The following is a 72,089-nucleotide window of genomic DNA, read 5'->3' as shown; positions in this document are numbered from 1 at the left end:
TACTTTCCGATTGTGTACTTGGAGATCACATGTAGTTTTACTCAATTAAGCAGAAAATCGCTTTCCTATATTAGCATGGCTAATGAGAGACTGAAAGACAAGACTATCAGAAGAAAACCTTGTGGTTACGAAAGCAAGGGTTTTCTTGGTTGCCTTGTGATTATCAAGCAGTTCAGCAGGTGCTATTTGCTAATGCCCAGGAGAGAAAGTGTGTTTCTCTATTATGCTTTAGAGCAGTAGCTTCAAAGTTTGTTGTGGTTTTCAATTAACTATGAAGCTAAAATCGTGGTTCCCATGATTTCAACCTAACAGTATTACAAGATTTAGGGATGGTATCAAAGCACCATGGGTCTTAGAAACTATGCAAGTTATCAGCATCCATAAGTCACAATGAGTACTTTAAATTAATACATTACACTTGAAGGTGAAATAATATATTTTTGTATAAGAAAGTGCAACATTTACATGTTAAATTTATGTGTCATATACCACAAAAGTAAGGTTAGATCAAATACATGTTTCACTCAGGCAGGTGTCCCATTTTCCCAAAAATTACTGCTTAAGGACCATGGGGATCATTTTTTTGGATGACAATAATTCTGAATGAAGATACTACAAGGCTTTATTTATGCAATTATTGTAATTATCATGATTATAACACTGAAGATCATAGACAGAATGATAAGCATTTTATATAATCAAACTGATCCAAGCACATTCTCTCGATGTATGTTTGACAGTTTTTGAACTTCAAGAAAACTATGAATAAGCCAATATTTAAATAAAGCAATTTATCATTAAAGAAACTATGAAGAAACTTTGCAGAACTAAAATGAGATAATAATTAACTAGAAATAGACTATATTTCACATGTTGGGAGACCTAAAATAATGTTAATACTAACAGGATGAAAATTTATTATTCTCTCATGTATTAATGCCCCAAGGGAATCAGTTTTGAAATTACATGTTAGCTCTTTTTTCCCCTTAAGGATTCCAACTTTCAATATGTTTATCCTCTATTATTAATAAGTTGTCTCAAGGTGGTTTTTTAGAGTTTTAGGCATTACCTTCAAACTCTAGGCAGCAGGGTGAAAAAAAAAAAAAAAAAAAAAAAAAAAAAAAAAAAAAAGAAAGCACAGTCAAACATTAAACAAACTGTTTAAGACTTGAGTCTTTTGTCTCTGGAGCTTTAGTGAGGCTGAAGGTTGTGCTTCCTACTCAGTGGCCAGCTGCATTCACATGGTCTTATTATCCACAGTAAGCTTGAGGTGATGGTCAGCATTAACTGTTAACTTGGGAGGAGCTAGAACCACCGAGTTGGCAAATGTGCAGGCACGTTCGTGAGAGAGTTTCCAGATGGATTGATGGAGTTGGAAAGTCCCACTTGAAATGTGGTCAACATCATTCCATAGCCTAGGATCCCAGGTTGAGTGAAAAACAGAGAAGGGGATGAACAGCATCACTTAACTGCCTTCGTTTCCTGACTGAGGGTACATTGTGACCAATCTCCTGAGATTTCCACCATCAAGACATTGCTGCCTCAATGGACTGTATTCTCAAATCCCGAGCCAAGCATATTTTTTTTTTCTTCTTGAGCATTCTGTCATAAAAAGGAAAATGTTGACCAGTTTACTGGAAATTAAACTTCTTAGTTGCATGGCGATGTACCCATATTGATATCTGTGCTGTTCTTTTTAAAAGCAATAGTAATGGTGGAATTCCCTTCACACGCTTGTTCATGAATGAAGGGAATCATTACAACGCATTCAGAAGCACAAGATGGAAGTATCCTAGTACAATGAAATTTCATTTACTTCTTAAAAGATTCTTGCAATTACAAGGTATTTATGCACATACTGCTGAATTTATTTACTTTAATATGTCTGGCTACAGACAATACTCTGGAACACTAGAAGTGTTTTTGTAGTTCCCAATCTCCTGTGCCATAATATTGACAGTGTCATTCATAGTTCTCAATGAGGGAGCTTGTGATAAGTCATGAAAGGAGTCTTGATATACTGGCAGGTATAATCTAATGCATAAGACAATAAATAATTATCCAAAACACAATATCAAAAGCTAGACGTGGTCTTCATTTTTGTTAAGACAAAGTCAATGTCCTAAATGTCAATCTTGCACCAGGAGAAGTAATAGCAGAAGCAAAATATGAAGCCATCATTCAGTTTTATAAAAATGTAGAAGCATCCCGTTCTGAAATAACAACAAGAAAAAATATAACGTGTCAGCATATAAGTGGTCAGGCATCAAACTAAAAGATCAAATTCTTCAAGAACAAATTTTGGGCATGTGGACTGTGTGACTTGGGAAACAGGCCTGGAGCTAGAGCTAGGTTGCGATGTGTCCAAGCCCCAAACACCTCAATCTTGAGACAGGCAGGAGTGAGGATCTCTCCTTCCCTCTTCAGTGTATGCATGCCACTGAGCACATAGTCTTGAGTCCCCACCTCCTGAACATTGTTACTCTGTAGACATCCGTCACTAATATGAAGCACTACAACCTGAGACTTATTATAACACAGACACGTCACTGCAGTGTGGTCTGGCAAGAGTATGACCTCTCTAAAACCAGGTATGATTTTTTCTGTCATCTACTTAGGTCTCCATGGCCACCAGCAGTCCTTGGTGTTCTTTGTATTAGAAAGTCATACTCTATTCTCCTTCCTTCTTTCTCTTCTCTCTCTCATCTCGCCATGTAGCCCAGGCTCATCTTAAATGTTTCATCCTTCTACTTAGCTTAGTGCATGAGCATCGTCAGTTTCCTTCCTTTCATAAAAATTTCATTCACTGGATTAAGGTGCACCTTGATCCAGGATAACCTCTTGTTGATTTAATGAAATTTGAAAGTCATTGTTTCCAAATGAAAATAATTTCATAAGAACTGAATACTAGGCCTTCAGTGTGACTTCAGCCAGGGAAGACAATGCACACCACAACAATTATAGGCAAGGACTTGGTCTCTATGGGGTTTTGAAACTATTTTTAAGGGAAATTAAACTTCCATTCATCTAATAGGATCAATCCTAGGGTCTTGAACATGCAAAGCAAATGTTCTAAGGCAGAACTTTGTGGCTGCCCAGATTTTATGTTAAATACTAATATGTGTAAGATGAATGTAAATTATAATTCTGTATTATTAACATTTCTCTTTTCATAGGCAAAAATAAGCTGGAATTGTAGCTCAGTGGTAGAGTGTCTACCTAGCATGCTTGAGGACATAGGTTCAATTCCATGCTCCCCCCCCCCCACACACATTAACAAAGGAATGTGAAGAAGTAGAGCATGTTCTGACACTAAATACCAGATGGCACCATGGGTAACAAGGATATAACAAGAACTTTAGCAGTAGAAAAGAAATTAGAAAAACAAGAAAGATCAGGGGCATGATATTATGACTGGTTGAAAGGAACAGTGATGGGTTAAAAGTGGTTGTGCCTTAAGCAACAGAAGATTATCAGCATACAGGATGTGCATGACCATGTTGTAGGCAAAAGTTCAAGTCAGTTTTCATGAGCAGTATGTAAACTTGCATTCAAGGGCTCATTTGCATGGGTAAATGAGTTTATGCATCACTGAGATTAATGTATTCATTCATAGACTAGACTTCTGGGGGTACAACACCTGCTGGATATTTAGTAGACATTTAAGCATTGTTGACGTGTATGCCAAAGGTATACTAACATCTATTCTGACTATTTTGGAAATGAATACAAAACAGTGTCTATCTATGAAGATTTTGAGCTCTCCAAGAGTCTGCATTCAGATTTGGCAGGCAATTTTAATAGTTACATTTTCAAAATGCACGTGCCCTTCTTGAAGCCAAGTGCACAACCAAATCCACCTCTGTCGAATGGTTGAGTAGGTGAGATCGGTCCACAGAATTCCACTATCACAGCACTGATACAGGCTCAAATGGACACATGCATCCTTTCATCCAATCACTCTCTCCATGCTCCTCTCTCTTCTCCCCCCTTCTGTCTCTCCTCTCCCTCCTTCCTCTTTTTCCTTTCTTTCTATTCTGTCCTTGTCTTTCTTGAATTATTTTACTCATTTAGTTACTAGCCAATGGCTCTGTGATCTGGCAAGAACTCTGATGCTCCCTATTTGGCCACTCCCCCATGGTGGGGAGACCTGTGGCAGGAAGAGTAAGCTGGGTACCAGGATGAGACCAGATAGGCTGTGATCATATGGTGGAGGATGAGGCCCCCTTCTGTCACAGACCTAGGAGAGGGGAATAGGATGAAAGAGGGAAGGATGTGGTCATACAAGTGAGACGAAAACAATTGGGACGTAATCTGAATAAATTACTTAAATAAATAAAAAATAAATTTAAAAAACTGTAGAATATCCCAGTAAAAAATGAAATGAACAGAGCCAGTCTATTTCTTTTTTTTTTAATTTTTTATTATTAATTTATTCTTGTTACATTTCAATGGTTATCCCATCCCTTTTATCCTCCCATTCTTCCCTCCCTCCCATTTTCCCCTTATTTCCCTCCCCTATGACTGTTCCTAAGGGGGATTACCTCCCCCTGTATATGCTCATAGGGTATCAAGTCTCTTCTTGGTAACCTGCTGTCCTTCCTCTGAGTGCCACCAGGTCTCCCCCTCCAGGGGACATGGTCAAATGTGAGGCACCAGAGTACGTGAGAATGTCATATCCCACTCTCCACTCAACTGTGGAGAATGTTCTGACCATTGGCTAGATCTGGGTAGGGGTTTAAAGTTTACCGCCTGTATATAAGAAAAGGAAATATTTGTGCAAAGACTCCAAATTTACATCTCCCCTTGTCCTTCTATTTTCTGCCTCTTCCCACTCCCCCTCTTTCTAAATATCTCTTTATGCTGTCAATCTTTATTTCTTCGTCTCTCATTTCTTCTTTATATTTCATCCATAATGCAATCTTCTTTATCTCTGAACAAGGAGAAGCAGCGTCATCAACCTAAGGTATGGCATTACAGAGGTAAGCATCTAGGCATAGTTAACACTGTATGCAATGGTGACATTACTACATAAGGGTTCCTCATGTGGTCAGAGAGGAGACAAGCAGGTCACTGCATCCTGTGTCCTTGGGGTCATAGTGGCAAAGGCAAATAACTAGCACTCTGGGAGACAGATTTGCATACAGCATGTGATTTGATTTTTCTTTAATTTCTTTACGAGAAACACAATCTGATAACAGTGACGCTAGGAGGGGCAGATGGTGAGTTTCAGCAGATCTTATTACCTGTAGCAACAGAATCCAGCTTGCCTTGGACAGCTGTAATTGGCCTTTTTGCAGCTGGAGTAAAAACATTACTTCTGAGCCCTTAGTGTTTTTGCAAGACAAATGGAATGGTTTCCTTTTCATTTATTACATGTGACAGGAAACTGAAAGAGTAAGAGTTGGCCTAAATTCATGAGAGACAGCCATTCTGAAAGAAAGTCTCACCTCCCAGGAGGGAAAGCAGCTATGAAGGTGTGCATAATTCAAAGATCATTTGGTACTAATGTCAAGTGTTTGGCAGGAGTCAAATGATAAAATTATTTTAATTGGTCAGTTAAAGTTTCTACACACTACAATTTTTTTCAGATGGCCCTGGAATATAGAACAATTACATGAGCACATGGTACCTTTAAGGCCTGCTTTGCTCCAAGGCTTTCATTGTTGGCATGGGGATTTAATTAAAATTGAATGTGCTGGCCGGTTCATTGCCTGTTAAGGCTTGTGGCCAGACCTTGCTATCAGATCTCAGAGTTGTGACAGCTTTTCACTGATGGTGCTGGCTGCTCACATAAGGTCTGAACAAATAGGAATGGATTATATTAATTCTTTTACCCTTCACTCACACCTTGCTATATAAAAGCCCAAATGGTCATTTTCTTTTGTAATGCAGATATAAAAAGCTGTTAGATTTTAGTCTTCCTGCTGACCTGGATTCTGTATGAGGGAATAGAGAAAGTGCAGTCTTTGAAATTGGGGATTATTTATTTTATTTTATTCATTTGTTTGTTTATCTTTGTGTGGTGAGAAAGAAGGCCTCACTAACACTTTTTGACAGAACTCACAACATGGTTTTTGAATGACAGAAGTCAGTGTAGATTTCTTTGGGAAAAAATGTTTGCATTCGTACATCAGAGACCTCCCTGCACCTTCTGTGGCCTAGTGTTAAAAGCTTTCTTTGTCCAGCAGCTTTCCTGTAACTGTATGTAAAGTTGGAAGTACAAAACTCTCGACCACCAAAGAATGACTCTGCTTATTGTAGTATTCTGGCATCTGTTTAATGTTTAATTCCATTAATATCTGCTTAATATTTAATGAGGGACTCAGAAGGGTACATGACATTCATCAGCCTCTATCCCGTTGGATATACAAATTTGGATCAAGTCAGGGGAACAAATGGATCCCAATAGAGAGGACAAAAGATCCACCATTTATCTAAATACAGCATTCTCCTGGCAGAATGTTCTTGGTTAGGAGTCTGACACCATTAGCAGAAGTCTGAGGCGAAATTGTTGATGCCTGTGAAACAAAAATAAATCTAAAACTTTAATCTGCAATTAATTTGGATTTTCATTTTGTGATGTAATTCCAATTCAGTTTGGTTTGCATTAATTAAATAAAGGTAATAATTATTTTCTGATATACATAGACAGCTATATATTATGGTTCGTAAATATTAAGAAATGTGTAAAATGTACTTCGTAGAAAGACAACTTTGCTTACAAAACCTGACATTGCGTTATTAGGTATCCAATATGCTATCAGAGGAACTTGTAGAGTCACATACATAAAGACACAAATAGCAATGTAAAATTCTTTTGTACTCTGGCTAATAAATTCGTAGCTCAAGAGCTCCTATAAACAGCTCTTCAGAAAATACACAAGGGCCTGGGGTATCGTTTGTTGGTTACATTCCAGCCATTGATTCTGGGATGTACTAGGGATGAGCTCCAGGAGGACGTACAGCACGTCCTTTGGCCTATTTCTAAACTCTAGTATGGAATAGGCAATAACAGAGTGCTGAACCGACCAGTGATTGAGAGAAAGCTGAATAAAGTTATAGACGTGGTAGAGCAAATTTCTTAATCTCTCTACAACACAGGTTTGCTTATTTGCATATGTAGATAAAGTGTAGCACAGGAGAGGATGTTCTTCAGTCATATAAATGCACTCAGCATGGAGACCAATCTAAAATTACTTATTATGGACCTTAGTCATTCTCAAATGTGACTGCATTATGGTAGCTACAGCAGGGCTTTGGGTTGGTTGGTTCCTCCCAGACCCCCCTTTTTTTTCTAACAGCAGACACTACTCCTAAAATTTCAAAGTGCTTGTTTTTTTAAAGTGAAGTGTGAGCAGGACCCCTGGGCCCAAATCGGCCTATCATAATTTTCTACTTGTAGGTTTCTAGGACCCTCTGGATCCTTCTACTTTGCCATTCTCCCATGCTTCTCTCATCTACCCAGATCTAGCCAATGGTCAGAACAGTCTCCACAGTTGAGTGGAGAGTGGGATATGACTTTCTCACGTACTCTGGTGCCTCACATTTGACCATGTCCCCTGGAGGGGGAGACCTGGTGGCACTCAGAGGAAGGACAGCAGGTTACCAAGAAGAGACTTGATACCCTATGAGCATATATAGGGGGAGGAAGTCCCCCTCAGGAACAGTCATAGGGGAAGGGAATAAGGGGAAAAGGGGAAGGAGGGAAGAATGGAAGGACACAAGGGATGGGATAACCATTGGAGATGTAACAAGAATAAATTAATAATGAAAAATTAAAAAAAAATAAAATTTAAAGTGAAGTATATGTAACTCTAGCTTAAGAAAATGTTCAGGTTATCCAGGTGGCTTATGATGTAGCCAGAATAGAAAGCTAGGGAAACATGCTTACACATCAAAAATAGTTTTTCCTTTTAAAAAAAATACCAGGGGAGATTTTCATGTGTTAGCCTTTGTGAGTACTTAGCCCTCCCACTTAAGTGCCCTTTTCTGCCACAGGTTTCTTCAGGTCCTTCCTTGTGCTTTGTTCACTATACCTAGGCTGTAGAGACCACATTTAATCATCTGGTTATTTTCCCCTGAAGATAAATCTGAACAAGAGCTGAGTACTCCTGTCTCTTTATTATGGAACCAGAGTCCAACAACTCCCATTTGATGACTCAGGGACATAAAGACTGGGTCTTCTTACCTTTCCCCCTTTCTTTATTGTGCCTGGGGATGTATTACAGTCCCCTTTTAGTAAGAATGTTCTTGTCAGTCTTGCAAACCATACATTATGAGGCTTGAATTTCTGTTTTCCTAAGGACTTCACTCTGACTGGGCTGTTGTGTTTCATTTTACTGCTCATGTCTAAGACTATGGCAGAACATTTATTGGCTGTGTTCCATAAATTCAGTGGCTAATCACCATCTTATCAAAATTAACTTGTAAATTAAGTGCACTTACAGACTTCACTTCTGAAGGAAATACTCAAGGGATTAACTGGATGAAGAAAATAACTGAAACGTTGTTTTTGGTATATTCTATACTTTACACTTGCTTCAAAGCACTATCATACTTTTGTGGGAGGTATAATGTGCTGAAAAATGTATACCATTCAGTACTTGCTTAGAAATAGGATTTTTTTAACTCAATGACAACTGACCTTAGAACTGCCTCTCTGTCTGTCTCAGGTCTGTTCACCCACTTCCTTGTATTCTCTTCACTATAATTAGACTAAAAAAAACTGCTCTTTAAACTTCTGGTCATTTATTTGCTCCTGATGATCTCTTAATTTTATTCATTTTATCAAATTCTCTTGCTTCTGATGTTTTACAAGTGCCTGTTTTACTCTGAAACGTGTCTTCTACAACATTAGCAAGCAGTAGTACTGTCTTCTCCATCATAGGGACTTTTTGCATAAGGACTTGCTATCATAACAATATTTTGGCCTCTGCATATGACTGTCACATGATTTCATATGGCGGTCTCTGTTTTTGTCTCCAGGCCACTTACTGTGCCTTACCAACATTCTTGATTTACAGGTTGAACTAGTCAGAACTGGTTAGACTCTAGACAAGTATCCACATTCTAGGCTCTCACCTTCCTCCTCTCTAACCCTTGGAAAATCCCCACTCACTGTCCTTGACCATCCATAGAGATGCATTACACTGGTTGTCAGGGAATGTATTCTTTGTGTGACTGAAACATGCATACAAATGCTTGTATACACACAGGAGTGAAGATGGCATTCATTTGAGCTGATACTTTCTAGCATTGTGAAATTCTTCTCTCCTGTATTGATGATACATCTGTTCTAGTGCAGGGTTATTCCTTCTTTCCTTCCTTCCTATCTCCCTTCCTTCCTTCATCTTTCTTTTTTCTATTTTTCTTCCTATCATGTATCGGATGTCTTATACAATGATTAGGAATAAAATGGATCTTTAAAGCAGGCGGAAAGAGAACTAGATTTTCAACACTAATAACACTTGTACATTTCCTCCATCAGTTAAAATGTAATATTAGCCACTACAAAGGTCCATAGCCCTGGAATTCAAGAGTCATATCTAGTAGCATATTTCAGGTAACATATTGTCATTTCAGCTCATCACAAAGGACCTATTTACAGCACCAGTCTGAGGATGAGCATGAATCTTGTTGCTTAATGTTTTCTTCTTAATGATAACAGCCATTTTAATGCTTAATATAAGTCAGAAACTGTGCTAGGAGCTTTGCATAAATTAACTTTAATCTTTTTTTTAAGGTTTTTTTTTATTAATTTATTCTTGTTACATCTCAATGTTTATCCCATCCCTTGTATGTATCCTCCCATTCCTCCCCCCCCCCATTTTCCCATTACTCCCCTCCCCAATGACTGTTCCTGAGGGGGATTACGTCCCCCTATATATTCTCATAGGGTATCAAGTCTCTTCTTGGCTACTTGCTGTCCTTCCTCTGAGTGCCACCAGGTCTCCCCCTCCAGGGGACATGGTCAAATTATTTACCAAAGAAGAAAGGAATGTGTTGTAGTTTTGTTTTTCATGGATGCTATGTCATAGTCCTGGTAAATCCAAAGATCATGGTCTTTACTCTACCACACTATCCTGGAATCCTTTCCTGAGAAGGATGCTAAATCCCCTTATAGGTTTCGGGTTTTAATAAGCATTCAAAAAGGAATAAAGAATCGGCCAATGTTCATTGTGACATAGTGAAAAAACTCTTTGGCGTTAGAATCAGATTAAATTTCCTCTCTTCTGTCAGTTTAGGTTTGTATATTTTTCCTCACAATATAAAAATAATCAGTCCTATTTTCTTTCTTTTTTCTACAGTAAAAGAATTTGTGAGAACCAGGTGCACTTTGTGGAGAAGCTTGCTAAAAATGCAAAGCACTGATTTATACAGAATATGTACACACACTGACTCAGTTAGCTCTAATACAAAAATATACCACAGTATATAAAAATAACTCAGATGAGATATCCATTTTATATTGACACATACACACAACTGTGATATGTGGAAAAGTCTCAAATGAGAAACTCTGAAAATAGAAACAGTGCATAACAGAAGTCAATACTAGACTTTCACTATTCATTCACCAAAGCATCAGGAATTGTACACATTTAAACAGGGAAACACAAGTTGATATTTCACATTGTTATTTCCTTATGATATGTTATTTCAGATCATACAATAAAAATAACAGACTTTGAAAAATACACCAGTTAAAACATGACTTTATTGTACTCTATTATACAAGGAAATGGACTAAAATTAAAGATAAGACATTTAAGAAAAGCAACAACTTTAGTTGTTTTGAAAATCTTAGTTTGGAAATTATTGAAAGTCAAGCAAGTTCATGAACAACAGCTACTCAAGTCAAATAATTTATCCCAATATGTTCAAGTGTCAGCTTATTTGACTTTTCTTTCATAAAAAAGATTGAAGTGACACTAAATTATTTTACCAAAATCTAGTCTAACCCCTAAAAAGTACTTACAGCATTTCAAATGGTATTGCAAAAATTGAAATTCATCTTTGTTCCATTGTCATTTTCTTTAGCAAAGACATTTTGCTCTACCATTAATGATTTTTTAGGAAGTTGCCTAACGTTCATTAAAAGAATGCAAATTTAGTTATGGAAAACATGTAGTAATGTTTCTGTGACAAACTAGATCCTGTGAGGCTTGTGCAGATGGAATTTACCTTCACCTGGTTGGTCATTCGTTCTTTGCTTTGCTGCCTTTTCTATACATTTACCACCAGGTGGCAGTGGGGCAACATATAAGGTCACCAGGTGATTTCTCACATTTTACTATGAAATGGCAAAAGTGTGTGTGTGTGTGTGTGTGTGTGTGTGTGTGTGTGTGTGTGTGTGTGTGTATGTGAAATACCACTTAGTTAATCATCAAAGGGCAGATTTTTAATATGAAGATGGCAAATAAGAAACACCAATTAATGGACTCTCAGCACAATTAGAAGTGCATGTATGATTATGTGAACACGCAAAGCATGGCAGGCTATATATAGAATTAGAATACCATAGAAATGCTGGCATCAAGTTTTTTATTTATTTCTGTTTTGATACGGGCTTTCCTTATGTATTTCTGGGTGACCTGGAGTGACCAGGCTGACCTCAGACTCACAGAGGTCTTGCCTGACTCTGTCTCCCATGTGCTGTGTTGTACCACCACATCAACCCTCAGTGAAAATTTTAGTAATGACCTCCATGTGCACTGCTCAAAAGAACAGGCAAATTGGAAAGTTAAGAAGGAGAAAAGGGAGCTGGAAACATATGCTCACAAAAACTACTGCAAACATTCTTATGCTTGATATTAATATTCAAAGAGTCAGCTGGCAGAATCTCAGAGGCATGTGACATGGCTCATGCCCTCAGCCTGATTTCTTTCCATTAATAAGAGTGAGCCATATAAAAATAAGCATTTTACCAGAATTTATTCTTGATTCCTACAGATCACTTAAAGCATTTCAAGGTGATAATTCAGTTTAAGCATTTGAGAATTGGAGACATGCTAATAAATAGCTGTACAAAGACTGCCTAAGCAAGTGGAAAGAGCAATAAGCCCAAGGCCACGCTAAAGCAACCTATTGGTTGATGAGCACATGTGCATAAGCATGGCAACAGAAAGAGAAAGGAGTATAATATAGGAAGGTTTGCAGTGCGATGCTCTTCCAGCCACTGGACACTCACATGAGACTGCACTTATGAAGGCAATGTGGTGTAAACCCAGGAGCAGAACTAATTGCGTGGTATATACTAGGCAAACATTGTAACAACTGAGCCACAGCTCATCCCCAGAAACTGGCTTTATATGTAGAGGCGTGCATGACATGAATACCAGATGTCTTATTTCCTCACAGTTTCAAGTCTTAGGTTTTTAACCTGGAGTAGAAGGGTGGGCACTAGTATTTCCCATGTCACACCGAAGATATGTGAGTATATTGTGTTTATATGTGTAAATGAGCCTAGCTTGTAGCAACATATTCTAATTAAATATTTACCTGTGTTTAATTGGTCTGCCATTGAATATTTAATACTTCTTTGTTCAGCTACTCTTATTAAATTGCAAGTTTCTCTCTTCAATTCCTTTGGCTTTTGCTTTGTATATTTGGAGCATCCATTGTAATGTGTATATATGAACATGTATTCATAATCATTGTATATTACTAATAATTCCTTTATGTTTATCCTCCTCACTCTTCTTCTCTGTTTCAAAGTTGACACTTGTGCCATTGCATGGTTGCTCTCTGCATTACATGGCTTTATCTGTCCTTTCACTGCCCAACATTCATGACTCACTCTGAAGCTAAATTGTGTTCTTTGTCTTTATTATATTATAGAGAATTTAAAATAAAAATCTCTCAATTACTCCACCACTTTTAGATGCCTTGTTTTTTTTTTAATTACAAACTACATACAGCAGGAAGAACCATGTGACAATCATGAGAATAATGAGTTTTTTAATACCTAAAATTACTATCTATAAATTTGGATTTATGCTTGCAACATCACTTCTGTCTCCTAAGTTCAGGATATTTCTCGTCTTTCTTGACCATTCTTGTTTTTAACTAACATTTTCTGATATGAAATCTCAAAGCATTATGTTATACTTTCACTATATTTCCAACACTATTTTAGTTTTTGCTTATGTTTGCATCTAACTAATAATAACACACTCCAGGTTTTTAGTACATTGAAGTATGAGGTATGATTCAGAAACACTGTTCTTGTGTAGCTCTATTGCATCTTTATTTTATATACTTGCATTGTCATGCTTATGCTACTGCTGTGATGATGAGCTATTATAGGTTACTTTGTATAATTTTGTATCTTTATAAAATGGGGCTATAGAAAAAGATAACCAATATACAGTTTAAACCTGTTTGACATTTCTGACTCTTCATTTTTTTTTATATAGATTCACGCCATCATTTGTTGTCACCCCTTTTCACTCTAAATCTTCCCCTCTGTGCATTAATTTTGAATGTATCAGATGTCAAATTGTATAGAGCCAAATATAATTATATAAATATTACGTCATGCACTTGTTTTTGTGATACCAGCTAAGACATTGGAGGAGGAACAGTCCACAGCTCTACTCTGTAGTCATCTGGGATGACAGGTTATAGTAGCCTCTTACATTATCTCTTTTCTCAATTCTTGTTCCATGAAACTGCTTGCTTGTATTGGCAATATGCCAGTAGATCGGCTACACTAATTGCCAGGTGATTGTTACATGGTTTTCAACAATGCCCTTAGGTATCAACTGCTTTTCAGTCATATCCAATTCAATCTAGACCATTCTGCAAGGCAGTTTTGAGTTCAATCATTGACATTTATACTAGTAGGGCTTTTAATGCTTTCTTTTCCCTAGCTGTCTGTTGAAAGAAATATCCAAAGTAGTGTTACCAAGTGGTGGGAGGTGTCTTAACTGGGGTTCCCAGTAACAGTATGGCCTCAAGTAGAGAGGGAACCTTCTTTCCAGGTAATGTATGATCCTGTATGACACAATAACTTCCAGAAGTATCATCATTCCTGGTTTCAAGCTCTACTACAGAGATACATTTGATATTGGCATTACAGACACAGGTGGATCTTTAATTGAATAAAAATCCCAGATGTATATACAGATACCTGATTTTTAACAAACTAGACAAAATTATATTATGAGAGAGAGAGAAAGAGAGTCAGTCCAACAAATGGCACTGGTGTAACTAGATGGCAGCAGGTAGATCCATCTCAGTAGATCCATACTGCAGTAGATCCATCTCAACCACTCTGCACAAAACTCAAGTCTATGTGCTTCAAAGACCTCAACAGAAAACCAGATACAAACCTTATTGAAGATAAAATGTGGAATAGCCTTGAACACATTGGCACAGGAGAAAATTTCCTGAACAGAACACCAATAGTGCAGACAGTAAGATTTACAGTTAATAAATGAGACCTCATGGAATGGGAAAACTTCCGTAAGGCAAAGGATGCCATTAATAGGACAGAGCAAAGGCCTATAGAACAGGAAAAGACTGGACAGAGTGTTAATTCCAAAATATATAAAGAATTCAAGAAACTAGACATCAAAAACCAACTAATCAAATTTTTAAAATGTGGTACAAATCTATTCACAAATGGCTAAGAAGCATTTCACTAAAATACTCAACATCCTTAGCTATCAGGGAAATGCAAATCAAATGACTTTGAGATTCCATCTTATATCTTTCAGAATGGCTAAGGTTAAAAACACAAGTGACAGCTCATGTTAGAGAGGATGTGAAACAAGGAAAACACTCCTTCATTCCTGGTGGAGGTCCAGCCACTTTGGGAATCAATATGGTGGTTTCTCGGGAAATTGGGAATCAATCTACTTCAAGACTCAGCTATACCACTCTTGGGCATATACCAAAAGATGCTTTGCCATACCACAAGGACACTTGCATAACTATGATCATATCAGCTTGATAGCAGTTTGTAATAGCGAGAAATGAAAAACAATGATATCTCTCAACCAAAGAATGGTTAAAGAAAATTGGGTACATGTACATGATAGAGTATTAGACAGCTTTAAAAAATGTTGTGGAAGTTTTGATTGCTTTAAAAACTCAGTTGTGGGTTAGCATGTGGTATATTGCAGTTTGAAGAGACTAGAGACTGAAGGTGCCACCAGTTTGGAGAAGACAGATGGAAAGAAATGCTTCAGGGCTCAATGGCTTGGAGGAGACTGGTGGCTGCATCTGCTATTAACAGAAATGGGTAATCATCAGGCCAATCAATCATTTGGCCAAAGATCCACCTTTCAGGAAGGTGGGACTATCAACAGGAAGACTGACCTGAGAGAGAGAGAGAGAGAGAGAGAGAGAGAGAGAGAGAGAGAGAGAGAGGCAATAACTGTTCCTTAATGAGATACTGTGTTCATATTTCCTGCCACCCTCTGTGTGTCTGCTTGTCTATGATGCATCAGACCTGTATGCTGGTTAAACAAGTTAAGAATTTTTGTGCTGATTGAGATCCAAGATGGCGACACTGATCAAACACTGTGTCTGATCAGCAGGAAACAGTGACTGCACAATGACTAAAGGACGAAACTGAGAGTTCCAAAAAAGCACTAGTGCTTCTGTTTCCCAGGTGAGAGAGGACTACTAAGTGTGGAACACAGCTGGGTCTGGCCTCCAGTCACTACACTAATCAACAGGAAAAAAAATCCCTGGGCAATCTCTAGTGTCTAGTCAAATACACTGGGTGGCAGCACAAAATGCTGAGTGTCCCAGACTTATATGTTGGCCACAAACACCAATGTCTGGGCCTCCTAGCCATGTGGAGACCTCGTGTTTTGTGTCATAAGTAGATCTGATCCCAGATCAGCTGACTAATCCCAGAAAAGTTTTTAGCTACCTGCAAGTGTCAAGTCTCTAGCATGCCAGCCCACATGCACTCAGTGTATCAGACTGAACTGTGAGCCACAAAACACCAGTGCTCAGGTCACCTGGCTGGTCCATGGAAAGTTGCCAGGTCTGAAATCAGGTAAACTGTCTGATCCACAGAAGGGTCCCTGATCTATGCAGCGAAGGTGTTTCAGCCTAACTCACTCACCTACTAACTGATTTCAAAGGCCAGTGAAGGACACCAGAAACTAACATCCACACAATGCCAGAGACAACTAGATAGCTAAAGTCCACATAAGAAAACAAACAACAAAAGCCAAAGTAATATGGCATTTTCAGAATCCAGTTATCCCAAAGCAATCAGCCTTGGATACAACCAAAATACAAGAAAGTAATCTAAAATCTTTCCTTATGAATGTGATAATGGAGGAAAAGAAAACCCATAAAGAAATACAGAAGATACAGTAAAACAGATTAAGACCCTTAGTAAGGCCATGTCAAAGGCCTACAGAGAGGAAATGAAAAAAATCATTGGAAAAAAAATCATTGGAAAAATTCAAGAACATCAGCACCACCAGGTTCTTGACAGCCTTGTCATTTTTGTCCTCCTCAGCCTTCTGCCACAGGAGCTCCACAATGGGGTGGCCAGGATTGATCTCTTGATGTTTTTTGGCCATCATGTAGCCCATTGTAGAGTTGTCGCTCAGTGCCTGGGCCTTCATGATCTGCTCCATGTTGGCTGTCCAGCCATAGGTGCTTGTCACAATGCATCAGGGTGAAGAAACAAGCCTATTGGAGATTATAACCTTTTCAACCTTCTTATCCAACATGTCCTTCATGAGCTTGCAGAGATTCTCAAACTTTGCCTTGCTCTGCTCCATTTTCTTCTTCTCTTCCTCATCCTCTGGTAGCCCCAGGACTTCCTTAGTCACCAAGACCAGTTTGAAACTGCTCTGCTCTCCTCTGGTTTCTTACTTGAGGATCCGCAAACCCACTCCAACCACATCTACCGCATGATTAAGCTAGGCTTGGGCATTGATGAAGATGAGATGACAGCAGAGGATCCCAATGCTGCTCTTCCTGATGAAATCTCCCCACTTGAGGGTGATGAGGATGCCTCTTGTATGGAAGAAGTAAAGACCCCCCCCCCCAAGAAGCCCATGCCCTCTGTATAGTTCCCCTAGCAGCCTTTGCTCACCTGGCTCTCTGCTCTCATGTCAAGAAAAATCTCTTCTATCCTGTCCTTGTGCCTTAAGGCAGGAAAATCCCCACCCATAGAATGGCAGGGTTGGGAATCGTGTATTATGGGTTTTTTTTTGTTTGTTTGTTTTGTTTTGTTTGTTTTATTTTGTTCCAAAATTAAAAGTATGCAAAAGCATGAAGATGCAGTTAAAAAAAAAAAAAAAGAATTTGGGAACATGCACACAATCAGGTAAAGGAAATCAATTAAAAGTTTCAAGATCTGAAGATGAAAATAGAAACAATAATAAAAGCACAAAGTGAGGAAATCATGGAGAGAACATAGAGAAAAGAAAAACAAGAACTATAGAGGTAAGCATTGCTAACAGAATACAAGAGATAGAGGAAGAATTTGATGCAGCCATCAAAGAACATGTTAATTTAAAAAATTCCTGACACAAAACATCCAAGAAATCAAGAACACCATAAAAAGCAAAACAAAAGAATAATTGGAATTGAGGAAAAAGAAGATGCCTGGCTCCAAGGCCCAGAAAAATATTTCAATAAAGGCATAGAAGAAAATACCCCAAAATAAAGGAAGAGATGAGATGCCTATAAATACATGAGGCCTATAGAACATCAAATATAGTATACCAGAAAAGAAAATCCTCCCACCACATAATAATAAAAACATTAAATGTATAAAACAAAGAAAAATATTTAGAGAGACAAAGGAAAAATTGTAAGTAACCTGCAATGGAAACCTAACAGAATCATACCGAACTTTTCATCAGAGACCAGAAAAGCCTGGGAAGAGGTCTTGCAACCCCTAAGAGACCACAGATACCAGTACAAACTACTATATCCAGCAAGACGTTCAATATCCGTAGATGAAGAAAACAAGATATTCCACAATAAAACCAAACTTAAACATTATCTATCCATGGAACCAGAGGATAATAGAAGATAATAGATACAGAAGGCAATAGAAGGAAAACTCCAATTCAAACAAGCAAATTATACTCAGGAAAACACAGGAAATAGATAACTTCATTTTAGGAAAACAAAAATTAGCCAAGCATACAAACACACTACTACAGCCAACACCAAAATAAAAGGACCTAATAATCACTGGCCATTAATATCTTTCAACATCATTGAACTCAATTCTCCAATTGAGACGCAGACTAAGAAAATTGATATATAAACAAGATACAACATTCTGCTGCATACAATCACACCGCAGCCACAAAGATAGACATTACCTGAGAGTAAAGGGCTAGAAGAGGGCCTTCTGTGCAAACAGACACAAGAACCAAGCTGGAGTACCCATTCTAATATCTAATTAAATAGACTTTCAGCCAAAATTAATCAAAAGAGACGAGGAAGGACACTTCACTTATCAAAGGAAAACTCAAGCAAGATGACATTACAATTCTGAACATTATGACCCAAATACAAGGGCACCCACATTTATAAAATAAATATTAATAAAGTTTAAACTACACATTGTTTCCCACATATTAACAGTGGGAGGCTTCAACACTCTCCTTTCACCAAAAGATAAGTCAACTAAACAGAAGCTAAACCAAGAAATAATAACACTAACAGATATCATAAATCAAACAGACCTAACAGATACTTTCAAAACTTTCACCTGAGCACAAAAGATTATACCTTCTTCTCAGCACCTCATGGAACTTTCTCCAAAATTACCCAGAGTAGGTCTCATAAACAACCTCAATAGATACAAGGGGATAGAAATAATATGTTGTATCCTATCAGACCACTATGGACTAAAGCTGAATCTGAACAACAAAAGAATTAACAAAAAGTAAAGATACACATGGAAACTGAACAACTCTCTACTCAGTGACAGCTGGTTCAGGGGAAAAAAGAAAGAAAGAAAGTAAGAACTTCTTAAAGTTCAATGAAAATGAAGGAACAACATACCAAAACTTATTGGACACATTGAAAGCAGTGCTAAGAGAAAAGTTCATAGCACTGAGTGCCTTTATAATGAGATTGAAAACATCTCACACAAGCAACTTAATGGAACATGTTGAAGCCCTAGAACAAAAAGAAGCAGAAACATTCAAGAGGAGTAAAATGATAGAAATAATCAAATCCAGGGTTGAAATAAATAAAGATGAAACAAAGAGAACAATACAAAGAATCAATGAAACCAAGAGCTGGTTCTTTGAAAAAAATCAACAAGATAGGCAAACTGTAGCCAATCCAACTAAAAGGCATCTTACAAAAAGCAATATACAGATTCAATACAAGCCCTATCAAATGATCTACACATATGGAAAAAAACCAGTATAGCTAAAACAATCCTGTACAATAAAAGGTCTTCTGGAGGAATCTCCATGCCTGATATCAGGCTGTACTACAGAGCAACAGTAATAAAAAGAGTATGGTACTGGCATGAAAATAGACTGGTTGATCAATCAAATAGAACCACAGAGCCAGAAATATAACTCCAGACACCTTGGGACACTTGATTTTTGACAAAAAGCCAAAATCATACAATAGAAAAAATTCAGCATTGTCAACAAATTGTTATGATCTAACTGGGTATCTACATGTAGATAAATGCAAGTGGATCCATATTTATCACTCTGCACAAAATTAAAGTCCAAGTGGATTAAAGACCTCAACACAAAAATCAGACATGCTAAATCTGTTAGAAAAAAAGTGGGAAAGAACTTTGAACTCAATGACACAGGAGACAGCATCTTAAACAGAATACCAATAACTCAAGCTCTAAGATTAACAATTAATAAATGGGACCTCGTGAAATGGAAAAGCTTCTGTAAGGCAACAGACTTGGAAAAGATCTTCACCAACCCTATATCTGAACAACGGTTAATATCCCTAATTTATAAAGAACTCAAGAAATTAAATACCACCAAACCAAATAATCCAATTTTAAGTAGGGGCACAAAACTAAACAGAGACCTGCAGCCATACTTTGGTTGGAGCACTGAGAGTTGTATGGAAGAGTGGGGAGATGGAAAAACCTGGACGTGTCAGGAGCTCAACAGGGAGACCATCAAGGCTGTTGGATCTGGATCCAGGGATGCCTGTCCAAACTGCTGCACCAATCAAGGACAGGCAGAGAGCCTAGAACCTCTCTTTAGATGCAGCCGACGGACATCTCATTCTTCATATCAGGGTGTAGGTGGCAAGTGCAGAGTGCATCTGACATAAACTCTGGTGCCATCAATTTAATTACTTTCTTTTGGAGGGTTGGCCTTGCGGGTGCACAGAAGAAGGGGACACAGGCTATTCTGATGAAACCTGATAGGCTGTGGGCAGAGGGTGGGAGATGAAGGTCCCCTGTTAGAAGACTTGGGGAGAGGAATAGAGCAGAAGAGGGAAGAAGGGTAAAAATGGGAACTGGACAATATGAATGAGGGGATAACAATTGAGATTTATTGTGAAAAAAATTATAATAAATAAAAACTTAAAAATGAGCTCAGTCGTGTTTTAATTCCATGTATGGAATATGTGGGATGTCCAAGGTCATCCTACTGAGGAGGCATGTGATCATTGTCAATAGAAAACTGCTAGCAGAGTCTTTGCCAGGAGAAAAAATACAAGAACTCAGAGGTAGAAGAAAGAGGGCCATGGGAAGACCAATTGGAAGTGATGGTCAGAAGAAGAAGGGAACCCTGCTGCTGCGTTTCCTGTTGCTGCCCAAATATCTTGATAAGGAGACTGATATTGCCACAAAGAACCCTATGGTCCTAAACAACAAGAAGTAGCCAAAAAGACCTATGCCCCTCTCCCCACTAACCTTCTTTCCCTCTTAGCTGCTGTTGGGGTGTTGGAAGGGACTGGAGTAGAGTAGGGAAAATAAGATATAAGAAACCAATAAAATCGATCTTAAAAGTATGCCTACAAAAACAACATCACGAAAATTTCAGGTAAATGTATGGAACTAGAAAATACTATCCTGAATAAAGGTCAGATCCAGAAAGACAAACACATCATGTACTCTCTTATAAGTAGATATTAGCTGTAAAGTATAGAATAACCATGCTACAATCTACTGAGCTGGAGAAGCAAAGTAACAGGCATGGCTCAAGGGGAGACACATGAATCTCCTTGGGGAGGGGAAATAGAATAGACACCATGAGTAGAGGCGGAGTTTGAGGGAGAGGAGCAGGAGGAATCAGGTGATGAGGAAGATTGAAGGAGAGAGTACCAGAGGAGACATCTGGAATTGGGAGCATCTTGTGGACAAGATAGAAATCTAGTACAATTGAAAATCCCAAGAATATATGAGATTAACCCTAGGTAAGATTCTCAGAAAATGGGGTAGGCAAAGCCTGAACTGTCTATCTCCTGAAACTAGACAAGACTTCCAGTAGAAGAGATGGACACCAACTCAACCACATAACCTTGGACCAAAATTTTGTCCTGACTACAAGACGTGCTGGGATAAACATGGTACAGAAATTGTGGGAGCGGCCAACCAATGACTGGTACATCTTGTACATCTTGAGACCTAGTCCATGAGAGAGAGACCATTCTTGACACTGCCCAGAGGGCCAGGAAAAAGAGGCTGGATATGCCAGAGACTTAGCAACCAAACAGGGCTGGGAAAAATAGTCAATGAAATGATTACTTTAAACCCCTACCCAGATCTAGCCAATGGTCAGAACATTCTCCACAGTTGAGTGGAGAGTGGGATATGACTTTCTCACGTACTCTGGTGCCTCACATTTGACCATGTCCCCTGGAGGGGGAGACCTGGTGGCACTCAGAGGAAGGACAGCAGGTTACCAAGAAGAGACCTGATACCCTATGAGCGTATACAGGGGGAGGTAATCCCTCTCAGGAACAGTCATAGGGGAGGGGAATAATGGGAAAATGGGAGGGAGGGAAGAATGGGAGGATACAAGGGATGGGATAACTATTGAGATGTAACAAGAATAAACTAATAAAAAATAAAAATAAAAAAAGAGAAAGAAATGATTACTAATGATACTCTGCTATACTATTTGTCCCAACTGTTGCCAGAGAGGCTTTATTCAACAAGTGATAGAGGCAGATGCACAGACCCACAGCCAAACATTAGATTTTGCTGGGGGAATTCAGCTGAAGAGGGAAGGAATGATTGTAGGAACCAGAAGGGTCGAGAATACAACATTAAGAAAACACACAGAATCAACTAACCTGGGCGTACAGTGACTCATAGAGACTGAACTGACAGCGAACCTGCATGGATCTGACCTGGGCTCTCCACACATATGTTATAGTTGTGTTGCTTGGTCTTTTTGTGAGACTCCTAACACTGGGATTGGGAGATGTTTTGTACTCTCTTGCCAGCTTTTGGGATGCTTTTCCTCATACTGTGTTACCTTCTCCAGCCTTAATATGAGGGAATGTGCCCAGTCCTACTGCAACTTGATATGCTATATTTGCTTGCTATCCCTGGGAGTCCTGTCTTTTTCTGAAGAGAAATTGAGGAGGAGTGGAGGAGTTGGAGGTACGGGTATGTGGGGGAAGGACTTGGAGGAGACGAGGAAGGGGAAACGGTGAACAGGATGCAGTAATAATAATAATTATAAAAGAAACTTAAGAAAGACATATCCTACAATTTGTAACTTATGAGTTAGTAGCTTCATTTTTATTGCTTACTCTCAAAATCTCTGCTGTTTTTAAGAGTGACCAGACTCTAAACCTTTCATACAACTATTTCAAAGGACTAAGTTTTAGGGAGATTATGTAGTTATCCTTCATTTACCCACTGACAAAGTCTGTGAACATGGAGACCATGGTCAGCTTTTGGAGGAAGCACAGACTGAGTTCATGAGTGAGAAGCTTCAGTGAGAATATCTGGGTCCATCAGCTTGCCTCTTCCAGGATGAAGCTCACACTCAGTGAAACAACTGTGGCTGGGGTCAGTATTCTCAGAGTGCCACAGCAGCCTGTGAGTGGAGACTAGCTGAATGAAGAGCATCCATACCTTCCCGGCCACTCTTATACACACACAGAATATTTGTTATGCAGAGGCAGGACTGGGAGGGGAGAGTTAGGGGTTCATGCTTTATAGACTGTCATTGTTCTTCTCAAGAAGAATTTTGTCCCCATTCTTATGACATTAGGACAACTTCTAGAGACTAAGAATTGGGATTTTCTTAAATAATTTGGCCTTGTGGTTTTTAGTGAAGGAGTGAGTCCATGTCCTGTCCTGGATGACATTGTAAATGAGGGGTCATCTTCCATGATTTTTTCATTTTAATAATTTTTCCCACTCTGTCCTAGAGTTTATCAGTCCTCTTTTTCCCCCACAATAGTACCTACTTTTTAATCTATCTATTGGCATTTTATTTACCAATATTAAAGTTTTCACTCTAGAAAATTTTGAAGTTCCCATAACTTCTACTTCTCTGCGAAGTTCAGTATATGGTTTCACTTGATCTAGTTGTATCTTGAACGTACTTACTGTAGCTGCTACATAATTTTTGTTCAAAGGCTACCACAGAGAATTAATCTACATTTCTATTTGACTATTTTATTTAATTCTTTATTAACTTTTTGTTTCTTTTTGTATGAAGGAATCTGTTACTTTAATGTTGGAAGTTGTAGATTGTGTATTATTCAATCTGAATAGTACAGCCACACTGCTTTCTGTGTGCTTCTTTCCAATTTTTTTCTTGCCTCAGAATGTCTAATGTAAACTGTCATAAAAAGAAACCTGACTAATATGCCATGTGCCTGTGTAAGGTAAATTCCACAGTTCCTGAGAATGGAGCAGTTGTATCCAGGAGTCACATATGGACTCTACTTATCATGTCCTTGAAGATGCTAAAAGAATTATGTTCAGTTATATGGAATTCATTCTTAAAAGCATGTTCTAAATACACTTCAGAGAAAATGATAAGAGATTCTCCTGCAATCACAAAATCTAAATATTCAAAGAACACTTTGTAAATGTATATTTGAAATTCTACTTTCTGACTGATTACCATATATAGTCAGTAGGCATTAGGTTTTTCTCTCCAATTTCTTCCAAATCAAGAAACACCTTTAACAGCCAGCAAATTCCCTACGAAAAAAATGTTGAGTCACTTGAGATACTCTTCTTTCACCAACATCCAGTCTCCAAATCACCTCCAGACACACCCTAATCCCACCCCTGTTCTCTATGTATATTGCTACTTTGCTATATAGTGCCATTTCTTCTATGTTTCAATATGTTACTTTCTAGCCATTCTTGTTACTGTTTATTTTGTCTTTTCTAATCCATTTACTAAAGAACAGGCAAAACAGTGTTTATACAATGTTCTATCTTAAACCCTCTAGTAGTATCAACCCCGCAGACATGAGGAGAAAGACCACTGACCCAAATCATTATGGCCAAATTAATTGAAGCAAACATGTTTTACTCATGTACAAGAGCTGTTTCTCTGTAAAGGCGTGCTGCAAGAGATCAGCATTAGACACGAAAAAGATATATATATATATATATATATATATATATATATATATATATATATATATATGTGTGTGTGTGTGTGTGTGTGTGTGTGTGTGTGTGTGTGTGTGTGTGAGTGTGTGTGTATGTGTGTGTGTGTGTGTGTCAGAAGTAGGGGGTTTTCAAATGATGACTAAGGTAGGCAAATAGGTTTGGTTACAGAAGCAGAACATAGGCATAACAAGTGGGTCATAACAACCTCCTAAAACAAATACATGGTTTCAAAGTGATCATAACAAATTAGCAACAAGGTATTCATAATAGAGCTATCATAGCAAGGTTTGGTCTTAACAAAGCAGTCATAACAAGGTGGTCTTTAGCTAAACCAATAAGACAACTAAAGGAGATCAAGGGGATACAAATGGGAAAGGAAGAGGTCAAAGCATCTCTATCTGCAGATGATATGATAGTATTTATAAGTGACCCCAAAATTCTACCAGATAACTCCTACAGCTGATAAACCCCTTCAGCAAAGTGGCAAGATACAAAAATCAGTAGCCCTCCTTTATACAATGGATAAACGAGCTGAAAAAAAATTAGGGAAACAATACCCTTCACAATAGCCACAAATAACACAAAATATCTGGGTCTAACTCTAACCAAGCAAATGAAAGCAATTTTATGACATTAACTACCAGTTTTTGAGGAAATAAATTGAAGAAGAATATCAGAAGATAGAAAGACTGCCCATGCTCATGGATCAATGGGATTCACAGTAAAAATGATCAACTTACCAAAAGCAATCTACAGATTCAATGAAGTTCCCATTCAAGTTCCAACACAATTTTTACAGACCTTGAAAGAGCAACCCTCAATTTTATATGGAAAAATTAAAAATCTAGGATAGGTAAAACAATTATGTACAATAAAAGAAATTCTAGAAGTATCACCTTCCCTGATGGACAGGGCCATTAAAAAACAAACAAAAAACAAACAAACAAACAAAAAAACAAACCTCAAAGTATTGATCTAAAAACCGGCAGGTGATCAATGAAATCAAATCAAGGATCCAGAAATAAACCCACACACCTATGGACACTTGATTTTTCACAAACATGCCATTCAAAGTGAAAAAAGAAAACATCTTCAACAAATGGTGCTAGTCTAACTGGAAGTCTGTATCTAGTAGAATGCAAATACATTCATATTTATTACCCTGCACTAAACTTAAGTGTTGAGATCAGGAACTGTAGGGAAATGTGGTGAGTGGTGACAGAGCCCATGCAGAATCCCAGGAATCAGACTCTAGAGATAAGACTCAAAAGTGCAGTTCTAACTTTCTTGTTCAGTGTAAAGGCCTTTAAAAGGTTAAAGGGCCAATCAGACTATCTCATATTAGCCTCAAGCATGGATAGCAATCACTCAGGTTGGTATAACTTTGAAGAAGTGTAGGGGTTGTGGGGGAACAAGGTCACCTTAGGAGACTCCTGTCAAAAAAGGGGGAAGCAGTCACTGCCTTACTCTCAGATCCATTTTGAGACTTCACTAGTGTGCTAGGAGTCCCAAGAAGATCAACACTGTGTGCACTGGATCAGGACCATTCAAAGATTCTTAGGAGCAGCTGACTCCCCATTCTCTGTGGGCCTCCAAAAGGCTTATCTCAATGCTCCCCACAGGTTCCCCCTCTGTCTTAATTTCAAGGTTAAAATCTCCAGAAGGAGAGCTTTTGTGCACTGATTTTGGAGGCGTATACAATTTTTCAGTTGTATCAGGGAAATATAATAAGTAAAATTATAATTGCCATGGCATAGATTACTGGGTGAAAATAAAGTAGTGAGCTTGGAAGCCACATCCTGGAAGCAATGTCTCCTCAGATTGAGTAGGTGCATCCTCTATAGTGGTATTTATAGCCACTATCTCCAGGTGGAGCTTATGGAGCAGAATCATAGCATAGTGGAATAATTTCTTAAAAATAGTTAACTACAAATGGACTGGTCCTTGAAAATGCTGACTTAATGGATAATTCTTATTTTGTTGTATATAGCTTATCTTATTAAATAGAAAGGGGGAGATGAAGGAGAGATAAACCTATTTTTTTATGATCCCACGTGTGGGACTGGAATGGTCCTGTGAGAGAACAGGTGATGTTAATCCACTCGAAGACCAACCACCTCATGTGGGAGCTTGATTGTTGCCAGCTGAAAAGATCCCATGAACAGACTCTGGGAGGAGATATAGAAATGAGCCCAGAACTGAAGGCGGGGCTCATTGGAGACTTGGGATAGTTTCGGCTGTTGTCGCTCTATTTCAAGAGGTTCCTAAAGAGAACTGCTCAAGGGAAGGCTTTTGGGCTCTGGATCCTGCTGAGGTTCCGGGTTTTGGTTACTCCAGGTTCCAGCAGAAGAAATTCTGCTGATTACACCAGTAGAATTGTTCCTTGGAACTGATATCTTTATGGTTTTGTTATTGTGTCCCTTAATCTTCATTTCCTATGGTTTTGGTTACTTGGGTTATAAGCGACATATGCTTAGTTAATAAGTTATAATAACATATATTGGTTAAGAAAATTGAGCCTACATATACCTTTTTCACAAAACAATACATAGTATAGATAATGGATCAGTGAGCCATTATGATAGACTAAATGAGTGAAAGAATCATTCCGTTTACTTATCATTTTTCCAGACTCATGTATGTGTACATGGAAATAATCTTTGGTCAATTTGATGAGACTTAAATGCGTGTGAAGCACACATCCTTCTTATTTTTTCTTCTTTCCAAGTATACACTTTAGTTTCTTCTAGCTGGTCCAATTTTGTCTTTGTATTGATTTACAAGAGTTTTGCATTCCTGTGTACTTTTTTTTTGCTCTTATTAATGAAAAAATAATTTAAGACTTTTATGCTTTGATTCTTTTTGTCAGTGAGGTTTGACTTTCTTAGTAGACCACTTGAAACCTTCTCCTCTGGCCATAAGTTACCATTGAGTCTCAAAGAAATTTTATGTTCTTAGGTTTAAAAGTCAGTACAGAATGCACAGAATTATCTTTCACCCTTGCTTAGGATCAGCCTCCAAATTGTGTTCACAGTTCATGGAAAAGAAAAAGTAGATCAAATCTCTGTGGGAATAATCAGTACCTGTTAGACACAAATATTGGCATTATGTGCCTTAATAACTTGAAATATATTCTATTTTTGCATAAGAATAATTCTACTCTTTACAAGTTTATATCATTGATGCTGGATAAGCCGTGTCCCCCAATTCATATTTGAAGTCCTAACTCTTAGTGTGAGTACGTTTGACAATAAGGTCTTTGGGAAGTAATTGGGTTCACGTTAGTTCAGAAGGTTGTTGAGAGTCTCCTGACATTTATAGAAAACACTGTGGTCCTGTCCACACCTTCTCCAGAAGGTAGAGACAAAATGGAAAAGTGGCCATCCTCAAATCAGAAAGAGTCCTCAGGAGACAGCGACCCTGCTGGCTGGCAGCCTGATCAAATTCCCAAACAGTGAGAAACTAAAGGTGCATGATTTCCCGACACTATGTGCTATTTGTCATGACAGTTTACACTGAACAACAGAATCTTTGAAATGTTAGTTATTTGAGAGTAAAGTCCATGTTCCTTTTTTTTTTTTTTTTTTTTTTTTAAAGTGAGGAAACACAGGAGTTCTAAATGTCAGGGTAAGAATTTGGGAGAAGAGTCTGAACTAGAACCCAGGAGAGCCAACACATATTTCGCTGTTAATTCCACCACACTGCGTGAACTCCAAGCAAATTTGAAGCCACATGCTGATAATAAAAGCCTGATTATTAATAATTAAAAACAAAAGGTGACACAGATAGAGGGAGGTTTACTGAATGGATCTTTTTTTCATATCATACAATGCCTTTGGTCTTTTAAGTGAAACTTGTTAGAGAATCAAAGCCCACAGGGTTTTCTTTTTTTTTCTTTTTCTTTTCTTTTTTCTATTTTTTTAATGTAATTACAACCTCAGGGCTTGTTAGCATCTTCTGCAATAATTATAGGACCAGCTATCTCATGAATATAATTACCTGATCTTTGATGTACTGAAATGATTATCAAGCATTCAGCACAGCAGGTGAATGTCACAGGGTGGCTGAGGCAAGAAGATGGTTTGTCTGTGTCCAGGTTTGGCCATGTTGAGTCTGTATTTTGCTACTGCTGCCAACATATTTACAAACATACAAATACAGCTTGTCTTTTTCCAACCATTCTAACCACCTTACATTGAATATTCAAAGGGGAATGGCAAAACTGGGAATTATTTCAATGTTGAATTGATAGCTGCAGTGTCAACTAATATAAAGTTTCTCTTCATTGCTAACTTTCTTTTAACTGAAATGTGTACTTTATTTGGTCAAACAATTAGTGTAGCTGTGAATAACATGCATGCACACCAATTATTAATTCTTTAATCTCATACACACTTTCTACCTATAAATCATTAAATCCTAAGCATCATGCATATATCCAAGGTGTATATCTTTAAACTATCTATAAATTTTTTTTTGTATTTAAATTATATCCCAATCTTCAAATAGTAAATGCTAAATCCCTTACTTCTCTTTGGGACCCAGAATGCTGCTTTACTGGACATAGGGTATTTACAAGTATAATCAAATTAACAAAAAAAAATAATGCATGAGCTAATAATGGCATCTAAATACAGACACAGGCATAGGAGTGATGCAGCTTCCAGAAGGACTGACAAAGGCTGGTGACCAACAAACAGAAGCAGGGAAGAGACAAGAATTCTGAAGTCTGAGATGGCTAAGCTTGTAAAGCCATTTGCTGCCCAGCTGGTGCTCAGTGCTTGATCTCCAGGACTCCCAAAGCAGAAAGAGAGAAATGACTCCCACAGGATGTCTTCTGAATTCCACATATTCCCCATACCATGTACCCATCTAACACACACACAGACACACACAAACACACACACACACACACACACACACACACACACACACACACACACACACTAAAGCACCCATGCATGTACATAAATGTAAATAAGAAGTCTAAAAATAACAACAGTTCTGCGTTTCTGAGGCAGCATAGCCATATTGATGCCTTGGTTTTAGATTTCCAGAATCCAGGACTGAAAGAGAAGACATTTTCATTGTTTTCAAGCACACAGCTTGTGGTCTTTCGTTGTAGCAGGTTAGGGCACTAATAAACTCTTATTTACAGCATTCTGTCCTCCTATATTCAGTCTCTCACCAAAGTCCATAAAACATGCATTTTTCTCAGAGTCAAACCATCAGAAAAGGTTGTGTTTGATTCCCATTCTGAATCAAGTTTTAAGACATTTGATTTGCTGTTTTCCATTCATTAATAACTTTATGTGTTTTATAATCAAAACGGAAGGGAAGAAATTGGAGAGGTTTTGAAGTAGTGAAGTTTTGTATTGTTTATAAACATTCTTCTCTGTATTTACCAGTCTTCAATTACAGACAGGGGAGCAATTGTATCACGGTAATATTTTGAAATTATATTTCAAATCATTCATACCTGCTGAAACACCCATTTAAAAGTTCACAGGGAGTAGACAGAAATTGTTAAATTCCTGAAAGAACTTTCAAGTCTCAAACAACAGGCTTCTTTATCTGAAATGAAATATACTTAATATTAAAATGTCTGTAGATTACTTATATGATTATATTTTATATATTTATAAAAATGCACAGATGTGTCAGGAAAACTCAAATCCAGTTTAAATATTTAACTCTTCAAATCATACCAAATATGTTTTTGTGTTAGTTATTTTTAAATAAAAACTTCTGTATAAGAACCATGGCTTTCATCCAATACACATTTATATTCTTTTTGCAATGATCCTTATATGAAAAGAACTGTGTAATTCTCAAGTTTAATTTATAAAACACAATGCCTCCTCTCCTGGACATTCCTCCTCATATGTCATTCCTCCTGGATCACCTAGAACATGCTCTGGATTCTGGATGCTGAGTCTCGCCATGATAAAGGCCATCAAAATGTAAAAACATTTGGCAAAATCTCACACAAGCCTCAAAATGCAACTGGAGATGTCTGGCAGTGCCTATGCGATGATTGTCCTTAAGGGATTGCAATTGTCTTCATAATCTGATTTGCAATGTTGCTTAATGTGATCTAAATCAGGGATGTTTATTCTAATGACTAGCTCAACTCAGTTGCAGTGAATGGAACATTTATTAGTGCCTATGCTTAGAGTTCCCAGGTATAAAATAAAATTGTCAGCTAGACAAAATGATGCCCCAGCTCTTGTAAAAGCTACATGTTGTTGGAATCCAGAGAAAGCCTTCTCAGAAAGAGTGTCATAGTCAAAAGAAATGGAGAGAAGCATGTATTTTTATTGTTTGGCTCACTGGCACCTTTAGGGACTCAGCAACCAGAATCCAAAGAGTGTTCTAGATGATTCACAAGGTGTGGGATAATGAGAAGGCATGTCCTGAAGAGGTGGTGCTCTCTTTTATAAATTACACTGCGGTATGAGTTACACATTTCTTCTCATACAAGGATCATTGCAAAATGAGCATAAATGTGTATTGTATGGAAGGCATGGTTCTTATACTGAAGTATTTTATTGAAATATTAATAAGGAATGCACAAGTCACATTCAGTAAAGCCTTTTTAAACCTTAACATATGGTTTGAAGAGTTAAACCTTTGGATAGCCTTGCAGCTGTTTCTTCTTATGTGGTAAGATTAAGTTTAATACTCAAACATAGGCTGCAAACGTCATTAGCATGAGAAAGGTCATTGCTGAGTATGGGGCACTTGCCCATGCAGAGTTACATTTACAAGCCAGTATCTGGTTCTCTGATCTGTTTTATTATACTAGCCTGGCGGGTGATGGTTTACAAGGTTGCCTCCTACCCTGTATTTCAGGTATTTAGAGGAAAATTAAGGTCAGAAGAGTTAAGGCAGGAGGGAGAACAGTCAGGCAAGTTAACTCTCAACCTAGTTGAACAGTGGTAGATTGATGACAGTGAATCTTACATGCAGGAAAATCTGCTTTAATCAGAACCAGGCAGTTGAAATAAATGTGCACAAACACATTCGTTCTACCTTCCTGAGCAATTAGAACTTGGGCTCTGCTTCTGCTCCGTGGGTTTTAAGTAATCTTCATGTCATGCTTCAGAGGGTTATGGAAAGTGGAGGGTGTGCGTAGTTACACAATGCTTGCTCACTAAGTGGGAAGGACTTTTGACTTAAACACAGATAAAATTCAACAAAAGTTAAGACAACAAATGTGCAGCTCAGTTTACAGTGAACTATGCTCAGCTGAAAACTGAAAGAAACAAATTTATGTCACCAAAGTATAGATAATGAGTGGCCATGGATAGATTTTTATCAATATATATCCTGTCAATCACAGGCTTAGTTTCTTTTTTAAAAAATAGGTCAACACAATAATTAACAATTTGAATTTATACGCAATACTTATAAAATTATTCTTTCAAATTAAGACAAATAGAAGCTTCTGCAAAGCATTTAGATACTGGTCTGATTTCCATAATATCTGTTCAGATGCCTGTAATGCAAACATGTTCTGGTGCTTCACACTCTGCATTTCGGTTTGACTCAGATTATACTGTATTTTGTCTTTTTTTTTTTTTTTTTTTTTTTTTTTTGCCAAATTTCTGTAGTGCTAGGGCTCCAAATGATAAAGATAGACTCTCTTCCTCCTTTCCCCAACCCTTGAAAGTATAAATCAGGAAATAATCATTATAAGTAAAACAAGCAAGTGTAGTCTCATTCCTCAAGCCCTCTTATATTTTGCACCATTATTTCAAAAATAGCTTTTAATAGATAGGTAGTCATCCATAATGTTTAGTTCTGGCATGTGCCTTCAGAATCCAAAGCCTAGTCAACCTACTGAAGTTATTGTAAACTACCTTCCTTTTTTATTCCAAAAGAATATATACATGAACCCAGCTTTTGTACGTGAAGAGACAGAGGGGAAACATAAATCAAAAGCGGTGAAATATCTAAATTTCACAGTGTGATGGTTTATATAGACTGTCAATATAATAAAACACAGAATTATTTGTACACAAATCTCTCTCTCTCTCTCTCTCTCTCTCTCTCTCTCTCTCTCTCTCTCTCTATATATATATATATATATATATATATATATATATATATATATATAATCAATTGGTTTAAAAATATATTGGTTTAAATTGCTTTAAAAAGATATATATATATTTTTTTTTTAATTGGTTTAAAAATAGCTACACCATAAATGTGGTGTTATGTAGGCTTGGTTGGGCACCAGAACTCTGGTTTCAGACCACATCATGCTTGTGTATGCAGTGAGACAGCAGCCTTATAATATTGCCACCATTTTCTGACCTCTCCCCATGATGGACTGTAGGCCCCCAAACAGTAAGCCAAAATGAACCTTTCCTTTCCTAGGCTACTTTTATAGGTTGGGATAAAACCGATGATGTGGTTGTTAACTATTTGGAACTAGTGTGAGGTGATAATGGTGAAGAGTCCCAAGCTTCAGGCTGGAAATGCCCTAGAGTTCTTTCAGGAGAATTTAAATGGATGTTCTCCTGGGAGTTAGGGAAAGGAAAATGCTGAGAAATTTTAATTGTGCAGGCCGGCTCACAAAGATTAAGAGAGAAGCAAGGAGTCCCTCAGGAAACAAAATAGACTCCTTTCCTTTTATGGGAACCTAGTTGCATGACATCATGCTCATATCCTGAGAACTCAAGTGTTGCTGAGTTTAAAAGTAATTAATGAATTAGTTTAGCCAAAGAAATTTCTGAGGTATCTTTTAGATTGTATCAGGATTCAATGCATCTTGCTGTCTATCTGGTCTACACTGAAAAAACAGAACAGAATAATGGAATAGGTGGAGTTTGGCAAGGAAAAAGTGGACAAGTTTAGAGTTGCAGACAAATTTAGAATTCAGAGTTGAAAAGAAGCTGTACTTGTTAAGTAGATTAATGTACTGGATCAGCAGGACAAGACCCCACATGTAACATCAAAGACTCTGTGAAAATGTAAGTTCTTTTAGGAGGAGAGAGCATAAACTGAGAGTGCCACCGAGAGATTTCTTACTAAAAATCAATCACCGATAACCATGCTTCTATGGTGTCAGGAAAGAAAAGAGAGGGGACGATTGCCACAGGTGGCCAGGGGTCCTCCTAAAGTGACAGCTGAACTACATGGTTGTGCCATCCAGGGGGTGGGTTTTTTACAGTCATGAAAAATACAGGATATTAAAAATCATGTAGTCTCGCACCTTGGTTCCATAGAGCTGCTAAAATAGAATTGTGTGACAGTATCAGGTTCTTTCCAAGAATTCTCAGAGCAGCCATTGCATGAAGCTGTGATGTGGGAAAATAAGTTGCAATGGAGGACAAAGAATCTCTTAATTGCTAGAGCCAAAGATCATCTGCCCAAGAAAGGTACACAAGGAATAGAGCCAATCCAAGAAGCAGGCACACTCCCTCCAGGCAGCAGCAGAGATGAGTTCAATGCTACCCAAGTCCTTTGAGCCTCAGATTAGCCCCATGTGTCCAACATTCTGGATTTGGTGATAGCCTGCTGGGTTTCAGTCTTGCTTTTTTTCTTAGCTTATCATGGCTGCTCTCCCATTGCTTCCTTTTATACGAAGGATATTTCCTCTCTCCCATCATACATTAGAAGCATGTATCTTGGTCTTGTTTGGTTGTTGGTTTGTTTTCCGTTTTCCAGGATTTCAGATAAGAGAGATTGTCTTAAGTCTAAGATTCTTCAATAATAAACAATGTTGGAACTGTTAAAGACAAAGAAAACTTTTAAACTTGGACTGAATGAATGACCAGGAGCCAGTGGAGACAAAATGTGGAAAGTTATGAGTTAAAAGTGATACGTTTGAGTGTCAAGTTGAGAAGGGGCAGGGTAGTAATGGGTTATCATGTGTCAACCAGGAGGAATAGAGAATAATTTTGGAGACAAGTCTTGGGCCATGCCTGTGAGGGAGAATTAGGCTGGGTGGAAGGTCATGGGCAGCACAATTTCAGGAGCTGGAGAGACTTGTGCCTTCCTGATGCCTTCCTCACTTTGTACTTCCTCACTGGGAATCTAAAATGATTTCTTCTTTTAGTTTCTGTAACCAGGTATCTTGTCACAGAAGTAAAAAAAAAAAAAGTAACAAATGTATCCAGCAATAAGAGTTTACTTTTCTCATGAAAGATGAAGAACCTTTTGCCTAAATCTTGCCTCTGTTACTGGGAAGCTTGGACCAAGTCTGTGCTTTTGCAGGTCTGTTTCATCCTGTCCCATTGATTCTTCTAAACCAGATTTTCCTCATCTCCTTTGCTATAGTCCCCTTAGAAAGACAAACCTGGTTATAAATTAGCTTAGCTCATGTTTTTTTCTCATTTCATATTTATTATATGTGATACTTCATGATGCTATTTGAGTGCTTTCAGATACAAAAGTGATTTTTTAAAAATGGCAGTAAAAATTCATAAAAAAAAACCATAAAACCTATCTGAAACATGACAAATCATGTTATTGTATCAAATAACACATAAGTAAGAACTTGGTACATTTTTACTCTGATATAGATTACATTGCACATCATAGCACAAAATCTGGTTGATTTACCAAACCATATGTTTAAGATTCAGTGCTGAAGACTGGGTATTAGTGGACAAGTAAGTAATAAACACATGAATCTGAAAAGGGGCAAAGCAAATACATACCTCAAGATGCTGCATCTCACTTAAGAAACTTAATACTCCAATTATTGCTGAGGTAATTTCTCAAACAAAGAAGTACCATTTTCAAAAATCATAACAGGGGCTATAAGGAACTAGCTTAGTGTTTATGAGCATGCACTGCTCTTGCAGAGGACCTGAGTTCTGTGCCCAGAATTTACACTGGCTGCTCACAGTTGTCTAGAACTACAGGTTCAGGGACTCCTATACTTTCTTCTGGCTTCTGTAGGCATATGCACATGCATGAACAAAAGCAGATAGACTTAAATAAAAATAAAAGAAATCTTAAGAATTATAAAAATAAGAATTAACAAAATAATTTTAACTTATTTATTAAATACAATGCCTTCTGTTAATAAAAACAAAGATTATTTTTACATAAATTATATTGGAACCAAAAGGCTTCAAAATTACCATGGATTTCTACTAAATAAACCCAATTTTATTTTATTTCTTTATTTATTTTCTTGTTTTTTGACAGGGGTTTCACTGTATAGCCTTGACTGTCTGGGACATGCTTTGTAGTATAGGTTAGCCTTGAATTCACAGAGATCTGCCTGCTTCTACCTCCCCAAGTGCTAGTATTACAGATGTGAGCCACTGCTCCAGGCACAAGCTTATTTTTAAATTGTATTTTCCCCACAGATTGTGTATGAATATTGTTAAAGAACATTGTTAAAAAATATTGCCTTGTGCTAACAATCATACATTCTCTAACGTGGTTTTCAGAAATAAACAAGATGAGGGGGTTATGGAGTCTTATGGTATAATTGTAGGGAGGTACTGAGGCCAGTTCATAAGTGGTCCTGCTGGAATCTTTTCTTGGTAGACACTGAAGGCTACTATGAAGGGGAAGCCTAAATTGCAATGGACTCTGTAGGGTATTTTGTTTTCAGAACCATGTAATATCCACAGAGCAAGGGAATAGGTATGGATTAGAGCTGGCCTAAGGGAGAAGATATGTTTACCTTATGCAGCAGAGGTAAAGCATGGGACTACCTTTGGGATCAAAGGAATGGGATTCCTTTGGAATCACAATCTATCACGGGTCCTGATCCACAGAATTTTGTTTTGTTTTCCTACTGTATTTTCTTCTTGCTTTGATGCTTTCGTTGCTAGGACCCACCCTCCCAGATTCTCCGCCATAAAAAGTGAATGTTTATCCTGTACCATTGTATGTTGTAAATATGTAATTTGTCTTTTTTATACTACAGTTGTTTACAGTCAATACATTACTTGAGCATATGAAAAGACTTTGAAATTACACCTTTAAACAGTGTGAAAACAGGTAAAGACAGTGGGGACTTTGGTAGTTGGACTCAGTAAATTTTGCATTAAAAAATGATTAGACATAAGGATATGGAGCAGAAGTGATCTGTTTACATGTCAAGATGAAAAAGAATTAAACTCAGTCAATCTTCTCTACTTGATAGAGTTTAGAGTTACCTTGAAGACAATTCTCTGGGCATGTCTATGAAAAAGTTTCTAGATTGACTTAATTGACCTGAGAAATCCCTCCAAAAATATGGGTGGTACCATTGCATAGATTATTGTCTCAGATGGAGTAAAAAGGAGAAAGCAAGCTAAGCACCAGCATTTACCTTGCTTTGCTTCCTAACTACAAATAAAACATGAACAGTTATGCCATGCCTTCCCCGACACAATGGTTTGTATCCTAAAACTTTGACCCAGAACAAACCCATTCTTTCTTATGTTGCTTTTGTTAGTATGTCCTCACAACAATGAGAAAAGTAACAGAAAAAATGACGAGTCTTTCCTACATTTATCCAACTATTATTGACATTGCTTTCCCAGAAGTGCCTGTGATAGCAATTTAGGCATTTGTTAGAACTTCATTCCAACTTATTTTTTTCCTCACTACCATTCACATTTTTTTCCTGAACTTTTTCTACCAACAACATCTTCTTTACAAATATATTCTTACATTATAATCACTATGCTTCCCAAGCAATATTACATGCTATTTTAGCAGAGTTGGAGAAACTGGGCATTAAATGGAGTTTCAAATATATATACCACATTCCTCTTGGCTAGATTGGAAATGAAGGTCACATAATTGGTAGTACATGAACACAGATAAGCCCTGAGTATAAAGTAGTAACACAGTTCTTCAAATATTTATCAGTGGCCCACTGGATTGCATGCTGTGAACTGAACTTATTAGGTGGTGAAATATATTAGGTATCTGAGATACATTAAGTAAATAGTGACTCCAAGTGCATTAGAACTTGGATGCCTTTGTTAAATTTGATTAGCTTTTGTGGATAGAGGTATAAAGCTAAGAGTTACTAATCAGTCATAAAAGCTAAGTGAGAAGGGCAGAGCCCATCCTTGGTAGTATATGAGACTTTCGCCTTGTTCAGAAATGTAAGAGAGAAAGCTGAAGACCAACCACAAGGATAAATAATCTTCGAACAAGGTTAAATTCTTAGCAAGAATCTTTCTTGGAAAGAATGGGTGATTAACACACCTAAAAAATCTTTAAAATTTTTGAATCTCTAAGTTCTTTACACTCTGTCAGGTTGAAGGAGTTGTCTAAATTGTTTATTAAGATTTACCAACCCCCATTTTATGAACATGAATATCATGGTAAGATGCCTGAGGCAGAAGGGACAGTGTAATCCTAGAATGGAAGATAAGGGTGCTACTCCAAGGGAGAGGGTAGGAAATGTATTTTCTTGGTGCTTTTTATGAAAAATTATTGTTAATTCTGTTAAAACTCTCGGACAGGACATGGATGTAGAGTTAGGACGACTTTTACTGGCATCTTGCTCACTTAGATGTCAATCTAAAGTGAATGCCAGTGTTGAAATTGCCATGGCATACATTAAAAATGCATATGTCAGAAATACGACTGTGTTACATGATATATAGTGCATGTGGTCAGAAAACCATTATACTCTCATGGTTAATGGGGTGAAGGCAAGAGGATGCATGATTACCATGGGTAATGAATATGGTGGTGATACTGGGTCCCACATCATAAAGAAGTTATTTTATTGAACTCTCTCTAAGTCACATGAGTGAGAAAAAATCAATATAAAACTAAATCAATAATAAAATTATGAGTATTAGGATGCCCCCAAATAGAGGCTGTATTACACTATTCAAATAACAGAGGGCAGATGATTACTACAGTGACCAATTTGGGGATTCTTATTTGACTGGACTGAAGAATGCTTACAAAATTGGTAAAGTATAAGTCTTAGTGGACTTGTGAGGGAGGTTTCTAAAAAAGGTTGTTCAATGGACTTAGTGTTTAAGATTCTGATAGAAATATGGATGGACAACCAATCAATGCTGAGTGTAAAAGAAAATAAAAGGCAAATGAAAGTAAGGACTGTCTTTTTGGCTCTTTACTCTAGAATAACATTTATTTTTCATGCTTAAATACATGACTCTAAGTCCTTTTGTTTTTAACTCTATGATATATGCTATAGGCCCACAAAGGCTTTTTGACAATGGGGCTTAGAATAAAGATTTTGCTGTCAGCTTTCCAGATTCTTGAACTGAATAATTCTACAAAAATTTCTTTCTCTAGCTTCAGCCTTCATGGGTTTTCAAAGACACATGAACCCTATGATAAGAACTTTTAATATTTGTCATCTAATGAACTAATTCTTGGCAGACACCATGTTGGAGGAGCTGCTGCAGGCAAGAGAGCTTCCTGGAGACAGCACACCATTTTGCATGGTTGTGATAGGTATAACTTGGAGCGGCATGACCCCAGGGGTTTCATCTCTAGAATCTTCCTGCCGCTAATATGCCTTCTCATGTTTGTCATTGCTGTGTTTCTCTTATATCTGGCATGATGCAACTGGGCAGGGGGAGAAACTCATTGCCTGTAAACTGGTGTTAGATTTCCTGGATATTAGCTTACTCTATTGGGCAAATTTCCTACAGATCTACATGAAGACATACTTTCATGAAATGAAGCTGTTTAGATGAATTGATGATTTTATAATTCTTGATAATGGTTTTATACAAGTACTGATTTTACACAGGTACTTTTAAGAAGTTAAAAATTTAAGACATTTGATGGAAAGTTTAAAGTTAAAATCAAAAGTAGAATGTGCCTAATAGCAAAAGCTGCAAAAGGAGTTCAGTGAGTATGCAAACAGAGATTGGATGATCAGCTCGTTTAACTATACAAGACTTCAAAACTAAGACTAAGATAGATGACCTGTTTCTTGATAAAACTCTTGTTAACCTATGACACGAAAAACCTTGTTACTTTGAAATTATAATGAACCTGTGGAATGGGATATAGATAATATATTATTTGACAGATCGATAATGTTTGATTAGGTGCAAGTTTTGATAGAAAAGCACATGATCAATAAATCTGCGTTGACTCCCTCTTGTGTAATGAGAAAATATGTAAGCTATGGCTATGAGGTCATTTTTCTTCTCATGTAAAGAACTTTGTTTTGTGGGCATAAAAAGGCTAAGAGAAAAAATAAAATACGGGTTGTTGGACTTAGAGATTTGCTCAATCCACCATCCACTAAACATGAAGGAATGTATATATGTCTGTCTGTATGTCTGTCTGTCTGTATGTGTGTGTGTGTGTGTGTGTGTGTGTGTGTGTGTGTGAAGCTTGTTGATTATATCTCTTTAGAGTTTGTTCCAAACACCCAGTGTGTGTGTGTGTGTGTGTGTGTGTGTGTGTGTGTGTGTGTGTGTGTGTGCATGTGTATGTGTATATAGAGTTGTTCAACCTTTGCTTTGCTTCACCCACCAAGGGTTTGTATGTTTTTTTCTCTACTTCTTTTTTTTTCTTTACCATGTGGCATCATCAGTGGCCTTCTGACAACAACCAGTGACAGCATAAGCCAGTTTTCACCAGCACTGGCTTCCTCTCCTCCTTTTCCCCTTTTATTTGCCTGCTGGTATCAGTGGAGGGCTCCCATCAAGAGGAATAGGCTTTGGCCCCTAAGAGTTGAAAGAATTAAAAGTGTTCAGGGTCTCTTGCAGTTACAAGCAGTACTGGCCCTGAGTCACCAGAAGCAATAAGCTCTGGCCCTGTCACTCATTCAATATTCACCTGCCTCTGTTTACCCTGACCTATAGTGTGGAAAGTGGTTTGAACAAATTCTATAATAAGTCTATCAAATATATATTAAACACAAACATACATTACATATGTATGCATATATTATTGTAATAATTGACAATTTCTATGGAAAATATGATTAATATAGTTGTACTGGTTATAATGTGCATTAACATAGGAATCAAGTCTAGGGATCAAAAAAATTCTATAAATAGTGTTACAAAGATGACAAAAAGAATAATTGAAAGTATATTTATCTATAAAAAGAGTACTGAGTAATGGGGAAGTTGTAGAATAGATTGCCATACAGATAAAACAACAGTAAACCATAGGAAAAATAAAACAATTTACCCAAAAAAAAGTATCTTAGTCACACCAAGGAGCCGGTATAAAAAGTAGAGGCAGATAGCCTATGACCATATAGTAGGGAAGGAGGTCCCCCTAATTTACCAGAGTCAGGTGAATTTCCAGAGTCTGGAAAACCAAGTTCAATTTCTAGAAGCCACATCTCACAACCACCTTAACTGCTGTTGCTGGGAACTGACACCCTCTTCTTGCTTCTCCAGACACCTGTACTCTTGTATGCAAACATACACCTACACATAATAAAAAAATAAAGGTCATAATAGGAGGATATGTAATCAAAAGAGACAACAGAACATAAAAATCATAAAAGGGGTCCAAACATGTGTACATCTGATAATTGGCCTCATTAGAATCACTGGGCTCTTGGCATAACAGCTAGAGTAGCAAGTGGAAATCTCTGGAATTACAATCTCTATGCACTTTTGTTAATGTAGTACATATAATAAATCATTGACTGGGATGAAAATTTAATCTCACCATTAATTCCCTAAAAGGTGCAGTGGTAGCAGTTATAATTATTTTTATGCTTAATGAATAAGCCTTTTCCATGTAAAACAAAGCAAAACAGACTAGAAAAAAAAAAAAACCTATAATGTGGACCATTGTAAAATCAAGATGAGAATAGTCCTCATCATTGCTATAGAACTGGATATGATATGCTTGATGAATAAATATAGATGACCTCAGAAGCTTAGTAAGTGGCCATTGATTTGATTTGGTAGATGTTTTCTTTGGTATCTTCATTTAGAATAAAAGAAACAGGCAGCAGAATGTATTTATAGTCTTACTCATGAGCTGTGATAGTGTTCTGTCCTTTTTCATATCATGGCTTGAAGAAATCCAGGCCATCTGGCCATCTCACAGAACACCAAAATGTACCACTATTATACAAATGGCATTATTGTAATTATACTAAATGAGGAAGGAATGGCTGGCGTCATGGAAAGCAACACATATTCTAGAGTGTGGGAAAGATTCTGTGAGCCATTGTGAGCCCAACATGGTAACATACTTTAGAGATCCATCACGCTGCGCCATTTTTCTACAGTAAAGGATAAAGTCTTGTGTTCTTTACCATAGTGAAACACAGTGGCTGGTTGGCCTGGCAACGTGTCTTAGAGTTTCTGCTTCTGTGATTAAAATCCCATTATCAAAAGTAACTTGTGGCTTAGTTCATCTTACTCTTCTAGGTAACAGGCCATCGCTGAGAAAAATCAGGGCGAAAACTCAAGGCAGAAACTGAAGTAGAAACCACAGAGGAATTCTGCTTAATGATTTTCTCATCCTGCTTTCTTATATTTTTGGGTGTGAGCCTAACCTTTAACAGCTGAGCCCTCTCTTCAGCCACTAGCCTGCTTTTGTATGTAACTTAGTGGGCAGGGTTTCCCCAAGTCAATCATTTATCAAGAACGTGACTGACAGACTTTATAGACATTTTCTAATTGTGATTTCTATTCACAGATAACTCTAGCCTGTGTTAAACTGAGGAAAAACTAACCAGTATAACTGGTCCCCTTTCAGTTTGACAAACATATCACATACTAAGCCATAACTTTTCATTTCTTGTTCATTCCCAAGTTCTCGTCTTAATATCAATATCATAATATAAGTCATTTCATCTTTTAGAAGTCCCATAGTCTTCAAAAATTCAAGCATTTTAAAAGTTCAATCTCTTTAAAATATCCGAAGTCTCTCAAAAATGTGCAGTGTTTCATAACGGTAAGAAGGGGATGTAAGAGGGGACACAAGAGGCACTGGAGACGGGAAGGCAGGGGGGATAGGACTAAAGTGCTTTGTACTCATGCATAAAATTCTGAAATAAGCAAAAACAAACAAGAAAGTCACTAGACAAATGTACACATAACACCTCATACTTTTTGTTTGAAGCTTTAAGAGAAAATCTAGAAATAAACAGAAAATATAGACTTTAGAAGTATGAATGAAAATATTATTAAATATTAATATTACAAAAGCATATTAGTAATGAAAACAGAAGTCAGATAGTTTGTGTTAATGTGATGATTGTTGATATGAAAGAAAGTAAATATACCTTATAACATTTTTAACATATGTATTTATTTTATTACACATGAATAAAACAAACTACATACAGCAGGGGGATCCATGAGACAATCATGAGTGAAATAAATGTTACATTCATAGTGATTTGGCTATTTGAATTTGTCAAACTTGAAATAAACATCTTTCCTGTCTTCTTGTTTGATAACATTTAAAAATAGCTCAGTATTGGATACTGGAAACTACAGAGTGGCAAGGTCTTCAAGAAAACCAGCACTTTGGCTTGAACATGGAAGAGGTGCTTTACAGGAGAAGGAAATCCATTGGGGAAGGAGTGGTTATTATTTGTTTCCCTGTTGGCTCTATTGACTTTTTCTGAATGTGGAATTGATAGTACTGTGTAATTCAGAACAAATTAAATTTCAGTCTGACACACTCACTCTCATGAAAGCTTTATTCGGTTAATCCTAATTAAAGCAATTTCATGTGTGTAACAGCTATGACATGTCTAGAAGGCAACTTGCATTCAGAGAACTGATGTCATTTTCTTCAGTGGGGTAAGCACATATAAGTTGCTCCATGGAGTAACCTTTCACCCATACTCTGCTACCTAACAAACTGATTCGGCCACACACAAAAGAGAAGACTTGAAAGTAGGAGTAGGACTGTAGTCTTGTGACATCAGAAGGATAGAAGGAGGTGATAGAGCAGAATAGGGGTGAAAAGAGCTCAAATTCATTATATTAAGTTAATAAAAACCTCCTGTACAACAAAAAATACTCAAAAATATATGAGTTGTATGTACTACATGTAGGTGGGTATACTTCATCTGTATTTGTGTACACATGCTTCAAGCTTTATATAAATTCAGTCCACTGGTATTGAATGGGTGAGGGTTTACCTTTAGTGGTTACAGTGGGTAGCTTAAAACAAGGAACATAGATTTTTTTCAAAATTAAGATTTTCAAAAAGAAAGACTCACACCATCTCTGAGGCACTGAAATATTTGAAGTATCATGGAGAAATTTTCTCTTTTCCCCACTTTATTTAATCATTTTAAAGCACGGTTCTCCTCTCCTTCCAGTCCCACCCTCATGAGCCATTCATCCATTTTCCCTCTCTCCTCTTTTTTAGAGAAGGGGAGACTCCCCAAATGGTACCAACCCACTCTGGCATCTCAAGTTGCATTATGAATGAGCACATCCTCTCTCTGAGGCCTGACAAGGCATTCCACTCATGAGAATGGGAACCAAAGGCAGGCAACAGAGTCAAAGACATAATGTACCCCCATTGTTAGAGACCACACATGTTGACCAAGTGGCACATCTGCTACATATATGTAGAGGGTCTGGGTCCAGCCCATACATGCTCCTTGGTTGGCAGTTCCATCTCTGTGAGATCCATGGGCCTAGATTAATTTATCCTGTAGGTCTTCTTGGGGTGTCCTTGACCCCTCTGATTCCCTCAATCCTTATTTCTATTTTTCCACAAAACTACACAAGTTCAGCCGTTTTTTGGCTCTGAGTCTCTGTATCTGTTTCCATCAGCTGGTGGATGAAGCCTCTAGGAAGACAGCTATGTTAGGCTCCTGTCTGCAGCATAGCAGAATATCATTACTAGTGACAGGCCTTGGTTCCCTCCTATGGGGTGCGTGTCAAGTTGGGCTAGTCATTGGTTTGCCATCCCCTAAATCTCCACTCCATCTTTATTCTTATACTTCTTGTAGGCAAGATAAATTTTGGATCAAAAGTTTTATGGGTGGGTTTTTGTCCTCATCCCTCTGTTGGAATTCCCACCTAGCTATAGGAGGTGGTGACTTCAGGCTCCTTAACCAACAATGCTAGAAGTCTCAGGTAGGGTCTCCCACATAGACTACCTGGAGCCTCCCTGTCCTAGAGATGCCCTTCCCAGCTGCCTTCCATTCTCTTTCCAGGTTCTCCTTTTTGATCAAGCATGGCTACTCTGGCCAGGGATTACATCACAAGACCTAAGTCTGTGGTTGGAATACAGACATGCCTTTCATACATACCTTTAATCCCAAACAATGACATCTAATTGAGGGGCAGACAAAGTGACCATCAGAGAAATATTTGACATAATGAGTATGAGATAGAATACATACAAGTCTCAAGAAGACAAGAAAGAGAAGCTACTTAACAACAACACAGAGTAGAGAAGAGGAGAGTACTCTGCAAGAATACAGTACAGTCCATGCAATTTGGTTCAGTTTGGTTCAGTTCTACTGAGTTCAGTGTAGGCAGTTTGATGCAGTTCAGTTCATGGGGTTCAGACGCAGCTTTTTCAAGCAGAGTAAGTCTGTGAGAAACTGAGAGAAGCCAGACTAAATCAGTCAGCTTGGAAGGGAGTCTTGAGCTAGAACAGCTGAGTTGAGCCAATCAGCAAGATTTCAGAAAGAGCTAGAAAGCATGAGATTATTCAGTAGTAAGTGTTGGAGGCTGAAAACATTCTAGGCCTAGATTAGCAGATGGAGGCTGGAAGCTAAAGCCTTAAAGATCCAGTTTTGTAGAAGTAAAGATTGCATGGTGGTTTGAAGCTTCTAGGCCTAGGAAAGGTAGAAATTCTCTGGACTCAGTCCTAGCCATGTCTTCATAAAGCTTGGGAACAGCTCTCATGTGTTTCCATTAACTGAGGAAAGAAAACCATTGACAAAGTCATTAGGTAACAAGGAGGCTGTGTGGTCTAGTCATCAGAAGGGAAGGCATTTAGATTTCTCATTCTGCATATCACTTAAGTTCAATCGGAGATAAAGAATTAGTTACAGGAATCTGCTTCAATGCTATGGCAAAAGCTGGTTGAACAGAATCTGAAAGAATATTCCTTTGATTTCTGATCTTGGAGCTTGAAACATACAGGGCAGAGGGTGTAGAGAGGTAGAGTACCCAGGAAATCACAGGGCAAGCTGGAACCTAGAAGGCAGACCTTTAACTTGCTAAGTCCAGAAGTAGCATTGCCTCCCAATCTCATGGCATGGTTGTGCTTCAGAAACAGTTGATACCCTTTGTCACAGAGGGAAACACAGTATTGCCTGGGAGTCAGCTAAGATGACCAGCAAACAAGAAGTGATCTCAGAGTTGCCCACAACCTGAACCCTAATAGTATGAACTTTACAGGAGAGACAAGCTTGATCTACAAACATGTCTGGTCATTCTTAGGAAAACAAAGCAAAACGAACAAACAAAAACAAAACAGCTGCTCTCCTTCTCAGGCCCTTTAAATATTTTATAATATTTCTCATCCCCACCTCACTTCATTCCAGTGATATGCAAGGAATTTTGCAAAATTTTATTTCCATTTAGCATGCCTACTGTTTTAAAATTGTTTTAACTTATATTTTAAATTTGTATTATGTGCATATATATTTATGAGTGTCTATGTGCTGATATTTGTATGTGGGGATGCAATTGATGGTCAACCTCCTCCCCTTCCCCATGCCCCACGACAGGTCCTGGGTGTGGATCTCTGGGCCTCAGGTTCCATAGCAGTTGCCTCCATACACATAGCCATCTATGCAGCCCAACCCTGTATTTATATAAGCTGCCAAAATAAGTCATATCTTCTAGAAGATACAAAAGTAGTTAACATCTGGTTGCCCTTTGTTATGTAGCCCATGAAATCTCCAGTGCTGCTCTTTAGATGCTGCTCATCTGTGCTTTTGCTAAAAAATGAATAAAAAATATAGTTCCGCAGGGCGTGGTGGCGCACGCCTTTAATCCCAGCACTCGAGAGGCAGAGGCAGGCGGATCGCTGTGAGTTCGAGGCCAGCCTGGTCTACAAAGCGAGTGCAGGACAGCCAAGGCTACACAGAGAGACCCTATCTCGAAAAAAACAAACAAAAAAAAATATAGTTCCACTTGATGCTCCCCCATATAAGATTTAAATGCCATGTAGAATCGACTCTAAGGGAAGCAGCAGAAGGGACCACAGTACTCCTGAAGAATTCTGTGTCCCGATGGGATAAAGGGCCAAGTTAAGTCAACTTAAATCTGAAGTTCTGATGATGGAGTCCTGCTGTGAATGGTGAACAGTGGCTTCACCACCTAGGTCTCTTAAGAATACTTAAATATTTTCTGGTTATCTGCTCTTAAGTGTCTAAAATTTGATCAGCAATATTATAGCACTTGTTGTATTTGAGGGATTAAAAATGTCCATCAACATGCTTATTGCTTAGCAATAACTCAACTGCTAGTAGATATATTATTTTATTCTCAAAGGTAAACAAAGGACCTTTGCCCTGCTTTGTTATTTGGAAGCTAAGTAAAAAACTCAGCTGGCTCCTGAAACATGGGATGGTTTTAGATAACCCTCCTCCTACACACACACACACACACACACACACACACACACACACACACACACACACACACACAGCTTTCCTTTAAAATTTTTTGAACATTCTTTTGCTTTTTGCATAGAGAGGTCCCCTTAAGCATTTTTTTTCCTCAAATGCTACCACCACATGGGAGAATTTTCAGCATGCAGGTGAAGGTAAAAAAAGAAAAGAAAAACATGGTGTAGAGAGGTAGTAAGAAAATAACTGTGCTTTTGCATACTAGTCATTATTAAGTTTTGGACTTCCAGTAAAAATTTAACTTTATTCAATATTTATTATCAGGAGTCTGCAATCTACAGGGCATTATGAGCTGGCACTGTGATAAGTGAAACCTGGTGCAGTTTATATTGCAAATATTGTACACACACACACACACACACACACACACACACACACACACACACACACACACACCGAGAAAATAGAGTAAGAACGGCAAAAGGCCAAGAAAAGAGAAAGGATAGCAGGCTACCAAGAAGACATCTGATAACCCTATAAGCATATACAGGGGAGGAGGTCTTCCTTATTCACAATCATATCGGAGGGGAGTAAAGGGAAAATGGAAGGGAGGGAGGAATGGGAGGATACAAGGAATGGGATAACAATTGAGATGTAATATGAGTAAATTAATAAAATATATTAAAAAAAGAAGTAAGCAAAAAAAAAAAAAGAAAGAAAGAAAACAGTTGAAGAATTTTTAAATGTTTTTGTTTTTTAATCACTTTACAGCCTGATTTCTGCCTCCTCTTTCTCCTACATATCCTGCACTCGTGCCCATCTCTCCCATTTCTTCTTTTCCCCCTTCTCAGAGAAGGGAGAGGGGTAGGCCAAGGGTACCCACTCACCCTGGTACCTCAAGTCACAGCTAGATTTAGTGCATCTTCTCCTACTGTGGACAGACAAGGCATGCCAGCTAGGGGAAAGTGATCCAATGGCATGCAAAGTGTCAGAGACAGCCCCTACTCTGAATGTTAGGGGAGCCACATGATGACTGTGCTGCACATCTGCTACATGTGTGTAAGGGACCTAGGATCAATCCATGTGAGCTCTTTCGTTGGTGGTTCAGTCTCTGTGAGCCTCCACGAGCCCAGGCTAATTCATTTTATAGCTCTTCTGTGGTGTCCTTGACCCCTCTGGCTTCCTCAGTACTTCATCTCGCTCTTCTTTAAAACTCCCAAGCTTAGCCTATTGTTTGGCTGTGGGTCTCTGCTGGATGAAGCCTCTTAAAAGACAGTTATGCTAGGCTCCTGTTTGCAAGCATAGCAGAATGTCATTCATAATGTTGGGGGTTGGCTTTTTCCCATGGGGTAGGTCTCAAATTGGGCCAGTCATTGATTAGCCATTCCTTCAATCTCTGCTTCATCTTCCGGTAGGCAAGACTGATGTTGCATTCAAGGTATTATGGGTGATTTGATGTCCCCCCCCCCTCCACTGGAAGTCCACCATGGTTACAGGAGGTGGCAGACTTCAGGGTCCTTAACCCCTGATGCTAGAAGTCTCAGCTAGGATCACTCTCAGAGACTCCCAGGGGCCTCCCTGTCTTAGAGATACTTCCCACCAATTTCTGCTCTCTCTTGCAGTTCTCCCTATCCACTCCCACACCTTGTTTTCCATCCCTGATCCCCACTCCTGTTATACTTCCCACTTCCTCTTACACCCAGGTCACTTCCTCCATCTACTTCATATGTATATTTTATTTAATTTTCTCATGAAATTCAAGCATCCTCCATTGGGCCCTCCTTAGCTTCTTTGGGTCTATGGTTTGTAGTATGTTTATCCTGTACTTTATGACTAGTGTTCACTTATAAGTGAGTACGTACCATGCATCTAAAACTATTTTGTGCAATAAAAGAACTTCTGAAGGTGTCACCATCCCTGATTTCAAGATGTACTACAGAGAAATAGTAATAAAAACTGTATGGTGTTGGTATAAAATCAGATAGGTTGATGAATGGAATTATATCAGTGACATAGAAATAAACCCACACATCTACAGACACCTGATTTTAGACAAAGAAAGCAAAATCACACAATGGAAAAAAGACGGCCTCTTCAACAAACTGTCCTGGTCTAACTGGATGTCTGCATGCAGAAGAATGAAATAGATGCTTATTTATCACCCTACGCAAAACTCAAGTCCAGGTGTATCAAAGACCTCAATACACTAAATTTATTAGAAGAATTATTATTCAGGTGTCTCAATCAGTGTTCTGTTGCTATGAGGAGACACCATGATCACAGCTGTTCCTTTTTATTCTGTCGTATGTTACGCTCCAATTGCAGCCTCCCCTCCCTTCACTCCTCCCTGTCCTCCCACACCTACCCTCTCCCCCAGATCTAATCCTCTATCACTTCCCCTTCATAGATAACATCTGGATATGACATAACAAGCCCTCATATCAAGGCTAAGTGAAGTGCCCCAGTAGGAGGAAAAAGGGTGCCAAGATCAGGCAAAAGAGTCAGAGACATCCCACACTCGCACTGTTAGGAATCCCACAAGAACACCAAGTTACACAGCCGTAGCATATATGCCGAGGACCTAGCGCAGACCCATAAGCCTCCATGATTGGTGCTTCAGTATCTGTGAACCCCTATGAGCCTCTTTTTTTAGTTGATTCTATAGGCTGGACCAATCATGACAACTCTTATAAAAGAAAGCATTTAGCTGGAGCTTCCCTAAGGTTTCAGAATTTTAGTCCATTATCTTCATGGTGGAGAGAGCGTCAGCACACAGACAGATATGATGCTGAAGAAGCACCTTAGATTTCCACTGTCAGGTCTGCAAGCATCAGGAAGAGTCAGACTCTGATCCTGGTGTGGGCTTTTGAAAGCTCAAAGCCTATCCCAAGTGACACACTTCTAACATGGGCACACCTCTAATTCTTTCCAAATAATTCCAGTCCCTAATGACTAATATTCAGATAGATGATCCTATGGGGGGCCTTCTTAATCCAATCTCCACATCAGATAAAAACAGAACTGCAAGCATATTATCTGTGGTGTTTGCATGAACGAATTTTTACATTTCTCATATTTCTCATAGTATTGGATGAAAATTTGTTTTGTGTTCCCAGTAACACTAAGCACCTCTAAGCCTTTGAATTATGTATGTGTTAAATTTTTATTGCTCCTTCTTTTATGCTAATTTTCTGGCATTTCATACACTTTTAGAACCATCTAAACTATTGCATCCAGGAACCAAGTGATACAAAAGAGAAATGGGTGCCTAATATGGACAAATAAATTATTTCCTTAGCAACTTTAGTCTCATTTATATCTGGCTGGATACATTTAAGGATCAGTAATTCAAGTACTAATTATGTGGTTCCACAAGTAAGTTTTCATTTGATAGAACATTTATTTTAATTTATCATAAAAATTTAAACCTAATGAAAGTTATCTTTGGGGGCAACATACATAAGTCTACTGTGTAAGAAATAAAAAAAAATCTTAAAAACAAGACTTGGTTCTCAGTATAAAAAATAGGAGTTATGTTTTAATATCCTTAAAGCAAATTCTTTGTCATGGTGAGTTTTACCTTAAAATGTGGCTCTGCAACTGTTACCAAAGGTGACACTAACGACAAGGTTGTACTTTCCACGTCTGTGGCCATGGAAAAAGGACCCAATACGGTATAATTTTTTTACTCAGAAAGTGACATATAAAACCCAGGTCTACTTGTATTCTTCCCAATAGACTCTGTTCATACAGCAAACATATTCTGTTGGAAGAAAGAGGCAGAGATTCTAAAATAAACTGGAGCAAGACAGAAGCAGACTGAACAGTCATTGTATGATATCTTAAAGTCTTAGGAACTGAGTGCAGCTTTGACTCACTGTTGGTGTCAGATTGACTCAGTGCTGTGAGACTGGCTGAGTTCCAGGCCCTTGATTGTGGGACTCCTGCCTTGCCCTGAAGTGTTGAAGATGATTCCAGGTAAAGCTGATGAAACAGCTGTGTGAGCACAGAGTGTTATCTGTAGCGATTCCAAGTCTAGCATGTGTTTTTACAACAACAAGTTCTGCAAATTAGTTCGTGAAAGGTAATATTTGAAAGTCAAAGACATTTAAAAGAGGGAAAACATGGTATAAGTAGAAGTTTATTAATGGTGCTGTAAGGAACTATACATTGTCTTTCACTAAATAATACAAACGATGCTTTGGAGATCTCTAATTGAAAAGAAGAAATAAAAATTTATAACAGATTCACTTCTATCAAGCTTGACTTTGAGATACGTTGTAGTTGAACCAAGGTCCTCACTGAACTTCCCCACATTGGGGAAGTTGTCTACAGATGATTTTAGATTTCCCAGAGCAAAAGTGGGTCAGTTCCCAGCATGATTTGATCCATTTAAATTCCAGTACATAGGGTGATATGAGAGAAGCAAATTGGTACCTTTTTTCCTGATGGATTATTCACTTGCACATTGTATTTTTCACCCATATTACAAAGAAAAAATATACTTTATATAAATCATGAATAAATTGTTTCTCCATTCTAGGCATCTCAGTCAATGAGTCCATAATATCGCATGTTGTCTACACTGAGAATTGCACTTAGCTCTCTAAAATCTTTGAAAATATTATCACATCAAAATATTGCAAAGACCAATGTAGAATTCTACCAATATAGAAACCTGGTATAGTTGCAGCAATTTTGTAGAGTTGAATTCTACTGAAAATAAAATGCTTTCGGTTTGATTTTAAAATTACAAATACTATGTTCATAAAACAGGAAACCCATATCTTCTCAGTACTTCACAAAACCACTTCACCAACGTGCAGATGCACTGTGTCAATAGAACCCAGGCATTCCAGGTGAAAAGGAACGTGTGCATTAGTGGCAGTGCTCATCTAACAGACTAGGCAACTAGTAATTTTCTAAGGTTAAGACCAAACAAAATATTTTTGTAAGGACAAAAAAACAAAAAAACCAAAAAAACCAAAAAAACCAAAAAAACAAAAAACCAATGTCAACTTTCTAGCCCTTGAGATTCAACTGTACATGGATTGTGAAATTAGAAAGGAGTCAGATTTCTGGCATGTGACTTTTGACATACTAGTTCAGCATTTCTATTTTTAAAAAGTATGAATGCAATTGAGTTTGTAGACTAAGTGCACTAACATTTTAGTATCACTTTTGCAAAATTTATTACTCCATATCATAGGTTGGTTCCCTATTTTTTAAAAATTCCCTAATACTTCAGTGGTCAGATATTCCACCCACATGAAAATATCATCTGTAATTTCAGAGGTAGAGTGCAGTGGCCTCACATGATATGGCCCTACAGTTTATTCCCATCTCCAATACCTAGTTGATATGAGTTATCATACAGTGTTCAGTGGACTGTGTTGAAGCTATGATCCTACATCATCTTAAAACAATCTTTGAGTTTGCTCATGGTAGTGTGGTATTTATCTCATAATGGTCAACATTTGATGGAGGTTTTATAATGCTTTGGATAGAATAAGATTCAATATCATATCCTCTATGTGTGTATTGTTTATGTATGTGTGTAGCTTAGTTTGTATATATATATATGTGTGTGTGTGTGTTTCTTTTAAGTATGTTTATGTATTTGTGTGTATGTTTGTCTATGTGTGTCTTTCCCTGTATATGTGTTTATGTGTATGCATGTGTATGTATGCATATATGTATATGTTGACAAATGTATTCATGTGTATTTGTGCATGTGTGTGTATATATATGTGTGTGTGACAAGGAAAGAGCACCTTTTTTAGTTCTCTAGACTCAGTGCAACTATGAAGTTATTCTTAGACTACTTCCCCAACATTTATCAGACCCTTCCCCCAATATATAATGATACCAATGAAGTACTTGGAAAACATAAAATAAATAAATTGATTAAAAACTTGCAGAATATGACTTTATTTTCATAAAAAAACCTGACTAGTTTTAATGAAGACATTAGAATTTATTTTAAATTTAGTACTTTTATGTAGATACCATGGAAATCAGAGCTGTGTTTTTATTGTATTTTATTATACACACTCAATCAACATCTTAAGTTTTTCCTTTTTCAGTTTTCATCATGACTTTTGAACTCTATGGAATTTCTGCATAGCACTAAATGAATGCTCTGTGTAAACTCTAATAACGCATTTCCGTAAGAAGGAATCTCTTCTACCAGGAAAAAGCCCCAGCACCAATATCCATATCTAGCATTAATATGCAGTTTCTCCGGGTTAGTATGAAAATACTCATTGATAATATATTTTCATACGAACACTATACACAGGAATACAAAGACCCAAACAGAAACTCTCATCTTTAATAGCCACATGAATCTTCTTATCCATATATTGAAGTGTACAGTAGTTCTTTCCCTTAATTTTTCCATGGCCAAAAATTAAGAAACTAGAAAATAACCTATAGACAACGCACATAATTTATTCAAACTATCCATCTAAAGCTGCTAATCCCTCCTTAACTTTCTAAGTAGAAGGGGGAAAAGGGAGTCATCTAAAGTGTCCTGTTACTTTGTCTTCTTATGACCCTGCATTTCCACTAACACCACTAGTTCCAGAGCCCCTAATGCTTTTTACACCTAGAAAGTGAGTATAAAAAAAAAAAAAAAAAACTCCTTCTTCTGGGATGTTTTGTTATAAAGGACTTCTTTCAGAAAGTTCACTGAATAAACCCGGTGATTGTGGTAAAATGATACTGATCATTTCAATTACCATGAAGTAAGAGCATGTAATAGTTGGTTTCAGATTGCTTCTTTATGTGTATTTGGAGGGTACTTTAACCTATTTAATTTATTTATTCATTTTACATCCTGATTACAGGCTCCTCCTCTCCTCCCAATCCTGTCCCCTTGCATACCCTTTCTCCCCATCTCCCATCTCCTCCTCAGAGAAGGGAGAGGTCCCGCATGGGTACCAACACACCCTGCTACAAATGGAGGCATCAGAGTTAGAGAAAGCACTTGCTCTGGTTCATGGGAGATCCACATGAAGACCAGGTTGTGCATCTGCTACATATGTGCAGTCCACTCATGTTCTTTAGATGGTGGTACAGTCTCTGTCAGCCCCCATGTGTCCAGATTATAGATGGCTCCATGGTTAAGATCACTCACTGCTCTTCCAAAGGTCCTGAATTCAAATCCCAGTACCCACATGGCAGCTCACAACTGTCTGATGTCATTCTCTGGGGATCCCTTTAAATATATAGGCCCTAGCTAGATTGACTGCAATGTCTAACTTGGAATATATATGCATGTACATTTATTAACATGAATTAGCCTAACTGTTCACACATTGTGGATAAGTCTGGATTTATTTAACACACAGCATATGTATATTGGTATTCATTGACCTATCTAGGTCAGTGCTTTGCTGCTCTCTATTGACAAACCCATCAGATAGCCTTCACTAAAACACATTCTAAAACCGAAGCAGGCAGAGCCTGGAGAGATGGCTTAGTGGTTCAGACTGATCTGGCAGAGGAGTTCAGTTGTATTCACGGCACCCATGTCAGGACACTCAAAACTACCTGAAACCAGTTCCAGGGAATCTGATGCCCTCTCTTTGTTTTCGCATATATGATGTGTGGTCACACACACACACACACGCACACACAGTATTTTTAAAAATATTTTACAAATGGATTAGCCATTTTTGTCTAACATGCATGAGACAGTGTGCCTGATCCCTTCACTACATGTAAATGAATGAACTCTTAAAGAAATCACTTTGATTGTTCTTCTTTCCGATTCTCTCCTCTGTCTCCATTTGTGGCATAATTAGATGCATGACTTATGAAAAATATAAGTTCTATTTTTTTTACCTACATACAAATATAACTGTAGAGGTGTGAGGAATTATACAAGGCTTCAGGCCCCCTCACCTAACAGGCGCTCCTTTCAAAGGATGCCATTCTACTCCACTGCCTCTTGCAGAGCTCTGGTCCCAGAGAAGGCTTTTTGGAAGGACAGAATCTCCACCACTACTACAATTTAGTTGCTGATATTGTTCTTCTCTTTCCCCAACGTGCCAATTACACTTTTGACAAATGTTCCCTTAGTTTATAAACCCTGTCTAAATTATCATGAATTCTCTGTCTTTGGGACTTTGACTGATAAAATCATCCTTTCCCCTGAGGGTACACATGTTCAATTCACTTTCAGTTTTGTTTTTGTTTTTTGTTGGAATAAACATTTGTCCACATATGTTCTTAAATACTGGTGCCTTTGTTTACTCATGCTATTAGCCTAAGGTATCAATGCTGATTCAAATTTAAATTTGTTTTTAATATTTATGGTTTTTCTGTGTAGCTCTCTAAAAGGTTTAAGGTAATTTATACTTGCAATAGCCATTTTATTATGCACTTAATTTTTTTTGCAAGGGACTAACTTTTTTAATTATAATTTATTCAGATTACATCTCCTCACTTGTATTTTCTCCTTTCTACCCTCCCTCCCTCTTCTGCCCTATTCCACTCCTCTAGACTTCTGAGAGAAGGGGATCTCCTCCCTCACCATATGACCACAGCCTATCAGTTCTCATCAGATTGTCTAAATTGAATTTCTTGTAATAAACTTTAAAGTTTACTATGTGTCAGATATTCTATAAAGGACATAACAAATACTATTTTATGTAACCCCCATCGATGAAATTTCTTATCTCCACATACTCCTATCATTTCAACATGCTATTAATCTTTTATACTTTCTCCAGTCTAAAGCATACAAAATGATGTCTGGCCATTTAAATTTGCATTTTATTCTCATCTATTTGTAGGGCTGAGTATCTGTCTATCATGTATTTTGTCTAATTATGTTTCCGATTCAGTGAGATGTCTGCTCATACTCTCGGCTTTTCTAGTGGGCGTTTCTATTAATTAGACAAATTAGATTGGGAGGATTTGGATGAGTGGTTAGATTCTACAAAACTTAATAGGCTTTAAAATATATCACAGTTTCCAAATTAAATAATTCTGCACACAAAGTCAGATTGTATGCTTATTGAACTGTACTAGGACATATGCTGATGTTTCCTACAGCCTGTACTTCTACACAGGGGTGTGATGGGAAAAAATATACCCTAGATTGATCTGAGAGATTGGAGACTTCTGTAGATTGAGGAACTGTGAAAAAAATAATGCACTCTTTTAGCAAGTCATACAGTAACTGACTGTGGGTGGTAGGTGTAAAAAATGTATTGATGTGACTTGAAAAGGAACTAGAATTTAAATAAAAAATCTTTAATTTTACAAATCAAAAGTGGGTCTTAGAGTAATGTACCACCCTGATGGCAGTCATGTGGGAAGATTTGGAGAGTGATGAAATGAAGGCTTAACTATTTTCACTCCTTGTTTCTAAGCTGTAGAACTGGGAAATGAAATTTGGCATGGGAGCTTTCAGTATTAAAAAACTCTAACTATCAGTATGAGCATATGACTTGAGTGCCTCTGTGCTTCTATCTACCAAGAAGTCTAACCTAAAGGCATTTTGTAGAATATGGACTACTTAGAAAAAGGCATAGAAAATAAGTCTGATAGAAGTCTCTAATTTCCACAAACCTAGAATTCTTTCTCTTTACTCAGGGCTCAGCAACAGAGGTAATAGTCAAAACAAGCCTCTAATATTTTTAGCTAAAATATGCTAGATGAGGCATAACTCCTTAAGAGGAAAACTCAGGTCTCTGTGTTTACTCACACACCAAACACATCCCTCTGCCTCACTACATGAAGTACTTGATGACGACAGTGCCAGCGTTCCAGTTCTGCTAAGAATAAGTTGTGCTAGGCATGGAACAGTACTGAGGCCACATCAGGGGCAACATCTGGTGAGAGACTCCCCAAGCTCTTCCCAATGACAAATGAATCATATTAATGGGACTTCAGGAAATTCCTACGATGTTTAAGGATAAACTATGAAGCATGAAGCAGTCAGCTTTTCATTACAATCTAGTCTGATACATGTTTATGTCTTTTTTACTTATTAAAAATTGTGCTATGGCAATTTGGGAGGTACAGGCAGGATGGTAAGAGATCTCAGAAAATTCTACCATTTTCAGACTATCATTCTTCTAGGTTAATGTAATGGAATATAGAATTACCCAGAATACATCTCTCTGAGGTTTTCTTGGAGACAATTTTCAGAGATATTTAACTGAGGAGTGATGGTCTACCTTAATGTGGCAGCACTAGTCCATGGAATGAAGTCCAAGACTGAATTAAAAGGAGGGAAATGAAGAAAGTAGCAGAGTGTGAGCATTAATCTTTCCTGTAGATGTCTGTAGACGCCATGTGACCCTCTTCTCCGTGTGTTTACCACAATGACTGCCTTGCCTAGTTGATTGTCCTCTCAAAAACAAGGAAAAGCAGCCCTTCTGTCTTCCCTCAAGTTCATTCTTGCCAACTATTTCAGAGCAACAAGAAGAATAACTGACAGAGGTATATATTAATTTCAGTTTTAAAATTTTGAAACAAACTATATCTCCTATACCTGAAAGATGCAAAGAAATACCCAGCTGTGGAAGAAAAAAAAAGTTAATTTTTAAGGTGAAGCAATAGTGATAAGTACATATACTCTACAGAGAAAGAATATTTAATTGCTTAACTCAAATCTGTATCAGTTCTATTTATAAATAAGATAGGGTAAGTGTATGCCCACTAAATCTGTCTATAGGTCTCTGGATAGAATTCTCAGTGATATTTCTGAATACTATCAAAAGTATGTGGAACCAGGAAAATTAGAGAAGAAAATAAGAACTTGAGGGGTCTTCTGCCTGGAATGAGTTACTCACCTCACTATTCTTCAGGTATGTCAGAGAAAAGACTGAACTGCACTTTGAGATTAGCGAATGCTCACTGAGTTCACAAGAAAAGGTATTAATAAAAACACCTCGTTTCTCATCTGAAGTCAACAAAAGGAATTCAAAATAATTTAAAAAGAATTAAGATAATATCATGTGACTTTTAAGATGTTTCCTTATTCCTTGAAATTTCATGCATATATACTTATGCTATGTCCCACCACAATTTGTTTTCATATTTTCTTCTTTTCTGCTCCATTTCCAAATCAGTGCAGCAGCAATGAAGGTAGGTGTCTGAAAGAACATAAACTTCAAAGAACACAAGCCCTTTCTTTTGTCCAGAAGAAACTTGAAAGAGAATAGAGATAAACTTCATTAATTTTTATAATTCTTCATCCTCTCCCACTTTCTCTCAAAAGCAATCAATACCTGGCTGAGTTATTTGGGAAGGTGGTGGTGAGTATTTTAATTGTCAGTCTTCTTAATAAATATTATGAAGTTTAGAAACACCTTTATTTAAAAATTAAAATATAATTATATCACTTCCCCCCTTTCCTTTCCTCCCCTCAGCACTTCCATGTCCCCTCCCTCTAATCCTTCCAGTCTCCCTCCCCCATCACAGTCTCTTACGTTGACATCAATTTTTATTTGATTTTTGTTGTTAGACACACACACACACACACACACACACACACACACACACACACACAGAGCTGGGGGGCATAAATTCATAAATTTAACTTACCAAATTCCTTTAGTGTATTCTGGCCTCTGTGTATATGATTTTATGGTTTCTCAGTTTGTATTGGACAACCACCTGAGCCCTTTTTCATCAGATATTAGCTACTTTGTTGAGTAATGGGACCCAGTACAAGTCCCCCTTTCTGCCTTAGCATATGTATTAAATTTGTTGTTGATGGTGTTGGTGGTGGGGGTGGTGGTGTGTGTGTGTATTTAGTATTGTTCTTACATGTGTTTACAGCTCATCTCTGGAGAAGACTGATTCTCCCTATCTCAGCAACTATTAATTAGCTACAGTTCTTTATCAGGGGCATTATGAGATTTCTTCTGTCCGTGTTGAAGTGATAACTAGTATTGTTATTATACAGACCTTGCTTAGGCAACCAATATTGTTGAGATTTCATGAGTGCAACTTTTCTGTCATGTATAGAAGATATATCTCACAGCAGAATTCCTAGTCTTCTGCATCATATTATCTTAAGTCCACCCTCTTCCGTGGTGTTTCCTGAACCTTAGATGTAGGTGTTGAGTCATAGATGTATAAAGTAGCGTTGGGAAACACATGGTCAATTGTGCTCTGCATTTTGACCAGGTGTAGATTTCTGTAATGGATTCCATCTGTTGGAAAAGGAAACTGCTTTGATGAGGAATGAGAATTACAATAACATATGGGTATAAAACTGAATACTTAGAATGAACTTGGAACGTATACTCACTCAAGAAAGCGATAGTAGCATGTTCTCCTCTAGTCTCCATGCTTTCCTCAGGCACGGACAGTCATCTATGTTTACAATAGCAGACATGAAACACCTCACACCCAATAGAACTTAAATCCAGGGGGCTGGTGGCCATTTGTTATTCTTAAGATAGAGCAGACAGTACCTCATTCTTGGAGATTGTCTGCCATCAAGGTCATTGTGGTTGGTAGCGTTTCAACCATGTGAGATTATTGATTGCTTTCCCTAATTGAATGATGTCATAGCACTCTCAGATACTATGAGAGCTAGCTATAATGGCTGCCAGGTCAATGACTGCTCCATTCTCCCAAGTCCTTCGTCTGAAATGCACCATATACTCAGCGATAGCTTCTTTTGCTCAGTGGACCAACAATTTGAAGGGAGCTTTTTCATACCTGGCACTGGGGTTTTTGAGAGAACCTAAGACTCTTGGGGGAAACATTATCACCCCACATGATATTATATATATATATATATATATATATATATATATATATATATATATATATATGTATATATATATATATATTATATGATGTGCAGTTTTTTATATATATGCATTAAAATATATGCCACTTACCTTATTCAGATATTACTAGTATTTCTTCATTCTTTTCCATCTCTCTGTACATCTCCCTGTGCTAGTCCCCATTGCCATTAAAAAGTACTCCCTCATTTCCCTCATCTACCCTCAAAGCACCTACATCCTACTATCCTCCTTTCTAGACTGCAGTCTCTGCAACATGGTCCCATTTTCATTTCCATGTTTCTATGGTTACTCCACATTATATACTTACGTCTGAAGACTTAAATTAAGAATCACAGAGGAGAGCATGCAGCATTGTCTTTTTGAGTCTGGCTTATTTTACTCAGTGTAATGTTTTCTAGTTATAGTCATTTACCCACAGAATTCATGATTGCATTTTTCTTTACAGCTAGATATAATTCAATTGCATATATGGTCTACATTTTCACTATCCATTCATTAGTTAAAGTACATTTGGTTTCATCCATGTCTTAACTATTATAAATAGATTTGCAATAGACCCTAGATGACCAAATATTTGTGGAGTAGGATGTCTAGTCTTTTGAGCGCGAGGCAAGGACTGCTTCTGTCTCTTTGAGGTTTCTCCACACTGATTTCCACAGAGGCTGCATCAGGTTGCAAACCCAGCAGCAGAGAAGGGGAGGAGACTCCATTTCCCCACAGCCCCATCAGCAATTGTTGTCCTCTGCTTTCTGTTTCTTAGCCACTCTGACTGAAGAAAGATGAAATCTCAACATAGCTTTACATTGCATTTCCATAACTGCTAAGGATATAATTGAACACTTTTAAGATATTTCTTAGTCATAGCTATTTTATTTCATCTTTTTAGAACTCTGTGTTCAGATACAAAGACTATCTTAAGTGCATAGTTTGGTTTCTTGATTTTTTGATTTTGGAGTTCCTCATATGTTCTAGAGAACATCCCTCTATCAGATCTATAGATGACAACGTTTTGCCCTCATTCTGTTTGCTTGCTTCTCACTTAATTGTTTGTTTTTAGTTTTCTGAGTTCCCATTTGTCACTTTGTGGCTCTAATTCCTCAGAAACCTGAATTCTGTTCAGAAAGTCCTATCCTACAGCTCTGTCATGTAGAGTACTGAGTATGTTTTCTAGCTGTTTCAGCATGTCAAGTTTTACTTGGACTCAACTTGAGTTGATGGTTTTGTATGTTGGTAATTACACATTGAATTTCATTCTTCTAAATATGGTCATCAGTTTCTCCATAGCATTTGTTAAAGATGTTTTTTCTTGTGAACAGTCAAGTCCCAGGTGGTTGTAGTTCAGGCACAGAAATAGTATGATTATGAATTGATAGCCTGACCATTATTTTGGGGTAACATACATTTATCTATTTGGTATAGCAGTTATTACATAGATATATGCACAATTTTAAACCACAGTAAACATAATAAATATGCAAGTACGTTTTACCAACATGGATTTATGACTTGATAATATCTTTTTGACATTATATGAATTTCTCAAAGTTGTGTTTAAAAATTGTCCCAAGAAAGCTCTAAATTTTCTCTTACTTAGTTTAATATTTCATTTCTTTAGCAAAGCAGGATTTGAATTTTAATTGCATAATTTTCAGTACTACTTGGAATATAGGAAAACCAACTAATATTAAATTCATAACTTCTATTTGTAACTAAAGGAATCCTTTGAAGGTGCCAGTTTTGTTGAGTTAGGCCCTCATGTTACTCTGTTCACATGAATATTAATTACATTGGTGTGGTGAAATTCTTGATATGATTAAAATCCAGACATGGCTGTGTTGAAACAATGAAGATATGTAAAATCACTGAGGCAAAACTGACTTGGGGTGAAACCAGTTTAAAGCTGAGCTAAGCATTGTTAAAGAAGTAAATTTCTTGGGCAGCAGCTTTTTTCTCACCCCAACATTTCAGCTTGTCCCTCCATATGCCCTACCCTTCAAGCCTCAGATATATTTATTTATCACAAATACATCCTAGTGTAAACATGTTCTTTGTGATAAATATATTAACTTGTAATTTCTGGGGATACGGTTTATTTGGTTTAACTTTTACTGATAAAATGACTTTGATGTTTATACTAAGGAACAGAATAAAGCAGTGGTTTGAAATAAAAAACAATATGTTTAACTTTCCCCCTCTGTGATAATAAAATAACATATTAGAAATTAAATAAGCCAAGAGATTATAAGTCAATGCTACTAGATAGCCTTTCACCTTGTGAATGTTTATTATGTCTACAGTGCACTTTTCTCAAGACTGTTTTGGTTTGTGGAGTTTTAGTTGCTTTAATATTTGGTGTTTTATTGACTTTATACAAGTTCATGTCATAAATATGCTACATATGTAGGATTGAAGAGAGGAAGACTTTACTAATAACTCTGTTTTTAAACATGTAATATGAAGATTTTCATTTAAGTTGATAACAGCAGAAAAAGACAAATGTCCAACACTCTTCTTCTGTCTGTCAATTTTATCATATATCCAAATATATATGAGAATATGGTAAGCCATGTACAAGAAAGCCATGCTATGGTTTTAACCAGAAATATTTCAGGAGTCTCCTCAATATTTTTGTTTTCATTTTACATATATATATATCACATTGAAGCCTCATTATCCACCATACCAGATGTGGCAGTGAAATTTTTCTTATCCACTCTTAATTCCTAAATATTTACAAATTGATAATAAAGCATTCTAATAAATTTCTCACTTAAATTAACCTTGACTTAATTATGCTTTTCTTAATGCTTTCAGCAGTACGTACATCTTTGAAAGTTAAATTCTGTTGAAAGTCATCCTATTTGTTAAATCAAAGTTGTTTCATTTCTCTTCATATGCGAACATGTGTCTCAGAAGGATAACTCCAATCTGTGCTGATAAAGGGAGGAGTAATGTGAGACTCTTGACGTTTGAATTGGTTTTCCCATGCTTATATTATTTTTAGTAAGTTTCTATGATGCAGGTTTCACAACGTTTCTCTTACTTTAATCTTCATGAGCTGTGTGTCTGCTGTGCTGGAGCAATGGCATTTGATGAGGTCTTGATACTCTGGAGTTTTTATTAAAGAGTTCAGAATCATCTTTGAGATCAATGTTGGAGGACACTGGTTGACCCTGTATGAATAAATCATGTGATTGTATTGAAAATCTTAAGACTACGGAATGTAAGAGTTTAATATCAAGGTATTTTGTCTAGATTTTCAAACACTACTGCTCTACTCAATGCTGGTATGCACTATTTTATAAAAAGAGAGCTATTGTTTTATCGAGTAATGTATAATTAAGTGGTATCTCCAGGTGGCTATTTGTTCACATTTGGGCCTCAGACAGGGGCTGTCACCAATATTAGGAAGATGAAATTGAGTAGTAGACTAGTGTAATTTGTCATGCATCCCAGTAGCTTGAGGGATTTTGTGTATAGTCAGAAGCATTCTCTTCCGTTAAAGTCAGTGTGATAAATTTGTTGCCACTATCAGAGACAGCAAACTTCCGAGGATAGTTACTCAGAGTACAGTAACTTTTTCCATTTTCATTGCATCATTTTCAGCAAGTAGAAAGAGGAAAGAATTGAGGAAACATGACAATACATATAGTAAAATTGTCAGAGAGCTTTATCATTCAAACAACATTAGCTTCTTTGTTTTTGCTAATGCACTATGTAGCTATCAAGGCCTTTTAACATCAGTTTTCAATTATGAATGATAGATAAAACTATCAGGGATAAAAATCGATTCATTCTTTGGCCTCCTATATATAAACTACCACAGATGATAGAAGAGTTTTATCTCAAAATTCATGTGCTCCTTGTCATTGAATAAGGTGATATAGAAGGACAGACATAACAAGAAATATATTGAAATTAGACATATTTTCAAGTCAGGGAAAGTTTAGAGGTTCCATACTTGAACTAAGTTTAAAACTCTGATGAGAAATACACAGGGAAAAGAGACAAAAATATAATTTCCTACATTCTAGTGCTCACAAACACAATCTTCTATAAAGTGTCAGAATGTATTTTTATACAGTAGAGATCAGAGTAATCTCTGGATGACCAAAGAAAATTGATTTCTGAGTGACTCTCTAATCCAAAATGGAGGTCTGAGTTTAGGTGTGCTATTCTCAAGTTGAATAAGAAATCCACAGTAAATCCACACTGCTAAACTGTACAGGTAGGGACAGCAGATAAATCATAAGTACATCTCTCTGGAGGCAGACTAAGGCAGTAGATGGAAAGCAGACTAAAGGGACAAAACTTCAGAGGACAATTTAACACATTTTTCACTTGTCTTTCTGTAACTATGACAACTTTGGGTATGTTCCAGAATCTGATGATCTGAGTTCCTCCAAGAGAAAGAACTGGTGTTTTTGAACAGATAACCCAACAAGAGCTTTTAGGTTTCACCTAGGGCTGTAGACTTTCACTGCTTCAGGCTGCTGACCAATTTCTACCCCAACTGTGTAACTTGTTACAGGTGGGCAAAGAAGTTGTCTGAAGAACTGTTGTGACTTGCATGGCTTAGGGATTGGCCCAACTAGGGGTCATAGGGAATGAAGAAACAGCAAACACAGTCTGGGAACCAGTTAGCTATCTGCTCTGATAGAGCTGTACAGACATCCCAGAAATTCAACTGGTTTATTATATATAACTGGACTAAGTAGGAGTGCAGTTAACTAATCTTAGTAGGAGGTCTCTGTGGGGAGGCAGTCTCAGGTTGCAGTAACCATCCAGGAGGAGGAAGAGGTTGTGACTGATTCTTGTACATACAGTGGTTTTAGTTAAAAGTCAACCACTTTACCATTCCTGCTCGGACCAGGGGAAAGCTTTGCCATTCCTCTGAGCCTCATGCAGGGAACACCTTGCCATTTCTGGGTTTCTAAAGCATTGGGGTCCATGAAATGGCTGTGCCCATGTAAATAAATATAGATTCACTCAGTATTTCATCTACCCCTCACAAGAAACTGAGAGGTAAATATTGGAAAATCAGAGAAGAAATACTGATGTTAGAGGAAATGGCCCCAAGGACACTTATTTCTGATGTATCTGAAGAGAGTGTTAATTTGATCCTGGCATTGGAGCAAGACCTGTTTTTTTCTGGAAACATTTACTCATTCAAGTTACAACAAAAGGCAAAATCTAGACTTGCCACTTGGGAGAGAGGTTTGGGAAACTAAGAAACAACAGAGATCCTACAGGCACACAAATAGCCTCCCTCTTAAGATATCTGTAATACATGAGCTGCAGAGGACAAAATCAAGCTAAAAATCTGGAGAAGGCACATAGATAATTCTACCAACTGCCATCTCCCTGTAGAAGAAGGAAATATTTTCCTAGGCTTTAATGGGAAGACTTTGCTATGGTAATTTACCAGTAGAGGAAAGAATCTCACTAAATCCAGTGACTTTTGCCTTGGCTCCATTTCTGTCTGGATTGAAGTGAATGGCTTCTCTATTCATTTACCTGGGACTGGGACCTGTGTGGTATAAAACATACTCCAAAACCTGAACATATATACTATTATTTTTACTTTTATTTATTTATGTGGGTGTGTGTGTGGGTAAATATAGTGTATTTAGTGTGACATCAGAGAACAACTTTTTGGGAGTTAATTTTCCACTTTGGGTCTGGGGATCAACCTTAAGTTGTCAGGCTTGGTGACACCTACCCTTCCCTGCTGAGCTATCTTTTCAGCTTCAGTCTTTGTAGCCTTTATGTGTAATGTTCATTATCGTGCAAATCATGAGGCATGCATAGCCACAGAATTATAATATCAGTGGCTAAGAGGAGGCACAGAACATAGGATCAAATTTTTAGCTGACCTGATGCTGGCATCAAAATCAGTGATCATAAAGTGACTATGTTCAATATTTTAATGTTTAAGGAATCATGGAAACAATAGAAAAATTGGTGGAGCCAGTCACTATGTAACAAGGAGGAAATAAATAGGATCGAAATGAAACTAAGTACAATGAATAACTCTATGGATGTTTATCACAGGTCAATAGAAAATATCAAAACTATATCATTATTAATAATAATATACTAATGATAATGAAAAAAGATAAAACATCTAAGAATATGCCATGGGATTTGTGTGCCTCCTCTGGTGCCTCACATTTGACCATGTCCCTTGGAGGGGGAGACCCGGTGGCACTCAGAGGAAGGATAGCAGGTTACCAAGAAGAGACTTGATACCCTATGAGCATATACAGGGGGAGGAAATCCCCCTCAGGAACAGTCATAGGGGATGGGAATAAGGGGAAAATGGGAGGGAGGGAAGAATGGGAGGACACAAGGGATGGGATAACCATTAAGATGTAACAAGAATAAATTAATAAAAAATTAAAAAAAAAAGAAAGCAAAAAAAAAAAAAAAACCAAAAAACAAAAAACAAAAAAGCCTACAGGACAAAAGACAATTTAAAATATATGGCTGGACACCAATCATACTGCTGAACTATGAAGAAATTGAATTATTTTGAAGTTGATAGAGAGTAAAAAGACATCATTTTTGGAAGCACAATAATAATATAATAATAAATGACTCATCGTAAATGAGAAGTGGGAAGCCGTTGACTGTATACCATTTTTCTGAGAAAGCGCCAGATAGCTTTCCAAAGTGGTTGTACTAGTTTGCATTCCCACCAGCAATGAAGGAGTGTTCCTCTCTCTCCACATCCTCACCAACATGTGGTGTCATTTGAGTTTTTGATCTTAGCCATTCTGATGGGTGTAAGATGGAATCCGAGTGTCGTTTTGATTTGCATTTCTCTGATGACTAACAAGGATGAGCATTTCTTTAAGTGTTCCTCGGCCATTTGATATTCCTCTGTTGAGAATTCTCTGTTAAGTTCCAAGGCCCATTTGACAATTGGGTTGTTTGGTTTTGTGGTGATTAATTTCTTGAGTTCTTTACATATTTTGGGATATCAAACCTTTGTCAGATGAAGGGTTGGTGAAGATCTTTTCCAAGTCTGGAGGCTGTCGCTTAGTTCTACTGACAGTGTCTCCTGCCTTACAGAAGCTTCTCAGCCTCATGAGGTCCTATTTATTAATTGTTGACATTAAGAAGAACTTTATGACAGGCAGATCTGGGTCCTGGGGTCCTCCTCAAACTAAGGCACAAGCCAAGGAGAATATAGGCAGTAAACTTCGAACCCCTACCAAGACCTAGCCGACGAACATGATATTCTCCACCATTGAGTGGAGAGTGAGATCTGACTCTCACATGAACTCTGGTGCCCCTTTTCTGACCATGTTCCCTGGATGGGGAGGCCTGGCGGCACTCAGAGGAAGGATAGCAAGTTACCAAGAAGAGATTCGATATTCTAAGAGCATATATAGGGGGAGGAGGTCTCCCTCAATCACAGACATAGGGGAGGGAAGAAGGGGGGAAGTGGGAGGGAGGGAAGAATGGGAGGAAACAGGGGAGGGGCTAACAATCGAGATGTAATATGAATAAAATAATAAAATGGGAAAAAATCAAACTATTTCACTCCTTATAATTTAACCAGATGATGCTCCACCACACAACAAGGACATATGCTCAACCATGTTCATAGCCTTATTTGTAATAGCCAGAACCTGGAAACAAACTAAATGTCCCTCAGTTGAAGAATGGATAAAGAAACTGTAGTACATTTACACTATGGAATACTACTTAGCTATTAAAAATAAGGAAATCCCGAAATTTACTGATGAATGGATGGAACTAGAAATGATCATACCGAGTGAGTTAACCCAGACGCAGAAAGACTCACATGGTGTATACTCACTTATAACTAAACACTAGCCCAAAAGGCATGTCCCACTTACCAGGAGTTTGGGATAAATGTGAGGACTTCCTATTGGGACTCTAGGTGAGAGAAGTATGAGAGAGTGGGGAAATAGAAGGAACCAGAGGGTACTAGAAACCTACAAGAAAAACATGATGGGCAGATTGGACCCAGGAGGTCTGCTCAAACTACTGCACCTACCAAAGACAATACATGCAGTAAATATTGAACCCATATTCAGATCTAGCCAATGGTCAGGACATTCTCCACAGTTGTGTGGAGAGCGGGGACTGACTCTGACATGAATTCTGATGCCCCATATTTGACGGCTTCCCCTTGGTGGGAAGGCCTGGTGGCACTCAGAGGAAGAATAAGAAGGCTACTAAGATGAGATTTAATAGCTTATGACCATATGATGGGGGAGGAAGTCCCCTTATGTCACAGACCTAGGGAAAGGGAATAGGGGGAAAGCAGGAGGAAGGAAAGGTAGGATACAAGTGAGAGGAAAACAATTGAGATGTAATCTGAATAAATTAATTAAACAAAAAATTTATTTTAGACAAATATACGTAAATGCATTAAAATAATTAAGAACATTACATATGGTAATTATTTATGTAAAATTTTGGCCAAAGCATTATTTTCATTGTGGAAACTTACTTTTTATCAATGTATTCCGATTACAACCCAATTGTTCTCCCATCACTTGTATCCTTCTGTTCCTCCTATGATGTAGAAACTTATAATGTAAAAATTATCAACATATCATGTGGTAATAAGTTACAAATAAAATTTTAATTTGTAAGCATTAAAAGAATAACAATAGACTTATAATTTATCTTTTAAGGTAATATGTAGAGAAAAGGGAGGTCAAAGTAGTGTAAATTCATTTGAAGTCTAGAAAAGAAAAACTAAAACACTGAAAAAGACAATAACAAATGACACTTTCAGCTTAAACCGCATAAGCAATTATATTAAGGTAAGTAGATTAGACACTGTAATTAAAATAGTTTATTTGTTATATAAAAATAAAGTAATAACTTTATTCCCTAAACCATGCTTTTTAAAATTTTTTTATTAATTTATTCTTGTTACATCTCAATGGTTATCCCATCCCTTGTATCCTCCCATTCCTCCCTCCCTCCCATTTTCCCATTATTCCCCTCCCCTATGACTGTTCCTGAGGGGGATTACCTCCCCCTATATATGCTCATAGGGTATCAAGTCTCTTCTTGGTAACCTGCTGTCCTTCCTCTGAGTACCATGCTTTGAATAAGAAGAAATGTTGAAAATTATAATATATTGGAGCATAGAACATTGACAAAAATGGGCTGTCAGCAACGTTGCAAATAAAGGTGTTTTTCAGCATCGACTTGCAGTGCACTTTTTCCATTTTCCTCTGAAAATGATAACTGGTTTGGTGAGATGGATCTTTGTGTAAAGAGACTGATGTCCGGAGTTTATTTCTTGGCCCTGCATCATGGAAGGAGAGAACAAATTCCCTTAAGTGATCCTCTAACTTCCACAGATGCGTACAACCCCCACATTTCATATAAAAAATTAATACAAAGAAATAAAAGAAGGAGATAGTGAATTTGAAATATGTCTGCAGCCTGGGTAACCCCTAAGATCTCTGCTGGCTTTTATCTTCCATGATACCAGTTCTCTCTATGAATTAACTATGACCAGAATACATATTTTCTTTTTAAAAGCAGCTGTTTTGAATATTTGATACCTAAGGGTAATTTAAGAAAATAATTTGAAGATGACAGAAAAATATGTTTTGTCTTAAGAAAAGGAGTTTGACGAAATTATATATTCTTCGTCAAAATCATCAATCTTATTTAAAGTTTTAAATTAAAAATCACTTTGAAATTATTCTATGAGAATAATTAAAATTAGGAAGATTTAAAATTAAAAAAAAAAGTGTAGAGAGGATGTACTTCATAGAGAATTCTTGTATGTTGCTTGTAGAAGTAAAAGCTAAAATTTTAAGAGTTATATCTTAGACACCATCTTGCTAGGTAGCTCTTCTCAGGAACTCATTTACTATATAGCTTTACCTGTCTGCGAACTCACATTATGCCTGCCTCTCACTGCCTTATAGGTGTTGCACAAAAATCAGGAAACTCCACTGTGAGAAAGTGACATTATATACTAACTTTGAACACACACACACGATCTGACTCTGCCACTCCATTTGAAGGCAGGGAAGAACTGAAATACAGGACATGTATTCAATGCAAATGTGCCCCCTAATTAAAATAGCGCCATGTTTGATAGCCCTCACTGGAAATTACTGATATACCTAAATGTGGAAAAATATGTACATTATAGTGTACTCGTGAAGGAATTACATGCATAATGAGAACAAGCACATTGACAAGCTCAATGCATAAAATCTAGGAACTGTAACGATTATTAAAAGATGGAAGATACAAATGAGTACATGCCAAACAATTATGCAAATTTCAAGTACAAATTAGACCAGTAAAAATGCTAAGTCAGCAGTGTGAGTGTTGTTTCACATGGACAATAGGAACAGTGTAGGCATGGAACATAAAGGTGGTTGCCAGAGTTTGTATCACTCTGTGCTGGAAAAAGTTTGTTCATAAACAAATGTGCTCCATTTAAGATAATATTTTTATTAGTTTATAAAACACACACACACATACACACACACACACACACACACACACACATATATATATATATATATATATATATAAACACATGTGTTTGGAGCATTTATTGTCCATTATGTATGCATGTGTAAAAATGTATTGTATTTATAGAATAATGTATAAGTGTATATTGTAATTAAGGGATAGCCTATTTTCATATATTTAAAAGTAAATATTTTTACAATATAGAAATGACTCAACATTATTAACTACTGTTACATTTATCATCTGCATAACCTAGGAGATCCTAGATATGCTAAAGTTCTTTGGGCAGCTGGAGTTTTCTTCCCAACTTGTAGTAAATGTGTCAACCCCAATCCACAGTAAGGAGCTTCTCATATAAAGCATGACAAGTCAATTTCCAAACTCAAGTTGCTAACATAATGTCATCCTAGTGTTTTATTTTATCTCTTTAAGTGAAGAATTTGATCTCCTAGGGATCACTCAAGGCTTCTAATTATGGTGCTTTTAAAGCCAGGACAACATGCACTGCCTTCAAAAAAAAAAAAAGTTCTATTAAAATGCAAATGTTTTATTTCTCACTGGTCCACATGACTCTAGGGTTACAAAACGTAGAACACATTGTGATAGGTCGACTGTGATTTATTTTTTAAACCGACTCTCTTTTCTTACGTCTTACATTTTGGAGTTTTCATTATAAGGGGCAACAGAAAATCCAGGGTGAGATATACTAGCTGTTTGACTGACTTTATAATAATAACAATAATAATAATAATAATAATAATAATAATAATAATAATAATAATAATAATAATATAATACAGCATTCATTCCCCTAGAGCAGTCAATGTACAGTAAACAGTAATACATTGCTTACATTTCATCCTGGAGATGATTTGAGTAATTAGAAGAGATTATATACCTTGGACAATATATTTAGAGGGCATCCTGCTAGGGGTTTTTAAACCTACCACATCCTCCCGCTCCCACCCTGAGAAGCAGTCTTGATCTTTAATACGCCTGACAACATGTGTTATCACAATCATGCCTGATTTTTTTTCTATGTAGAGATGTTTTAGTATATGGATTCCTCTGTTGAAGCCAATGTTAAGCTGCAGTATTGCTTACCCCACATTCCTTCACTTGTAGATTAAAGAATTCAAGTTTCTCAGATTGTACCTGCTTTTGGCAATCGTATAAAGAATATTCAACCTACTTTTGGCTGACTTCGAGTTTAAATAGAATTCTCCCTCAAGTAGCCTTAATCCCACAATACACTGTCGCTCTTGACAACAGTATAATTAGCCTGAGTCTCTGCTTATGTGTGACTTTAGTATCAGTGTAGTTTATAAGACATTAAGGAGGCTTGTCTCTAAACAACCAGATAGTCCCAAGATGCTATATTGGGCTAGATGCTCTGCCAAGAACACAGAAAAATAGAGCAGAAGAGTCAACAGTACACCTGTTTCTTTCCAGAGTGAAGAAAAGGGAAGTTAAGTAATTTGTCCTAGATCACAATGTCTGCCGTGGCAGAAGCAGCATTGGACCCAGGGGCCTGTGACTCCACTATGATGTATTGCCTCACCTGGTTTCTGTTCATGACTCTAGTCACTTATAATTACCTACTTTTAAAAGAATATTTAGTCAATTAAGATGCCTGTTGAAGCCAGGCAGTGGTGGCGCAGGCCTTTAATCCCAGCACTTGTGAGGCAGAGGCAGGCAGATTGCTGTGAGTTCAAGGCCAGCCTGATCTACAAAACAAGTTCAGGATAGTCAAAGCTACACAGAGAGACCTGTCTCAAACAAAACA

The 72,089-nt window shown here is 37.4% G+C and overlaps 1 protein-coding gene across 1 annotated transcript; it reads right to left on the bottom strand.

Moving 5' to 3' along the window:
• Positions 1–16,379: 16,379 nt before the first annotated feature.
• Positions 16,380–49,618, bottom strand: LOC127207681 (putative heat shock protein HSP 90-beta-3). The gene is given in 2 exon segments (XM_051167099.1): positions 16,380–16,852; positions 49,531–49,618. Coding segments are annotated over 2 exon segments (561 nt in total).
• Between the last annotated feature and the right edge of the window lie 22,471 nt (positions 49,619–72,089).

Source organism: Acomys russatus, chromosome 24 (assembly GCF_903995435.1).
Source record: "Acomys russatus chromosome 24, mAcoRus1.1, whole genome shotgun sequence".
NCBI classification, from domain to species: domain Eukaryota; kingdom Metazoa; phylum Chordata; class Mammalia; order Rodentia; family Muridae; genus Acomys; species Acomys russatus.
The sequence above is the reverse complement of the archived record's forward strand: the minus strand, read 5'-3'. Positions and strand labels throughout refer to the sequence as shown.